The sequence below is a fragment of the Bufo bufo genome, chromosome 4 (genome assembly GCF_905171765.1).
Source record: "Bufo bufo chromosome 4, aBufBuf1.1, whole genome shotgun sequence".
NCBI classification, from domain to species: domain Eukaryota; kingdom Metazoa; phylum Chordata; class Amphibia; order Anura; family Bufonidae; genus Bufo; species Bufo bufo.
Genome location: NC_053392.1, coordinates 609,149,093 through 609,221,181, shown reverse-complemented (window position 1 = coordinate 609,221,181; position 72,089 = coordinate 609,149,093). Strand labels below are relative to the sequence as shown.

The 72,089-nt window shown below is 46.9% G+C and overlaps 2 protein-coding genes across 2 annotated transcripts; both read right to left on the bottom strand.

Moving 5' to 3' along the window:
- Nucleotides 1–30,883: 30,883 nt before the first annotated feature.
- Nucleotides 30,884–32,788, bottom strand: LOC120999640 (hemoglobin heart muscle subunit alpha-type-like). Its single transcript, XM_040430618.1, has 3 exons — nt 32,604–32,788; nt 31,277–31,481; nt 30,884–31,091 (listed from the first exon to the last, which is right to left on the bottom strand). The coding sequence occupies exons 1-3, from the start codon at nt 32,696–32,698 to the stop codon at nt 30,981–30,983; spliced, it is 411 nt and encodes a 136-aa protein (XP_040286552.1). The 5' UTR covers nt 32,699–32,788; the 3' UTR covers nt 30,884–30,980.
- Nucleotides 32,789–53,728: 20,940 nt separating this feature from the next.
- Nucleotides 53,729–55,155, bottom strand: LOC120999641 (hemoglobin heart muscle subunit alpha-type-like). The gene is made up of 3 exons (XM_040430619.1): nt 55,061–55,155; nt 54,233–54,437; nt 53,729–53,984 (listed from the first exon to the last, which is right to left on the bottom strand). Exons 1-3 carry the CDS (start codon nt 55,153–55,155, stop codon nt 53,874–53,876), a joined length of 411 nt encoding a protein of 136 aa, XP_040286553.1. The 3' UTR covers nt 53,729–53,873.
- Nucleotides 55,156–72,089: the final 16,934 nt, after the last annotated feature.

The following is a 72,089-nucleotide window of genomic DNA, read 5'->3' as shown; positions in this document are numbered from 1 at the left end:
GTGTACAGCACATGTGGTATCATACATGTGATCGCAGTGACATGGACCCCCAGCCAATCGTGCCACTCTTGTTATTAACCCTTTCATGATATGACATCACTACTGTCTCATTGGAGGTGTCAGCACACATACATGGTTGTCAGCTCGGCTGACAGGTATCTAGTATTTGGTGCTATTCACACAATGTGGTCAGATCGCAGTTTATTGAGATTCTCACCACGTTTTTGAAATACAAAGTGCCGTTTTGCAGAAATGTTGAAGTGATAAATGCGTTGTGTGAACTGACCCTTCTTGTTAGCCATGTGTTATAGGGTAATGTCCGCATGGGATGGATACTGCTGGTTAGAGATGAGCGAATTTCAGATTTTAGTTCACTTCGTTTGTTGGTTAAAGGTGAATTGCGTTATGGATTCAGTTACCGCGGACCATAACGCAATTCTATGACGGAATGCATAACGGAAAGCCTTTGGAGTCATTCCGCTATTCATTCCGTCATAATTGAAGTCTATGGGCTGCAAAACGGAACCATCCCGTTTCCGTTATGCAGTGGAGTCCGTCATAGAAATGCGTTATGGTCCGTGATAACGGAATCCATAACGCAATTCACCTTTAACCAACAAACGAAGTGTGAACGAAGTGTCATGAGGAAATGTTCTGATGGATCTGGAAGCCGACAGCAGGAAGTGAGAAATTTCGGAAGCATTTCCCTGCATTAGGCCGAATGCACACGACCGTGTTCCGCGGCCGTGAACGGTCCGTGATATGCCGGCCTGGATTCCTGCTGACAGCAGGAACGCACGGCGTCATTGGTTGCTATGACGCCGTGCGCTTCATGCCGCCGCTGCACTACAGTAATACACTCGTATAGATCATACCAGTGTATTACTGTAGTGCAGCGGCAACATGAAGCGCATGGCGTCATAGCAACCAATGGCGCCGTGCGCTCATGCTGTCAGCAGGAATCCAGGCTGGCACATCACGGACCGTTCACGGCCGCGGAACACTGCCGTGTGCATTCGGCCTTAATGTGATTGTGAGGTCAAAGGTCCCGGTAATATAGAGGGAGATATCTGTGATGGCCGCCTTCGGGCCTGTTCACACAGATGATATGCTGCAGACCTGCTCCAGGCTTAGCTCTATTGAAGGAGTGAAACCGCGAGCGATCTCCCTTCCTGGTGCAGTCGCGGCTTTAAGCCTCTCGTCTGCGAATTGCAGGACTGCCCATTGAAAACAGTGTAAGGCAAACACCATGCGCCAGCTTCCACTTCCAAAATTCCGCTTTGTGAACGGGCCCATAGGGTGGATTTATACGGGTCCTTTAAAAACACTGTCTACCAGTAAAACTCTCAATTCAACCAATCAGAGCTCAGCTTTCATTTATTAAAGCGGAAATCCAAGACCATGTAATACCCCAGACCTTGGGGTATCTGCAATTGCTGTGTTTTATATGTAATGTATTGTATTTTCATGTTTATACCATTTATTCCAGCAGGGGAGGTAATGGTTAGCAGGAACAGGGCTTAGCAAACCTGGTCCTCCCCTCTTGGTAGGAGTGTGCTGGTCCTACTTCCTGCCAGGAGGGGGAGTTCCTCCTGGCAGGAAGAAAGAGAGTGATGGAATGGGTTTTCCTGTTCTGATAGTTGGGGAGTGAGGAAGTACATGTCAGAGCTCCTAATCCCAGGAACCTGTCACGGAACCATGAACCAGACGTACAACAAGAGATAAGTGAAAATAAGAAGGCTTTATTGAAAATAAAGCTGTAAAGCAAAAGTCCAAACGGATGGTGAAACCGAGCAGAGTCTTTGCGAAGCCAGAGGTCAGGAACCAGAAGGGTAGTCAGACGAAGCCAGGATCAGGAACCAGCAGGGTAGTCAGACGAAGCCAGGATCAGGAACCAGCAGGGTAGTCAGACGAAGCCAGGATCAGGAACCAGAAGCAGCAGCAGCAGTCTTAGAAGCATGTGAACACAAGAGGACCAAGCAAGGAACTGAAGCCACAGACCTCCTATATATATGAGCTAGGCATCCAGCTCCTCCCAGTGGGAAGGAGGAGCCGCAGGGCGGAAGGCTACAAGAAACCCAGAATCCAAGATGGCCGCCAGCACATGTCAAACGAAGGAGAGCAGCAAGCAGGTAAGACCATGACAGTACCTCCCCCTCAAGGGCCCCTCCTCCGCGGAGCACAAAACGGTTTCTGAGGGAAGCGTGCGTGGAAGGCTCGGAGCAAGGCAGGAGCATGGACATCTGCGGAGGGAACCCAGGAACGCTCCTCTGGACCATAACCACGCCAATGGACCAAAAACTGCAACCGACCGCGGACCAGGCGTGAGTCCAGGATATTGCTCACCTCATATTCCTCACGATTGCCCACTTGGACCGGACGAGGCCGAGGAACCGAGGAAGTGAAACGATTACACACCAGTGGCTTCAACAGGGAGACATGAAACACGTTGGAGATCCGCATGCCAGGAGGAAGCGCAAGGGCATAGGCTACCGGGTTTACCCTGCGAAGCACTCGGAAGGGACCAACAAAGCGAGGCGCCAGCTTGGGAGTGGGCACTCGAAGGTTGAGGTTGCGGGTGGACAACCATACACGGTCTCCGACCTGGTAGGAAGGAGCAGGCGCTCGTCTGCGATCAGCCTGGAGTCTCTGGCGCTGCGCAGAGACCTCAAGGGACTTCTGGATCTGTACCCAAGAGGCACGTAGGACGGAAAGGTGATCCTCCACAGCCGGAATATCCTGGGGAGAGAATACCTCCGGTAACACGGCAGGTTGGAACCCATAATTGGCCATGAAGGGAGACGTCCCAGAGGAAGAGTTCACCGCCGTGTTCCTGGCAAACTCAGCCCAAGGCAGGAGGTCAACCCAATTGTCTTGGTGATCGGAGACATAGCAACGAAGGAATTGCTCCAAGGCCTGATTGGATCGTTCTGCGGCCCCATTGGACTGAGGGTGGTAGGCCGAGGAGAAGGAGAGATGAATCCCCAACTGGGAGCAAAAGGCGCGCCAGAACCTGGACACAAACTGACTCCCCCGATCCGACACAATCTCCTTGGGCAAACCGTGCAACCGGAAGACCTCCCTGGCAAAAATCGTGGCCAACTCTTGTGCAGAGGGTAACTTCTTGAGAGGAACACAGTGGCACATTTTGGAAAACCGATCCACAATCATGAGAATGACCGTATGGCCTCGGGATGCAGGGAGGTCCACAATGAAATCCATCCCCAGGTGTGACCATGGGCGCTCCCCGGTGGCTATGGGTTGCAGAAGGCCCAACGGAAGGTGCCGAGGGGACTTACTCTGGGCACAAACGGAGCATGCCGCTACATATGCGGCGATGTCGGAACGTAGGGAAGGCCACCAGAACAGACGTGAAACAGCCCAGGACAGCTGATTCTTTCCAGGATGCCCCGCGGTCTTGGAGTTATGGTAGGTTCGCAACAACCGAGTGCGCAACTCCTCAGGCACAAAACATCTGCCGTTGGGTCTCCCAGAGGGAGCACCAGATTGAGCCGCCAAAATCTGCTCACCCAGGGGAGAGGTCAGGCTGGTGCGAATGGCGGCCAGGATCTGATTCGGAGGTATGACCGAAGTCGGAATCGACTCCTCCCTGGACAGCTCGGAGTACTGCCGTGATAAGGCATCCGCCCTGATGTTCTTGGAACCGGGTAGGTAGGAGACCACGTAATTAAAACGTGACAAGAACAGAGCCCATCTGGCCTGACGTGGTGTCAATCTCTTGGCCTCAGAAAGGTAGGTCAGATTCTTGTGGTCCGTCAGGATGAGAACCGGAACCACCGAACCCTCGAGCAAGTGCCTCCATTCTTTAAGGGCCTGCACGATGGCCAATAACTCCCTGTCACCAATCTGATAGTTGCACTCCGCGGAAGACAGTTTCCGGGAGTAAAACCCACAAGGAAGCAGAGGACCCTCTGGTGTTCTACGCTGAGACAGAAGGGCGCCTACTCCCGTCTCAGACGCGTCCACCTCGAGGACAAAGGGCAACCCAGGGTTGGGATGCGACAGAATCGGAGCCGACACAAAGGCGGACTTTAGGGCCTCAAAAGCTCGGATGGCCTCGAGCGGCCAGGCCTGGGAATTACTGCCCTTCCTGGTCAGATCCGTGAGAGGCTTGGCCAGCATGGAAAAGTCCCTGATGAACTTCCGATAATAATTGGCGAAGCCCAAAAAGCGCTGCAGGGAACGAAGACCACTGGGCTGGGGCCACTGTAAGACAGCCGAAACCTTCTCAGGATCCATGGAGAACCCCTCAGCGGAAATGATGTAACCTAAGAAGGTTACCTGGGATCGGTGAAATTCGCATTTCTCAAGCTTACCGAACAGCTTGTTCTCTCGTAACCGTTGCAACACTCGTCTGACATCCAGAATGTGGGCCTCCATGGATTCAGAATATACCAAGATGTCATCCAAATAGACCACCACACACTGCTGCAACAGGTCACGGAAAACATCGTTGATGAATTCCTGAAAGACTGCGGGCGCATTGCACAACCCAAAGGGCATAACCAAGGATTCATAATGACCGGTCCTGGTGTTAAACGCGGTCTTCCACTCATCGCCCGCCTTGATCCTTACCAGGTTATATGCCGCCCTCAGGTCGAGTTTGGTAAAGACCGTGGCCCCTTTAAGGCGATCGAACAGCTCGGAAATCAAGGGTATCGGGTAAGCGTTCTTGATCGTGATGCGATTGAGACCCCTGTAATCGATGCAAGGCCTCAACTCACCGCCCTTCTTTTTCACAAAGAAAAATCCAGCCCCTGCCGGGGACGAAGATTTGCGAATGTGTCCGCGTGAAAGCGCCTCCCTCACGTACTCCTCCATGGCCTCATTCTCCGCTACCGACAGTGGATAGACTTTGCCACGAGGAGGAACGGCACCAGATTGTAACTCTATGGCACAATCGTATGGGCGGTGCGGAGGTAGGGCAACCGCGCGCACCTTATCGAATACATCCCGGTACTCCTCGTATTCAGGAGGCAACAGAGAGTCCGAGGAAGTACACAGCAACTTGACAGACCCATGGATGCAACTAGCCCCACACTGCGGTGACCACGAGAGGATCTCGACCGATCTCCAATCGAAAGTCGGATTATGCTTCTGGAGCCAGGGGTACCCCAAGACCACCGAGTAGTGTGGAGACGAAATAACCTGGAGGCAGACCGACTCTCTGTGAACGGCACCAATGGCTATCCCCACTGGAAGGGTCTCCTGAGTCACGTGTGGCGGCAGAAGGGGTCTGCCGTCTATCGCCTCAAGAGCCAGTGGGGAACCTCGAGCCTGCAGAGGAATGGAATTGGCGGCAGCGAACACACTATCAATAAACAAACCACCAGCACCAGAGTCCACCAACGCCTGGGTCGTCACTGAGCCCCCGACCCAGGAGAGGACAACAGTGATCAGTGGTTTGTCAACACGGGAAACCGGGGACGAGGAGACTCCACCCAAGATCTGCCCCCGACAGGATCTCAGGTATGAGCGTTTTCCCGGACGGTTCGGACATGCCAACCGAAAATGCCCACCGAGACCACAGTACATGCATCGACCCTCGCGTCTCCGGAGTGCCCTCTCCCCCTCGGACAGGCGAGCAAACCCCAGCTGCATGGGTTCACCCCCAGACAAGTCATCCCCAGGAGGCGTGGGAGGAGAGGGAGGCACGGGTGGGACAGCAAACGTAGGCACCAATCTGTTAGAAGACCTCCGCAGGTTCTCCTTAAAGGAAGGTCTCTCCCTGAGTCTGGTGTCAATCAAAATCAGGAAAGAAATAAGAGACTCGAGCTCAACTGGTAGGTCCTTAGCTGCAACCTCATCCTTCAAGGCATCCGAGAGACCATGAGAGAAAGCAGCGACCAGAGCCTCATTATTCCAGCCCACCTCTGCTGCCAGGGTACGAAACTCAATGGCGTATTCAGCTACGGATCGTGAACCCTGTCTGATGGACATAAGGAGCTTCGCAGCAGAGGCAGCACGAGCCGGCACATCGAATACCTTCCGAAGAGAAGCAACAAAACCGGAAAACTCGGCAACCACCGGATTGTTGTTCTCCCATAAAGGGCTGGCCCAGGACAAGGCCTTGTCCGAGAGCAGCGAGATCAAGAAGCCCACCTTTGATCTCTCAGTAGGAAAGGCATGTGGCAGCAACTCGAAATAAATGCCCACCTGGTTAAGGAAACCTCGGCACTGAGTTGGCTCTCCCCCAAAGCGCTGTGGAAGAGGGGCAGAACCGGTCATACCCCGAAACACCGCAGGCGCAACAACAGGTGTCGGGGTAGACTCTGGCGCAACAACCGGAGCGGCAATAGGAGCGAGCCCAGGAGCGACAACCGACCCATCGGCAACGGGAGCGAAATGAGCCGTGCGTTCAAGCAGGGTTTGCAACGCCACAGCGAACCGACCCAACAGGTGATCCTGCTGATCAAGTCTGGCAACCAGCGTGGGTAGCGAGGATGGCCCTGTACCGTCAGAATTCATGGCTTGGTCCTAATGTCACGGAACCATGAACCAGACGTACAACAAGAGATAAGTGAAAATAAGAAGGCTTTATTGAAAATAAAGCTGTAAAGCAAAAGTCCAAACGGATGGTGAAACCGAGCAGAGTCTTTGCGAAGCCAGAGGTCAGGAACCAGAAGGGTAGTCAGACGAAGCCAGGATCAGGAACCAGCAGGGTAGTCAGACGAAGCCAGGATCAGGAACCAGCAGGGTAGTCAGACGAAGCCAGGATCAGGAACCAGAAGCAGCAGCAGCAGTCTTAGAAGCATGTGAACACAAGAGGACCAAGCAAGGAACTGAAGCCACAGACCTCCTATATATATGAGCTAGGCATCCAGCTCCTCCCAGTGGGAAGGAGGAGCCGCAGGGCGGAAGGCTACAAGAAACCCAGAATCCAAGATGGCCGCCAGCACATGTCAAACGAAGGAGAGCAGCAAGCAGGTAAGACCATGACAGAACCGCATCCCAGGAACTGGTAGGCAGTGTTTCTAGCTTAGGTATTGTCATGTATGTTATGCACTTATGCTCGTAACCTGGTGTCTCCGTAGGAATGGGAGAAAGGGAGTCAGCATGATCTGTGTCTTTGGGCATCTGTCGCTGAACTACCAGGAGGAACCACCAGCACAGCCTGAGAATGGCCGGACTTTCATCAAGGGGGCGTCCAGTACCCCAGGCTAGTGGGGTACCACAGTGGTCAGTATTGGAGGGGTCACTATCACTATTGGGGTACCCCAGGGGTCAGTATTGAAGGAGGGTCACCGTTACTAGTGGGGTATCACAGGGTTCAGTATTGAAGGAGGGTCACCGTCACTAGTGGGGTACCACAGGGTTCAGTATTGAAGGAGAGTCACCGTCACTAGTGGGGTACCACAGGGTTCAGTATTGGAGGGATCACAGTCACTAGTGGGGTACTTTAGGGGTCAGTATTGGGCCCTATTCTCTTCAATATATTTATTAATGATCTTGTAGAAGGCTTGCACAGTAAAAAAAATCAATTTTTGCAGATGACACAAAACTGTGTAAAGTAATTAACACAGAAACGGACAGTATACTGTATATATATACTACAGAGTAGAGTATACATATACTACAGAGGGGAGTATACTATATATACTGTATATACTACAGAATACTGTATATAACTCACAAAAAGTTAGGGATATTTGGCTTTCGGGTGAAATTTATGGAAAACGTTAAAAGTTCTGCTCCAGCAGCAATAGTGATTTCCTCATCTCAAACAATTTATTGACACACAAGCCGACACCAGTGCTGGGTATACCGCCACAAAATGTCAGTGTCTCAGGAACTTGTCCTGTGGCCTTGAGCATCAATTACAGCTTGACAACGACGTCTCCTGCTGTTCACAAGTCGACTTATTGTCTGCTGAGGCATGGCATCCCACTCTTCTAGAGAGGCAGCCCTCAGGTCATTGACGTTCTGGGGTACAGAGTTACGAGCCTCTACACGGTGACTCAGCTGATCCCATAGGTTTTCAATGGGATTCAGGTCTGAAGAAAGTGCAGGCCACTCCATTTGAGGTCCCCGAGTCTCCAGCAGCCGTTCCCCAATGATGTGACCTCGATGAGCTGGCGCATTGTCCTCCATAAAGATGAAATTAGGCCTGTGTTGTTCATGCAGAGGCCCAATGACTGGATTAGGGTACTTTCACACTAGCGGAAAGGAACTCCGGCGGGTGAACAGCCTGTCGGATCCGTGCTGTCGCTAGTGCATGCGTGCCCCCGAACTACCCCTCCGGCCCCATTGACTATAATGGGGGCGGGCCGGAGTACCGGCGGCAGCACTGCAAACATACCGAGAGGCGGCCGGAATAAAACTACAACGGAGTTCCTTGCCGCTCGTGTAAAACTCTCCTTAATGATGTTCTTCAAGTAGTATGGGCTTGTCACTGGACCATTCACAGACTGTAGGGCAGTTCTGTATTGACTAGACCCACCTGCCCGCACTGTAACACCACCACCACCACCACCAAAGGGCATTTTACATTGATCTTGAAATTTCATCCACAAGCCAAATATCCCAAACTTTTTGTGAGTAGTATATATAGACAACAGAGGACAGTATACTGTATATGTACACACACTACAAAGGAAAGTATACTGTATATTTACACTACAGAGGACAGTATACTGTATATATATATACTACAGAGGACAGTATATTGTATATATACTACAGAGGACAGTATCTAATTATATAAAGCTGAGTGTATGTCTACTAAAGGAATCCGCACCGTCGCATTTACAATCACAAAATTTGGCCGACAGGTACATCAGGTGTCCGGGAAGGTTTTAGACCGGGTCTCAGCTCTCTAGCATGTACCATTCCTAAGATAATCCCAAAAAATGCATTAGCCCAGGGGTGGCCAACCTTACAGACACAAAGAGCCAGAAAAAAAAATCGTATGACTGCCAGGAGCCACAAGCTATCCGTTTACACAAATATGCGTGCACATGACAGTATTACTGCAATTGAGTTATCAAACATTTAAAAGTGCATTTAAACCACCTTTCCTACCTGTAGTGTAGACAGCTTTAGTGAGAATTCTGGCAATCTTTGTTTTTCACAATGTGTTTCAAGATTTCTCAGATGACCGCCCCATGCTCAGATGACACCCTTATGCTCAGATGACACCCTTATGCTCAGATGACCGCCCCATGCTCAGATGGCCGCCAATGCTCAGATGACTGCCCTATACTCAGATGACCGTCCATGCTCAGATGACCGCTCTATACTCAGATGACCACCCCATGCTCAGATGACCGCCCCATGCTCAGATGACACCCTTATGCTCAGATGACTGCCCTATACTCAGATGACCGTCCATGCTCAGATGACCGCTCTATGCTCAGATGACCACTCCATGCTCAGATGACTGCCTTATGCTCAGATGACCGCCTTATGCTCAGATGACTGCTCTATGCTCAGATGACCACCCCATGTTCAGATGACTGCCTTATGCTCAGATGACCGCCTTATGCTCAGATGACTGCTCTATGCTCAGATGACCACCCCATGTTCAGGTGACCGGTCTATGCTCAGATGACTGGTCTATGCTCAGATGACCGCCTTATGCTCAGATGACTGGTCTATACTCAGATGACTGCCCTATACTCAGATGACTGCCCTATACTCAGATGACTGCCCTATACTCAGATGACCGCTCTATGCTCAGATGACCGCCTTATGCTCCGATGATCGCCTTATGCTCAGATGACTGCCCTATACTCAGATGACTGCCTTATACTCAGATGACCGATCTATGCTCAGATGACCGCCTTATGCTCAGATGATTGCCTTATGCTCAGATGACCGCCTTATGCTCAGATGACCGCCTTATTCTCAGATGACCGCCTTATGCTCAGATGACCGCTCTATGCTCAGATGACCGCCTTATGCTCAGATGACCGCTCTATGCTCAGATGACTGCTCTATGCTCAGATGACCGCCCCATGTTTAGATGACCGCCTTATGCTCAAATGACCGCCTTATACTCAGATGACCGCTCTATGCTCAGATGACCGCCTTATGCTCAGATGACCGCCTTATGCTCAGATGACTGCCTTTTCCCCTATCGTCCTCCAGCAGCACATCATCATGGGTTAATAGTGTGACATCTTCTTTCTAGGACCGCCCACCTAGTAAACAAGTAATCAATTAATTAATTAAATTAATAGCCTCTTCTATAAGGGACACCTCCCAGAATGCCTCGGCGTGTTTTTTATTTGTCCTCTTCAGCATAGGATGTAGCCCACCTATAGAAGAATTTCTGTTGGCCGCATACCTTGACACGGTTAAGTCCTGGGGAGTGGGAATAGCCATGGTGTCCCCTGGCTCCACTCCCGACCGCTCTAGCGCCATCCCCGAAGCCCCTGGGTTCTTCGGCAGCGGGGCTTGGTTCTCCGGATTACAGCGCGATCTCTCTACCGGAGGTCAAGTGCCGAACTTCCGGTTTTTCGCGGTGGAACGCATCGTGACAAGCAGGCGCTTCCGGATGATGTCACAGGCGCGCCCGGCTCCGTTTGAGCGCCAAATTCAAATTCTATAAGGTATTTAGAGCGGATTTTAGCTGGAGCTCGGTGCCCTTGTTCCAGGCAGCAGAGATCCAGCATTTTAGAGGTATTGTTGGATCTCTTCACACTGTCAGGAGAATATCTATTTCTCTTTTTGCCTCCATGACTTATGTTACCTCCCTTGAATTTCAGATGTCCAGCCCATCAAGCAGGTGGGAAAAGAGATCCAGAAAGAGCAGACACAGGATGTGTCAAGCCTGTGAGCAACCGCTCCCTGATGATTTCCCGCAGGATCTATGTGTCAGGTGTCATTGTGATTCGCAAGATTCCTCTCCATCCAAAAAGTAACAGAAGTCTCAGTCATCCCTCTGTATTTTGTGTCTTCACCAGTTACCCGCGGATCATTCCTCCAATATTTGTGAGGATTGTACTCATCCAGATAATCCGTCAGATGCCGAAACAGCAAAAATTATGTCCCTGTTCAAAGCGTTCCTCAAACAATCTAAAAAGAAGGGATCAAAGAAGCCATGTTTATCCCCATCATTTTCTGAGGAGTCTCTTCGTTCGGAAGGCGAGATTTCTTCTGATTCAGATTCGCACTTCATAGAAGATAATTTTTTGTTTAATAAAAAAGATGCAAACCGTTTAATAAAAGAAGTTAAAAATATCATGGAAGCCAGTAAGGAGAAATCCGGTACTCGTGAGGAGGATGATCTCTTTTACTTCCCTAAAAAGAAGGCTCCTGTGTTTCCCAGCCACCAGGTCCTAGATGCAATAATGCATAAAGAATGGGAACAGCCGGTAGGAAGGATTAATCTAGGATCTAGATTCAAAAATATCTACAAGACTGATCCTGCAGAATCCACAAGTTGGGAGTCTCCCGCCAGAGTAGATTCAGCAGTAACCAGATTAACAAGAAAATCTTTCTTCCCTTCGGATGATTCAGCATTGTTAAAAGACCCTATTGAGAAAAAGGCGGATGCTCTGCTTAAGAGATTACATACGTATCTCGCTTCCATGAATAAAGCAGCTATGGCCACGGTACCTGTAGCCCGTGCTCTGAGGGTTTGGCTTAGCCAATTAGGCAGAGACATTCAAGATGGCGTATCCAGGGAAGATTTACTCCGGCAACTACCGTCTTTGAAGCTGGCGGCAGAATTTCTTTGTCACTTTCCAGTTGATTCCTTAACCGCCTCCGGACCGCCGAACGCAGGGAAGCGTCCTGGAGGCGGTTGATTCATTCCTCCTGGACGCATATACACGTCCTCTCGCGAGACGCGAGATTTCCTGTGAACGCGCGCACACAGGCGCGCGTGTTCACAGGATCGGAAGGTAGGCGAGTGGATCTCCAGCCTGCCAGCGGTGATCGTTCGCTGGCAGGCTGGAGATGCGATTTTTTTAACCCCTAACACGTATATTAGATGCTGTTTTGATAACAGCGTTTAATATACCTGCTACCTGGTCCTCTGGTGGTCCCCTTTGTTTGGATCGACCACCAGAGGACACAGGCAGCTCAATAATAAGTAGCACAAAACACCACTACACTACACCCCCCCTGTCACTTATTAACCCCTTATTAACCCCTGATCACCCCATATAGACTCCCTGATCACCCCCCTGTCATTGATCACCCCCCTGTCATTGATCACCCCCCTGTAAGGCTCCATTCAGACGTCCATATGATTTTTACGGATCCACGGATACATGGATCGGATCCGCAAAACACATACGGACATCTGAATGGAGCCTTACAGGTGGGTGATCAATGACAGGGGGGTGATCACCCCATATAGACTCCCTGATCACCCCCCTGTCATTGATCACCCCCCTGTAAGGCTCTATTCAGACGTCCGTATGTTTTTTACGGATCCACGGATACATGGATCGGATCCGCAAAACACATACGGACATCTGAATGGAGCCTTACAGGGGGGTGATCAATGACAGGGGGGTGATCACCCCATATAGACTCTCTGATCACCCCCCTGTCATTGATCACCCCCCTGTAAGGCTCCATTCAGACGTCCATATGATTTTTACAGATCCACGGATACATGGATCGGATCCACAAAACACATACGGACATCTGAATGGAGCCTTACAGTGGGGTGATCAATGACAGGGGGGTGATCACCCCATATAGACTCCCTGATCACCCTCCTGTCATTGATCACCCCCTTGTCATTGATCACCCCCCTGTTAGGCTCCATTCAGACATCAGTATGTTTTTTACGGATCCACGGATACATGGATCGGATCCGCAAAACACATACGGACATCTGAATGGAGCCTTACAGGAGGGTGATCAATGACAGGGGGTGATTACCCCATATAGACTCCCTGATCACCCCCCTGTCATTGATCACCCCCCTGTAAGGCTCCATTCAGACATTTTTTTGGCCCAAGTTAGCGGAATTTTTTTTATTTTTATTTTCTTACAAAGTCTCATATTCCACTAACTTGTGTCAAAAAATAAAATCTCACATGAACTCCCCATACCCCTCACGGAATCCAAATGCGTAAAAATTTTTAGACATTTATATTCCAGACTTCTTCTCACTCTTTAGGGCCCCTAAAATGCCAGGGCAGTATAAATACCCCACATGTGACCCCATTTCGGAAAGTAGACACCCCAAGGTATTCACTGAGGGGCATATTGAGTCCATGAAAGATTTCAATTTTTGTCCCAAGTTAGCGGAAATGGAGACTTTGTGAGAAAAAAAATAAATAAATCTATTTCAGCTAACTTGTGGCAAAAAAAAAAAATTTCTATGAACTCGCCATGCCCCTCATTGAATACCTTGGGGTGTCTTCTTTCCAAAATGGGGTCACATGTGGGGTATTTATACTGCCCTGGCATTTTAGGGGCCCTAAAGCGTGAGAAGAAGTCTGGGATCCAAATGTCTAAAAATGCCCTCCTAAAAGGAATGTGGGCCCCTTTGCGCATCTAGGCTGCAAAAAAGTGTCACACATGTGGTATCGCCATACTCAGGAGAAGTTGGGCAATGTGTTTTGGGGTGTCATTTTACATATACCAATGCTGGGTGAGAGAAATATCTCGGTCAAATGCCAACTTTGTATAAAAAAAATGGGAAAAGTTGTCTTTTGCCGAGATATTTATCTCACCCAGCATGGGTATATGTAAAATGACACCCCAAAACACATTGCCCAACTTCTCCTGAGTACGGCGATACCACATGTGTGACACTTTTTTGCAGCCTAGGTGGGCAAAGGGGCCCAAATTCCAAAGAGCACCTTTAGGATTTCACAGGTAATTTTTTACACATTTTGATTTCAAACTACTTACCACACATTAGGGGGGGCCCTAGAATGCCAGGGCAGTATAACTACCCCACAAATGACCCCATTTTGGAAAGAAGACACCCCAAGGTATTCCGTGAGGGGCATGGCGAGTTCCTAGAATTTTTTTTTTTTTGTCACAAGTTAGCGGAAAATGATGATTTTTATATATTTTTTTTTTCTTACAAAGTCTCATATTCCACTAACTTGTGACAAAAAATAAAAGATTCTAGGAACTCGCCATGCCCCTCACCGAATACCTTGGGGTGTCTTCTTTCCAAAATGGGGTCACTTGTGGGGTAGTTATACTGCCCTGGCATTTTAGGGGCCCAAATGCGTGCGAAGTAGTTTGAAATCAAAATCTGCAAAAAATGGCCGGTGAAATCCGAAAGGTTCTCTTTGGAATGTGGGCCCCTTTGCCCACCTAGGTTTCAAAAAAGTGTCACACATCTGGTATCGCCGTACTTGGGCAATGTGTTTTGGTGTGTCATTTTACATATACCCATGCTGGGTGAGAGAAATATCTTGGCAAAAGACAACTTTTCCCATTTTTTTATACAAAGTTGGCATTTGACCAAGATATTTATCTCAACCAGCATGGGTATATGTAAAATGACACCCCAAAACACATTGCCCAACTTCTCCTGAGTACGGAGATACCACATGTGTGACACTTTTTTGCAGCCTAGGTGGGCAAAAGGGCCCACATTCCAAAGAGCACCTTTCGAATTTCACCGGCCATTTTTTACAGATTTTGATTTCAAACTACTTACCACACATTAGGGCCCCTAGAATGCCAGGGCAGTATAACTACCCCACAAGTGACCCCATTTTGGAAAGAAGACACCCCAAGGTATTCCGTGAGGGGCATGGCGAGTTCCTAGAATATTTTGTTTTTTGTCACAAGTTAGCGGAAAATGATGATTTTTATTTTTTTCTTACAAAGTCTCATATTCCACTAACTTGTGACAAAAAATAAAAACTTCCATGAACTCACTATGCCCATCAGCGAATACCTTGGGGTGTCTTCTTTCCAAAATGGGGTCACTTGTGGGGTAGTTATACTGCCCTGGCATTCTAGGGGCCCTAATGTGTGGTAAGTAGTTTGAAATCAAAATCTGTAAAAAATGGCCGGCGAAATCCGAAAGGTGCTCTTTGGAATGTGAGCCCCTTTGCCCACCTAGGCTGCAAAAAAGTGTCACACATGTGGTATATCCGTACTCAGGAGAAGTTGGGCAATGTGTTTTGGGGTGTTATTTTACATATACCCATGCTGGGTGAGAGAAATATCTTGGCAAAAGACAACTTTTCCCATTTTTTTATACAAAGTTGGCATTTGACCAAGATATTTATCTCACCCAGCATGGGTATATGTAAAATGACACCCCAAAACACATTGCCCAACTTCTCCTGAGTACGGAGATACCACATGTGTGACACTTTTTTGCAGCCTAGGTGGGAAAAGGGGCCTACATTCCAAAGAATGGTGTCATTTGTGGGGTGTTTGTACTGTCTGGCCATTGTAGAACCTCAGGAAACATGACAGGTGCTCAGAAAGTCAGAGCTGCTTCAAAAAGCGGAAATTCACATTTTTGTACCATAGTTTGTAAACGCTATAACTTTTACCCAAACCATTTTTTTTTACCCAAACATTTTTTTTTTATCAAAGACATGTAGAACAATAAATTTTGAGAAAAATTAATATATGGATCTCGTTTTTTTTGCAAAATTTTACAACTGAAAGTGGAAAATGTCATTTTTTTGCAAAAGAAATCGTAAAATTTCGATTAATAACAAAAATTTTTAAAATGTCAGCAGCAATGAAATACCACCAAATGAAAGCTCTATTAGTGAGAAGAAAAGGAGGTAAAATTCATTTGGGTGGTAAGTTGCATGACCGAGCAATAAACGGTGAAAGTAGTGTAGGTCAGAAGTGTAAAAAGTGGCCTGGTCATTAAGGGTGTTTAAGGTAGGGGGGCTGAAGTGGTTAAGGCTTATTGCTAAGAACATGGCACTCACTAATTCCGTTAGAAGAGCCATATGGCTAAAACTCTGGTCTGGAGACCCCTCTTCAAAGAGTAACCTGTGTTCCCTTCCCTTCGAACCTGGCAAATTATTCGGCTCTCATCTCGATAAACTTCTTGAGGCCAATATAGAAGATAAAGCGTTAAGTTTTCCACAGCCTAAACGCAGAGATAAAAGATTTTTTCGTCCCTACAGGGGTCAAGATTCCAGGAGATCTACCTTTAGAGGCCGTTCCAGTCGTGGAAGATCTGACCGTAGAACCTGGGTTCCTACGGAGAAGTCTAGAAAGAAGACCGACGATAACAGATCTACCAAACCTGAATTCTGACGCCAGAGGTCAGAAAGTGGGAGGACGCCTGGCATTCTTCTACCCCAAATGGCAGCAGATTACTTCAGATTGTTGGGCACTGAATGTTGTTCACAATGGCTATGCTCTAGAGTTCAACCATCTACCAGGGGACAGGTTTCTTCTCAACGATGGAAGAGACCTAAAGATCATCCAGCTTTTAAAAGAATTCATGGAAAAAGGAGCCCTAGAACCAGTTCCAGTTCATCAAGAATATTCAGGCATCTACTCCAGAGTCTTTCGTGTTCCCAAACCCGACGAAAAAAGCCGCTTAATTATAGATCTCCGCTATGTAAACCGCTGCATGAAAAAGATCCATTTCAAAATGGAAACAATAAGGTCCATTACTGCGGTCCTCAGGAAGAATCAGTTTATGTCCTCCCTGGACTTAAAGGACGCATACCTCCACATTCCGATCCAGTTACAATCAAGAAAATACTTGAGAGTCGCCATCAGGATGGGGAAGAGAACAATGCATTTCCAATTCAAGGCCCTCCCGTTCGGCTTGTGTTCTGCCCCAAGGATCTTCACAAAGATTGCTGTCATTGTTGTTGTGGAGCTTCGTCTTCAGGGGATTCAGATCTTCCCCTATTTGGACGACTGGCTTCTCGTTGCAGAGTCAGAGAGTCTTCTGCAGCATCATCTAGAAGAGACCATAAAACTTCTCCAGTCTGTAGGTTTCCTGTTAAACTGGGGAAAGTCCGATCTGATTCCACTTCCAAGATTTTTCTCGGCTTCCTGATAGACACAGTCTCCATGAAGTTATACCTTCCTCTACCAAAGATGGAATTATTAAAAAAGGAAGTATAGACACTAATATCTCTGCCGTCACCGTCCGTCCACAGAGTTATGAAAACACTGGGACATCTGACAGCTGTTTCGGATGCAGTGCCTTGGGCGAATATCCACACCCGAGATCTTCAGCAGAATTTACTCCAGTCTTGGCGGCGCAGCCGTTACCAGTTAGGGGCGAAGGTGAAGTTATCTTCCTCCACAGTATAGAACCTCAAATGGTGGCTTCACTCAAGCAATCTGATCAAAGGGAAGAATTTCCAGTTTCTCTTCTCAGTAACCATCACGACGGATGCATCCGGCCAGGGCTGGGGAGCGCACCTCCAGAACAAGTGGGTGCAAGGCCGCTGGTCCCCCAGAGAAATGAGACAGTCTTCAAATTACAAAGAATTGAAAGCTGTACTGTTAGCACTTTACAAGTTCAAGACCGAGGTGTCAGGGAAGTCAGTGCTGATCCGTTCAGACAATCTTGTCACGGTATTGTATTTGAACAAGCAAGGGGGCACGAGGAGCAGGCCCCTGCTGCAATTATGCAAGAAGATTTTCGAATGGGCAGAATCACATCTTTCGGAGTTGAAAGCTCTGCATATCAGAGGCTCCTCGAATACTCAAGTGGATCTTCTGAGGAGGAAGATAGTCAACCAAGCGGAATGGGAACTAAATCCTATTGTCTTCCAAAGCATTGTAGCCAAATGGGGTTGTCCGTCCTGGGATCTGATGGGATCTGCAACGAACAAGAAGTTAAGCAGATTCTGTTCTCTGAAGATCTCCGACAATCCTGCAGTGGTAGATGCTTTCTCAATGAGTTGGAAGAACCTTTCCGCCTACGTTTTTCCCCCAGTTCCTCTCATTCCGAAGACATTACAGAAAATAGTAGAAGAGAAGCCTCTATTTATAATTGTGATAACTCCCTTTTGGCCAAGGAGGTCATGGTTCCCTCTCCTCCTTCATCTGTCCAGAGGAGAATTCTGATAGCTCCCTCCACGTCCGGATCTTCTTCTCCAGAACGGCCTATATCATCAGAGTCTAGACCGTCTACATCTTACCGCCTGGAAGTTGAAAGATCTAAATTAGAAGCAAAAGGTCTCTCACAGTCTGTCATTAATACTCTTCTTGCCTCTCGCAAAGACTCGACTAACAGGAAATATTCTAAAATATGGAGGAAATTTGTTTCCTGGAGTTCTGATTCTGGCCATAATGACCTTGATGTCTCTTCAGTACTGCAATTTCTTCAAGATGGGTTTCAGAAAGGTCTCAAACCCAATACCTTGAGAGCCCATATGACTGCCATTAACTCTATGACAGAAAATAGATTCCTTCATCACCCTCTAATCCTCAGATTTTTCAAGGCAGTTAGAAGACTACAACCAGTGCTTAGGGATCCTACACCTATTTGGGACATTTCCTTAGTCCTAAAGAGACTTACCTCAGCACCTTTTGAGCCTTTACAAGATGTGGACCTCAAATGGCTTTCTTATAAGGCTTTATTTCTCACGGCCATCACTTCCGCTAAGAGGCTGGGAGAACTACAAGCCTTGTCGTCCAGATTTCCATATGTACGCTTTTTACCAGATGGAGTCCTATTGCGTACAATTCCGACTTTCCTGCCGAAAGTGCCTTCTTCAGCTAACAAGAATAGGGAATCATTTCTCCCAGTATTTTTTCCTGATCCAGTTAACGAGCAACAGATACTTCTGAATACTCTAGATGTTAAAAGAACATTACAAATCTACCTCCAAAGAACTAAAGACTTCAGGAAAACCGAAAATCTTTTTGTTCTCTTCGCTGGTCCAAGAAAGGGACAACTGCCTTCTAAGGACTCTCTTGAGAGGTGGATAAAGTCCACAATTATGGAAGCCTATTCTCTTGAAGCCCTTCCTCCACCCTTCCCAATCAGAGCCCATTCCACCAGAGCTGCAGCAACCTCCTGGGCAGAAATGGCACAAGTTCCCATTGAAGATATTTGCAACGCCGCATCATGGTCCTCATCTCTGACGTTTGCTAAGCACTATCGTCTGGACATCAATGCTAGGAGCTCAGCCTTTGGTACTGGGTTTTTGTCAGCAGCCGTGGATGAAAGTCCCTCCCTATGAGATCTATAAAAATCCCATGATGTGCTGCCAGAGGACGATAGGGGAAAGGAAAAATTCGTACCTGGGATTTTACTTTCCTTGAGTCCGGAGGCAGCACAAGTTTACCCTCCCTAATAAATTGCTTTTCTGCATATGTTTGTCTGAGTCTATTTCTTTAACACGCCGAGGCATTCTGGGAGGTGTCCCTTAAAGGGGAGGCTATTAATTTAATTAATTAATTGATTACTTGTTTACTAGGTAGGCGGTCCTAGAAAGAAGATGTCACACTATTAACCCATGATGATGTGCTGCCTCCGGACTTAAGGAAAGTTAAATCCCAGGTACGAATTTTTCCTATACTCAGATGACCGCTCTATGCTCAGATGACCGCCTTATGCTCAGATGACCGCTCTATGCTCAGATGACCGCCTTATGCTCAGATGACCGCCCCATGCTCAGATGACCGCTCTATGCTCAGAGGACCGCCCCATGTTTAGATGACCGCCTTATGCTCAATTGACCGCCTTATGTTCAGATGACCGCCCATATGCTCAGCTGACCACCTGCAATGAGCCAGACGGTGGTACGGTTAATCGGACGCCAAATTATGCAGTGGGTCAGGATATGCTTATAATAGTCTATAGTTTTGTTTGTGACGCCAATTGCAGTGTGTGCATGGTACTAACACAGGGCCCTTTAAGGTGTTGTAACTCACCTACCAGGTTAGGAATTCCAGAGTGGTGTAATGTCTCTGTGTGATAATGGCAATAGTGTCAACGGTGTCTTCTACCTGGGTACGGCTGGACTCCTGGATCCTGGCTCACTTGCAATAAAATGAGTGTGTTGCTAGAAGAAGTAATTGAGGGATTTGCAGCAATAATTGAGATCCAAACTTGGAATAAAGTTCAAACTTGTCTTTACTAGATGCAGCTTTCATCCATGCGAGATACAGCATTAGTCTTGGGTCCCAGCAGGTATTGGCAATGTGTGGCAGGAATATATATCTTCTGCTCTATCATGTGCCTGGAGCTCTTTGCAGGATAAGTCGTCTGCTTGTGGCTCTGTAATGTGGCAGGAATTTATATCTTCTGCTCTTACTATCTTCTGCTGTATTGGGGACTGACTAGCTGAGGAGGAATTTGGCTTCTCCTGGTCTCTGGACGGTACTCACAGTTGTGCTCACAGGGTATGCTTCTTCCTGAAGTTCTGGAGGTGGCTGCTTGCTTCTACTAGCTGAGGCTGAAAGGCTCAGGCTGGGAATGATGATCAATTGTCTCAGCCGAGACAAGATCCTGGCTTTGGATCCCTAAATCTGGGAGCTCCTACACACACAGCCTTCCCCTAGCAGGGGTGGCTGGCACACTAACTCTAACTTCCTTCCCCACCCATGAGGCAGGATGTGGGAACATTCCACACCTCCTTACAGAGGGGGGAGCTAAACTGGAATGTACTATTCCAGTCTAGAAACACTAAACTGTCTAGGTCCCTGCTAACATTGCTGCCACCTGATGGTGAACATGAAAATTACAGCAATATATACTTTACAAGGCTTAGAATGCATAATTGTGAGAATATTAGATAAGGGGAGTGTGGGGCCGTGGGTGGGCACATCAGCGGCTGGTGGTGAGGTTAAGCACTGCAGCTTCGCCTTCTCTGCCGGAGGCGGAGCTGCAGTGAGTGACTGAATCACGTGCCCGCTCTCGGCGCTTTGAATCCTCCACTCTTCCGCCTCCTTCCAGCCTTTCACCGCTTCACTTACGCGCTACAGAGAGGAGAGTAATCGCTGGCCGCACCGCTCCCCTGCGAGCCGCAAATGAAGGCGCAAGGAGCCGCATGTGAACAAGGCAGACATAGCAGAGCTGGAGAGAGTACAGAGGAGGGCAGCTAAAGTAATAACTGGAAAAGATGACTGAGGGGAGATCTAATAACTATGTATAAATATATCAGTGGTCAGTACAGAGATCTCTCCCATCATCTATTTATCCCCAGGACTGTGACTGTGATGAGGGGACATCCTCTGCGTCTGGAGGAAAGAAGGTTTGTACACAAACATAGAAGAGGATTCTTTACGGTAAGAGCAGTGAGACTATGGAACTCTCTGCCTGAGGAGGTGGTGATGGTGAGTACAATAAAGGAATTCAAGAGGGGCCTGGATGTATTTCTGGAGTGTAATAATTAGGGATCGACCGGTTATCGGTTTTACCGATATTATCGGCCGATATTCAGGATTTTAACAGTTATCAGTATCGGCATCTATTTTGTCGATATTCCCATAACAGATGGGGAACACGGATCGCGCTGCTGTCAGCGCTCTCTGTGTTCCCTCAGCAGCACAGGGGAGAAGGAAGCAGTGTCTCCCTCCCCCTGTGATGCAGCTGCCGCTGCCGCCAATGAGAGGAGAGAAGACAAGTGGAGGGGAGGGGCTGTGGCCACTGCGCCACCAATGAAGTTGAATTACTCATTCATTCAAATTGAACAGGAGGCGGGAGCTGGCTGCAGAATCACATAGCCGGCTCCCGACCTCTATGAGCAGTAGCTACGATCTGCGGTTGTTAACCCCTTAGGTGCCGCGGATCGCAGCTACCGCTCATAGAGGTCGGGAGCCGGCTATGTGATTCTGCAGCCAGCTCCCGCCTCCTGTATATGAATAAATGAGAGATTTAGGTTCATTGGTGGCGCAGTGTGCCCCCCCAAGCCCCCCAGTATTAATCATTGGTGGCGCAGTGCGCCTCCCACCCCCGTATTAAAAACATTGGTGGCGCAGTGTGCCCCCCACCCAAGCCCCCCCGGTTTTAATCATTGGTGGCAGTGGCCACAGGGTCCCCTCTCCCCTCCTCCTCCGATCGGAGCCCCAGCAGTGTAAGCCTGGGGCTCCGATCAGTTACCATGGCAGCCAGGACGCTATTTAAGCCCTGGCTGCTATGGTAAGCTCCATGCTGCTGTGTGCACAGAGCTCAGAGCAGCAGGGACAGTGTGAGATCCTATTCACACTGATAGAGATCTATCAGGGTGAATAGGACAAGGGTTCTAGTCCGTAAGGGGGCTAAAAGTTAGTAAAAAATAAACACCAAAATATTAAGTATAAATAAAAAAGAAAGATTTACAAAAAAAAAACCTACACATTAACAATAAAAATATTCATTTTTAGCAGATGTGTGTAGGATTTTTTTTTTTTCAAAAATGAAATTTCACAGAATATCGGTATAAATTATCGGCTATCAGCTTAAAAGTTTACAAATTATCGAACCCTAGTAATAGTATTACAGGCTATAGCTGCTAGAGATGGGTCGTTGATCCAGGGAGTTATTCCGATGCCTGATTGGAGTCGGGAAGGAATTTTTTTCCCCCTAAGATGAGGAAAATTGGCTTTTACCTCATTGGGGTTTTTGGCCTTCCCCTGGATCAATTTGCAGGATAACAGGCCGAAATGGATGGACGGAAGGCTTCTTTTCAGCCATACAAACTATGTTACTGCCCCCACACAGCTGTGCTACCCCTTAGTGCCTACAACTGTGTTGCCCCCTTAGATTAGTGCTGCCCCTGTAGGTTTAATAAAAATAAAAAAAAGCCCCACTCCACAATGAACTGCTCACATCCTTCCTCTGCGGCTCAAGCTCTTCTACTGCAGCAGGTAAAGCACATCTTGTTCATTTCATTTCACATCCATTGTGGTGGTGTATAGAGCCAGCAATGTTAGAATTGTGTCCATGTCCCAATATTTATGGACCTGACTGTGTACATATACATGTAACATAGTAACATAGTACATAAGGCCGAAAAAAGACATTTGTCCATCCAGTTCGGCCTGTCATCCTACAAGTTGATCCAGAGGAAGGCAAAAAAACCCTGTGAGGTAGAAGCCAATTTTCCTCACTTTAGGGGAATAAAAAATTCCTTCCCGACTCCAATCAGGCAATCAGAATAACTCCCTGGATCAACGACCCCTCTCTAGTAGCTATAGCCTGTAATATTATTACGCTCCAGAAATACATCCAGGCCCCTCTTGAATTCCTTTATTGTACTCACCATCACCACCTCCTCAGGCAGAGAGCTCCATAGTCTCACTGCTCTTACCGTAAAGAATCCTCTTCTATGTTTGTGTACAAACCTTCTTTCCTCCAGCCGCAGAGGATGTCCCCTCGTCACAGTCACAGTCCTGGGGATAAATAGATGATGGGAGAGATCTCTGTACTGACCCCTGATATATTTATACATAGTAATTAGATCTCCCCTCAGTCGTCTTTTTTCTAACGTGAATAACCCTAATTTTGATAATCTTTCAGGGTACTGTAGTTGCCACATTCCAGTTATTACTTTAGTTGCCCTCCTCTGGACCCTCTCCAGCTCTGCTATGTCTGCCTTGTTCACAGGAGCCCAGAACTGTACACAGTACTCCATGTGTGGTCTGACTAGTGATGTGTAAAGTGGTAGGACTGTGTTCTCATCACGGCATCTATGCCCCTTTTGATGCAACCCATTATCTTATTGGCCTTGGCAGCAGCTGCCTGACACTGGTTTTTGCAGCTTAGTTTGCTGTTTATTAAAATTCCTAGATCCTTTTCCATGTCAGTGTTACTGAATGTTTTACCATTTAGTATGTACGGGTGACTTGCATTATTCCTTCCCATGTGCATAACTTTACATTTGTCAGTGTTAAACCTCATCTGCCACTTATCTGCCCAAGCCTCCAATCTATCCAGATCCCTCTGTAGTAGTATACTGTCCTCTGTAGTATATATATACAGTATACTGTCCTCTGTAGTATATATACAGTATACTGTCCTCTGTAGTATATATACAGTATACTGTCCTCTGTAGTATATATACAGTATACTGTCCTCTGTAGTATATATACAGTATAATGTCCTCTGTAGTATATATACAGTATGCCGTCCTCTGTAGTGTATATACAGTATACTGTCCTCTTCAGTGTTAATTACTTTACACAGTTTAGTGTCATCTATGAAAATTGATACTTTACTATGCAAGCCTTCTACAAGATCATTAATAAATATATTGAAGAGAATAGGGCCCAATACTGACCCCTAAAGGTACTCCACTAGTGACAGTGACCCAATCTGAGTGTGTACCGTTAATACCCACCCTCTGTTTTCTATCACTGAGCCAGTTACTTACCCACTTACAGACGTTTTCTCCGAGTCCGAGCATTCTCATTTTATATACTAACCTTTTATGTGGTACAGTGTCAAATGCTTTGGAGAAGTCCAGATACACGACATCCATTGATTCGCCGCTGTCAAGTCTAGAACTTACCTCCTCATAGAAACTGATTAAATTAGTTTGACATGACCGATCCCTCATGAAGCCATACTGATATGGCGTTATTTGCTTATTTTCATTGAGATCCTCCAAGATAGCATCTCTCAGAAAACCTTCAAACAGTTTACCCACAACAGATGTTAAACTTACCGGCCTATAGTTTCCAGGCTCTGTTTTTGGACCCTTTTTGAATATTGGCACCACATTTGCCATGCGCCAATCCTGTGGGACATTCCCTGTCAGTATAGAGTCCGCAAATATCAGAAATAAGGGTCTGGCTATGACATTACTTAATTCCCTTAGGATACGGGGGTGTATGCCATCCGGTCCTGGCGATTTGTCTATTTTAATCTTTTTAAGTCGCTGTTGTACTTCTTCCTGGGTCAGACAGGACACTTTTAATGGCGAATTTATTTCAACATTCAGCATTTCATCTGACAGTTTATTTTCCTCAGTGAATACATTGGAGAAAAAAATATTTAACAGCTTTGCTTTCTCCTCGTCGCTCTCTGCGACTCCCCCCTCATTACTCTTTAAAGGGCCGACACCTTCAGATTTATACTTTTTAACATTTATATAATTGAAGAACATTTTAGGGTTAGTTTTACTCTCTTTGGCAATTAAACTCTCGGTCTCTAGTTTGGCCACTTTTATTTGTTTTTTACATGTTCTGTTTTTTTCCTTATAGTTTTTCAGTGCTTCCGTGCAACCCTCCTGTTTTAGTGTTTTATATGCTTTCTTTTTGTCATTTATTGCTTTCTTTACAGTTCTGTTTATTCACATTGGTTTCTTTTTGTTCCTTAACCTTTTATTCCCATACAGTATGTACCTCTGACAATGAGATTTTAGGATGTTTTTAAAGATATCCCATTTTTTGGCTGTATTTTTATTTTTGAGGACTTTGTCCCAGTTAGTTTGGCCTATGGCCTCTCTTAGTTGGCTAAATTTAGCTTTTTTGAAGTTTGGTATTTTTGTTCGTCCCTGTAGAAACGCTCTTTTGAATGATAATTGGAAGGTTATTACTTTATGGTCACTATTTCCCAGGTGTCCCCCAACCTGCACGTCTGTTGTTCTGTCAGATCTATTGGTTAATACCAAGTCCAGTATGGCCGTCCCTCTAGTCGGGTCCTGAACCAGTTGGGAAAGGTAATTGTCTTTGGTTATTGCCAAGAACCTGTTTCCTTTATGAGATATACAAGTTTCAGTTTCCCAGTCTATATCTGGGTAGTTGAAGTCCCCCATAATAACCACCTCATTATGATTTGCCATCTCGTCTATCTCATTTAGTAGTAGATTTTCTGTGGACTCTGGTATATTAGGTGGTTTATAGTAGACTCCTATTAGTAATTTATTGTTGTTTTTAGCTCCATGTATCTCTACCCATAGTGACTCCACATGTTCATGTCCCTCACTTATATCTTCACGGAGTGTGGGCTTTAGACAGGACTTTACATAAAGGCAGACCCCTCCCCCTCTCCGGTTTTGACGATCCTTTCTAAACAGACTGTAACCTTGTACATTAACTGCCCAGTCATAGCTATCATCCAGCCATGTCTCAGTTATTCCCACTATGTCATAGTCCTCCTCACACATCACTAATTCCAGTTCCCCAGTTTTATTAGTCAGGCTTCTGGCATTAGTATACATACATTTGAGAGGTTTATGTATATTTTTTACCCTACACCTTTCCTTCTGAACTGTTCTAGTCCCTCCTTCCATTCCTCCCCCATTCTTATTACCTTGCCCCCGGTCTCTATCTGCACTATCTTCCCCTTCTATAGTGTAATTACCCTCCCCCCCAGTCCCTAGTTTAAACACTCCTCCAACCTTCTAGCCATCTTCTTCCCCAACACAGCTGCCCCTTCCCCATTGAGGTGCAGCCCGTCCCTACGATAGAGCCTGTAGCCGACAGAGAAGTCGGCCCAGTTCTCCAGGAACCCAAACCCCTCCTTCCTACACCAGTTCTTGAGCCACTTGTTAATTTCCCTAATCTACCGCTGCCTTTCTTGTGTGGCCCGTGGTACAGGCAGTATTTCGGAAAATACTACCTTTGAGGTCCTTGCCCTAAGCTTTTGACCTAAATCCCTGAAATCATTTTTAAGGACTCTCCACCTACCCCTAACTTTGTCATTGTTCCGATATGGACCATGACCGCTGGATCTTCTCCAGCCCCTCCCAGTAATCTGTCAACCCGATCCGCGATATGTCGAACTCTAGCGCCAGGAAGACAGCACACTGTTCGGCGATCACGGTCTTTGTGACAGATTTCCCTATCTGTTCCCCTAATAATGGAGTCTCCCACTACCAGCACCTGTCTGGCCTGCCCTGCTCTCCTGGTCCCCTGCTTACCGGAGCTGACATTCCCCTGACTGGCAGAGGAAGTGTCTGGCTGCGGCAGTGCCGTCCCTGGACTGATATCCCCCTCATCTGCCAAACGTGAAAACTTGTTGGGGTGTGTCAGATCAGGGCTAGCCTCCCTGGCACTCTTCCCTCTACCCGCTTTCTAACTGTTACCCAGCTAGCTACCTCACTTTCCTCAGCCTCCTCTCTGTCACCCTCCACCTCATCTACCCCATAGAGTGCTTGCTCGGTGAGAAGCAAACTTTTTTGCAAATTGTCAATGCCTCTCAGTGTTGCAACTTGCCCGTTTAGAGACTCGATCTGCGATTCCAAACGGGTAATTTGCTCACATCTTGAACAAAGATATACACCCTCGAACGGCTGTTCCAGGACTGCATACATCATGCACGATGTGCACTGGACTGCGTTGTCAATTGTGCAACACATACTAAATGGGGATTACACCACAAAAGCAAAAAATACAATACAATGTAGTAATAAGATACAGGCTAATTGCAGTCCCCCACTAAAGACCCTGAATCTAAAGTCACTTAATCTTAAGTCACACACTTACACAACCAGTGGCGTACCTCCAATAGAGGCAGACCACGCAGCTGCTATGGGGCCCCTGGGGGAAGGGGGCCCGCAGTGGAGGATAGGTCCCGCCCACTAATTACACTTGTATGGCTACCTGAGAAAGTAAGAGGTGGCGAAGGACCTTTGGTGATGTCATCAACCATGTGACCAGTGCAGGAAGCCAATGAATAGCAGAGCAGCAGAAGTCTAAAGGACCTTTGGTGATGTCATCATCATGTGACCAGTGCAGAGGACTGGTCAAAGACCTGTGGCATATCGCTGTGAGGGGGCGGAGCTTCTGTGTGGCGCCTGAAGGAGAGGTTAGTGGTGTTCTGGGATAACATAACATCCTAGAAAAGCTGGGAGTTGTAGTTTTGTCGTATTATATGTTTCTCAATGTAATTTAAACGTATGCCCTAGTACAGGCTGGTAATGCTGGGAGTTGTAGTTCTCTCCTCTTATACCCCCTCTTTGGAATGTATACTGATGACCCATAATAAGTCTGGCCATACTGGGGGTTATAGTTATTTCTTTTTAAAGCTCTTACCTGGTACAACTAGATGATGTCCTATAATCTGGACATGCTGAGAGTTGTAGTTCTCTTTTCTTAGGCTGGATTCTCATCACAGTTTAGTTTTCCGTTTTGCATGCAGGACTTTTTTCTGTCTAAAATAACGGATCTCCGACAGAAATGGCATAAACGGATGCGGAATGTGCTGAACTGATGCTTGAAATACAGGATCATATTTTTTTCTTTATTTTTCTGTTTATCTGACGGATCAGAAGAACTGAAAACTAAACGGTGATATGAACCCGGCCTTATACTCTGTGTAATATCTACTTGTATCTGATCATAACAGCCTGGACATGCTGGGAGTTGTAGTTCTCTCCACTTTCACCTCTCCCTGTGTTGCCCCCTAATTTCCAATAATAATCTGGTGATGATGAGACTTGTAGTTCCCTTGTCACTATTATAATGTTCTGCAGCAGCTGAGGTGTGTATTACTTGTTCACTTCTGTGCTGGTGACGGTCGCTGTTCTGCCGTCATAGGAGCACAACAACGAAAATCACTGCAGTTCCGGATCTGGCACTTCATGGACGACAACACCTGACGGATCCCGCTGACTATGATGAGATCTGTCAGGTTTCCATCTTCCAGGCTATAAAATTGTGTCCAGCATTTATGACCTGATCCACGAATGAGGCCCCAACACAGATGTGAACGAAGCTTTATATGTTCTGCAGCAGCTGAGGTATGCATTAGGAGGTTCTGACAGTTCATAAGGCAAGGGGGGCTATGGTGGCACTGGTATACTATTATGCCAGCACCACCATAGCACCCCCTGTGTGCTGCTTATAGTGGACAGTGCCCTCAGACAATGAATGGGGACAATCAAAAGGTTTTTTTTTCCCGGTATTGAGACCCTATGACGGATCTCAATACCGGAAAATAGAAACGCAAGTGTGAAAGTAGCTCCTAATGTCTACACGGCTGCAACTGCTGGGGGTATGGCAGGGGAGAAGCCAGGGCAGGTGGTGGGATGGGCCAGTGGACCGAGTTAGTGGGGCCCCATTAAGATTCTTGCTATGGGGCCCAAGGATTTCTATGTACGCCCCTGTACACAACCACACTTAATCAACCACACGTCGCGGTCAAACTCGCGTTATATATCTGCTTATATTAATATAAATGCAGCTCACTGCACCAGCCTGGTTTGCTTCCCCTCTTTATTATTAATATTTATTTTCTGCCTTCATTTTATTATATACATCCATACATGCGTTTCAAATTTTAACACCTCCCAACCACATATTTATTGACTTATGTGTATATTTATTTATATATTTAAGTGTATATGTATAACTTATTTTTGCACAAAAAAAAAAACAACTTAATTTTGTGATGTTTTAGACTTGAAAAAGGAGTATATTGACTCCGAAACGCGTTGTCACTCACAGAATGGGGCTTCACACTCAGTCACGCAGCGGATTAGCCGCACAGAAAGAGCCCTTAGTAAGAAAATCTGCCGGTTCTTTATATAAAATGTTTGCACTGTGGCCCATAACACTATAGTTACACCGTGGATAGGGGAGGTCGTGGCGGGGGGGGGGGGGGGCTTGGAGGCAGGTTGGGGGGGGGGGCCCCCATAGATCCGTTTCGCACCTGTATAGTGCATTTGCGGATGCGCGTACGCGGAAATTATATTGCCAATATTTCGCATTGAAAAAAAATTTATGAATGGCAATCGCAAATTCGAATAATCCATCTGGTATGTCACTGTCCATGTTGTGGGACTATTTGTGCACTTCTAGTAATTATTTCTTGGCTGCAAATATCAGCTGAAGGTTTTTCATGTTCGCCTGCCATTAAAATGAATGGGACCCGCCGCGAACTTGCGGTTCGCGAACATTTGATCGCATTCACGAACCGTCCTGGCAGATGTTCGTCCATCACTATTCACCATCGTATTCATCTGCATACAGTAGGTCTCTGGCGTGTAATTACACATGTGGATCTATCCTTAGGCCCATTTAACTTGGTTTGCTACCAAAATATTGCATTTTTTCTTACAGTTCCATCGCATATATATATATTTTTTTTCTCGTCGGACATTATATCTTTGCCCCATAGAGAAAGGGATAGAAGAGCGCCCAAGGAAAACCGACACCAGAGCTTCAGCGTGCTGTGCTAGAAAGGAACAATTACATCTCCTGCATTTCCCAATTCCCCATAGACTTTCACCATCTAGACCTGCTATATTTCTGCAATTTATTTTTTAAATATTGGCAAAAAAATACCACAGAAAACACCACGTCCATCCACTCTGGGGGTCAGCACCATCACATCAGACTCCAACTAAACCCAGGATACAACCAAGCACACGACAGAACGGTCATTGACCAAACATTGTAGCAAGTCCGGAGCATCTTCTCATTCCTCTGTAGTTCTTCCTGGAAATGAAGAAATTGATACGTTTGCATTTCCTCACCCCTTGTCAACCTGACACTATGATCGGAGGATATTAGACTAGGAACGGGCCACACAAAGAAGTTGTAACAGTCAGTTCTAAATTGGGCTATATGGTTATTAGGGGAGAGTACAAAAAAAAAAAAAAAAGGATTTCCAGAAAAAGATGCTCCAGTCCTGTTACTTTATGGGAGGACATATATTTACATCAGATACAGGAGATGGAGTCTCACTAAAAAGACTGCTAGAAAACTCATGAAAATTAATTGATCAGCTGCAATCAGTGATGGAACCTGACAGTACACATTTCCCTACAGCACCACCACTGGAGAAGTGAAGTATTGCACCATGTGAGCAAAATCAATAGGCTGTACATGTAACACAGGCGCCAGGTCCTCCAGTGCAAGACTGGTAAATTAAGGTGATGAATAAGAAATTCCCTATAGTAGAAAATTAGACTAGACAACCCCATTTATATCTTCCATGCCTTACACCCTGTGACATCACTCCTTCCTCCCCGGCTCCATAGTCTACTGGACTGAGGTAGACGCCATGATTAACAAAGTTTCCCTTTACAGAAGATCAGACTAAGAATACCAGGAGACGGGATGTACAAGAATATAATATTTATTACAGATCAGGAGAAGAGATCCCGGGTCATGGAGCCGTCATCAGTATCATGGAGGACAGACGCTTGTTACAGGAGACACATGGACATAGATCTGAGGAAGAATCCTTCCGGTCAGCTGGAGATCAGGGCAACGGCAACCTCATTGAGGAACTTGTCACAGGCCGACTTGTCCACATCCGGGAAATGCTTGGCGATGACCTCCAGGAGACAACCACACAGCAGCTGGGGATGGATGATTATAGCTGCTTCCCCACCCAGAAGGGGCTCCACTGTTGTCCTTTGGTTCTGCAGCTCAGCACCATTGACAGTAATCAATAAGGAACTGCAATACCAGATATAACCATAGATAAGAGTGGCGCCATTTTCAGCAGACTTTCTGCTCCCCACTGGACAGATCTGCTCCTCACCTTGATGGTGTCCACACTGAGCTTCAGCTTGTTGGTGTGCATCTCCCGCAGTGTGGCCAAGTTCTCCTGCAGATTTCCATAGTGGTTGAGGGCATCATTAATGGCGTGGATGATCTTCCCTCCATGTGTCTTCAGATCCTGACTGCCGGGGGTCACGTCCATGTGAGTGAAGTGGGACTTGGTGTCTGGATGGTGCTGGAAGAGACTGAGGAAGTGAAGATCCAGTGTTACATGGGGTAAAGACACTGTTGTCCTATATACCATGGAAATCGGAGGTCAGGACAGTAGAGGGGGCTACAAACAAAACAGGAGCAACTTTAAGGATGGCTGAGTATTAGGTAAAGATGGCTACCTTCATTCAGAAGCAGCACCACACCTGTCTGTAATTATAGTTCAGATCCATTGAAGTGAACAGGACTGAACTGCAGTATCACACACGGCCTGTAGACAGGGGTGGCACTGTAACAGAAACAGCCATGTTTTACTAATCCTGTGCAACCCTTTTTCTTCCTCCTTGGTTCTATTCCCATGGTATAACACTAAAGGGGTTTTGCAGGATTAGCATTGACAGCACCACTCTCACCCCCAGGATGCGTCTGGTACTGCAGCTCAGCCCCAATAACTTGAATGAAAACAATGCAATAAGAGAACTTATGGACAAACTGCTCTTAAAAAAAAATAAAAAATCACATGATTCATCTCACCCAAATCCTGAGGTCTCAGAACACGCAGGGCCAGATTTATCATTAGCGCAAGTCAGAATAATGGAGTGAAAAAGTCGCAAAAAAAATGCGCAAACGCTAAAACTGCGCACAAATTTGCAACTTTTTTCTGCTCTGCACTATGCTCGCCAGTTTTCTGAAAGTGGGCGTGTTTTCTTATGTAAATGAATCTCTAGACAGATTTACTATTGGGACTATTTAAAAAGTCACAAAAAAAATTTGCAATTTCACTCCAGTGAGGACCATGCTTATCTTATGAGACTTTTTAATAGAACACGAGACTTTTTCGTAAGGACGTGCGACTTTTGTAAAGCTGCTTACTGACAGATAAACTGCTACCGTCAAACCACATTTATTACAGTCTAAAAGGGCCAATCATAAAACTGACTTTAGCCATATGTGAAAGTGGAGTGAGCGGTCAGAGGAATGATAAATCTGGACACGCAGTGTTTCTGGATTACAGTTTTTCATGTTTAAAGGAAGATTCCAAACAAATCTGACACATTGTTGCATGTAGTGCAGGGGGCGGAGCACCAGGTGTAACAATGTATCAGCTCCTCCTTCCCAGCCCCTTGTAGCAGTGACTATCTGGCTCTGCCGCTCACCTCTCCATGGCTTCACCTCCAATCTTCTCAGCGTCAGCGTCAATCTTCACAAACAAGGGCTCCAAAGCCGCCTTCTCAGCATCTGATAGCGCCATCCTGGGATGTGAAGCTCCAGCACAAGGGCCAATCTGCACTGAGGGGCCCCAGACTCCATCATCACCTTTATATAGGGAGGAATGGCTGCTGATCCAGCACACCTGGGGTCCTACAGGAGAGCCTGACAACCTGGCCTGGCTGACAACTCCTGGACTGGAGTGCAGACACAATCAGCTGGCGGCTCTTGTAGACTCCTTTCATCTGAGAAGACGCTCGTGTGTATTAGCTCAGGTCTCCATGCTGATCAAATGTGCGCAATGATTACACGTGACCGGAAAACGCACAATGATGTCACCTGTAAAGTATTCGTATGTGATCACATGACGCTGTGCGCACACGTGTGATGTAACATGTGTCTGATATCCAATGCAATTGGTAATTTCTCTATTAATATGACATGTGATGTACGTCTATGGGACACATATAATTACACGTGTACAGCACATGTGGTATCATACATGTGATCGCAGTGACATGGACCCCCAGCCAATCGTGCCACTCTTGTTATTAACCCTTTCATGATATGACATCACTACTGTCTCATTGGAGGTGTCAGCACACATACATGGTTGTCAGCTCGGCTGACAGGTATCTAGTATTTGGTGCTATTCACACAATGTGGTCAGATCGCAGTTTATTGAGATTCTCACCACGTTTTTGAAATACAAAGTGCCATTTTGCAGAAATGTTGAAGTGATAAATGCGTTGTGTGAACTGACCCTTCTTGCCAGCCATGTGTTATAGGGTAATGTCCGCATGGGATGGATACTGCTGGTTAGAGATGAGCGAATTTCATATTTTAGTTCACTTCGTTTGTTGGTTAAAGGTGAATTGCGTTATGGAGTCAGTTACCGCGGACCATAACGCAATTCTATGACGGAATGCATAACGGAAAGCCTTTAGAGTCATTCCGCTATTCATTCCGTCATAATTGAAGTCTATGGGCTGCAAAACGTATTCATCCCGTTTCCGTTATGCAGTGGAGTCCGTCATAGAATTGCGTTATGGTCCGTGATAACGGAATCCATAACGCAATTCACCTTTAACCAACAAACGAAGTGTGAACGAAGTGTCATGAGGAAATGTTCTGATGGATCTGGAAGCCGACAGCAGGAAGTGAGAAATTTCGGAAGCATTTCCCTGCATTAATGTGATTGTGAGGTCAAAGGTCCCGGTAATATAGAGGGAGATATCTGTGATGGCCGCCTTCGGGCCTGTTCACACAGATGATATGCTGCAGACCTGCTCCAGGCTTCGCTCTATTGAAGGAGTGAAACGGCGAGCGATCTCCCTTCCTGGTGCAGTCGCGGCTTTAAACCTCTCACCTGCGAACTGCAGGACTGCCCATTGAAAACAGTGTAAGGCCTCCTGCACATGGCCGTTTTTTTTCCCGTTTACTGGCCGTTTTTTACGTTCTGTATAAGGTCCGTATACGGAACCATTCATTTCAATGGTTCCGCAAAAAAAACGGAATGTACTCCGTATGCATTCCGTTTCCGTATTTCCGTTTTTCCGTTCCGTTTTAACATAGAACATGTCCTATTATTGCCCGCAAATCAAAACGGAAACGGAACACATACGGAAATGCATTCGTGTGACTTCCGTTTCCGTTCTGTTTTTTCCTGAACCATCTATTGAAAATGTTATGCCCAGCCCAATTTTATCTATGTAATTACTGTATACTGTATATGCCATAGGCCATACGGAAAAACGGAACAGTAACGGAAACACAACGGAAACAAAAAACCGATCAACGGATCCGTGAAAAACGGACCGCAAAACACTTAAAAAAAGCCATACGGTCGTGTGCAATAGGCCTAAGGCAAACACCATGCGCCAGCTTCCACTTCCAAAATTCCGCTTTGTGAACGGGCCCATAGGGTGGATTTATACGGGTCCTTTAAAAACACTGTCTACCAGTAAAACTCTCAATTCAACCAATCAGAGCTCAGCTTTCATTTCTTAAAGTGGGAATCCAAGACCATGTAATACCCCAGACCTGGGGGTATCTGCAATTGCTGTGTTTTATATGTAATGTATTGTATTTTCATGTTTATACCATTTATTCCAGCAGGGGAGGTAATGGTTAGCAGGAACAGGGCTTACCAACCTGGTCCTCCCCTCTTGGTAGGAGTGTGCTGGTCCTACTTCCTGCCAGCAGGGGGAGTTCCTCATGTATGTTATGCACTTATGCTCGTAACCTGGTGTCTCTGTAGCAATGGGAGAAAGGGAGTCAGCATGATCTGTGTCTTTGGGCATCTGTCGCTGAACTACCAGGAGGAACCACCAGCACAGCCTGAGAATGGCCTGACGTTCATCAAGGGGGCGTGCAGTACCCCAGGCCTGGGGATATCTGCAATTACTATGTTTTATATGTAATATACAGTATTTTCATGTTTATACTATTTATTCCTGCAGATGATTTAATGGTTAGTAGGAAAAGGGCTAACTACCCTGTTCCTCCCCTCTTGGTAGGAGTGGGCTGGTCCTGTTTCCTGCCAGGAGGGGGAGTTCCTAACTAGAGAAGAAGAGTGTCCTGTTCGGATAGTGGGGAGTGAGGAAGCAGACGTCAGAGCTCATACTCCCAGAAACCATAGCTTATTCCCCTGTGAGGGAATCTCAGGGACCAGATATTCTTCTCCTGTGAGAACACCTTAATCCTGTCTTAAGAAAATGCTTGAGAGACAAGACAGCAGAGTGATCAGCGAAATACAGCTTTACAGACACTCAGGGGCGTAACTAGAAGTGACTGGGCCCCACAGCAAATATTTGTAAGGGCCCCCCCAGCGTGCTTCGCACCTCCCTCCTCCTGTGTAAACCCCACTCCTTTGGCACAGTGTAGCGGTATACTGTATATTGTGGGGCACAGTGTAGAGGTATACTGTATATTGTGTGGCACAGTGTAGTGGTATACTGTATATTGTGGGGCACAGTGTAGAGGTATACTGTATATTGTGTGGCACAGTGTAGAGGTATACTGTATATTGTGTGGCACAGTGTAGAGGTATACTGTATATTGTGTGGCACAGTGTAGAGGTATACTGTATATTGTGGGGCACAGTGTAGAGGTATACTGTATATTGTGTGGCACAGTGTAGCGGTATACTGTATATTGTGTGGCACAGTGTAGAGGTATACTGTATATTGTGGGGCACAGTGTAGCGGTATACTGTATATTGTGTGGCACAGTGTAGCGGTATACTGTATATTGTGTGGCACAGTGTAGCGGTATACTGTATATTGTGTGGCACAGTGTAGCGGTATACTGTATATTGTGTGGCACAGTGTAGAGGTATACTGTATATTGTGTGGCACAGTGTAGAGGTATACTGTATATTGTGTGGCACAGTGTAGAGGTGTACTGTATATTGTGTGTCACAGTGTAGCGGTATACTGTATATTGTGTGGCACAGTGTAGAGGTATACTGTATATTGTGGGGCACAGTGTAGCGGTATACTGTATATTGTGTGGCACAGTGTAGAGGTATACTGTATATTGTGTGGCACAGTGTAGAGGTATACTGTATATTGTGTGGCACAGTGTAGAGGTATACTGTATATTGTGTGGCACAGTGTAGTGGTATACTGTATATTGTGTGGCACAGTGTAGGCTATATGTGTATAACATAAACATATTTCACATGAAAACTTACAGTTACTTGGCCCTTGGGGATCTCGGACACCACTTCAACACTTTGGCCGGGGGCTCGGCGGAGCTGATGTTGTGTTTTATCCTAATGAGAAAGATTTCATAATAACGATTTGGAGAAGGGGCAGAGGGATAGCAGAGCAGGGAGAGGCTGGTGCTGCTACTAGGGGGTCATACCATGGGGAGTAATAAAGCCCACCATAATGCCCCCCCCCCCCCCAGTAGTAATAATTCTCCTTATAATGTGACAGTGCAAAAATACCCCCTTGTAATGCCCCCAGTTGAGCTAATGTCCCCATAGTGCCCCCATAATGTCCCAGTATAAAATACCCCTATATAGTGCCCCCAGTAAATGCCTCCATAGTGCTCCTCTCCCCCCTTCCTGCTAGTGCCCCCCATAATGTACCAGTATAAAATGCCCCATATATAGTGCCCCAGTAGATGCCCCTCAGTGTCCGGCCTCTGATAGGCTGCCGGCCTAGTGTCCCCCATAATGCCCCCCCATCATGTGCCAGTATCAAGTGCCTCTCTCCTCCTCCCCCCACATGTCCCAGTATCATAGTGCCATCTCCCCCCCCCCACAAAAAAAGTGCCAGTATCAAGTGCCTCTCCCCCCCCCCCTCATGTGCCAGTATAAGGTGCCAACCCCCCCTCCCCCCCAGGTGCCAGTATCAGGTGCCAACCCCTCTCCCCCCCCATGTGCCAGTATCAGGTGCCTCTCTCCCCCCCATGTGCCAGTATCAGGTGCCAACCCCCCCTCCCCCCAGGTGCCAGTATCAGGTGCCTCCCCCCATGTGCCAGTATCAGGTGCCAACCCCCCCTCCCCCCCCAGGTGCCAGTATCAGGTGCCAACCCCTCTCCCCCCCAGGTGCCAGTATCAGGTGCTTCTCTCCCCCCCCCCCCCAGTGCCAGTATCAGGTGCCTCCCCCATGTGCCAGTATCAGGTGACTCTCCCCCCCCCTCATGTGCCAATATCAGGTGCCAACCCCCCCTCCCCCCAGGTGCCAGTATCAGGTGCCAACCCCTCTCCCCCCCATGTGCCAGTATCAGGTGCCTCTCTCCCCCCCATGTGCCAGTATCAGGTGCCAACCCCCCCTCCCCCCCAGGTGCCAGTATCAGGTGCTTCCCCCCATGTGCCAGTATCAGGTGCCAACCCCCCCTCCCCCCAGGTGCCAGTATCAGGTGCCAACCCCTCTCCCCCCCCCCATGTGCCAGTATCAGGTGCCTCTCCCCCCCCAGGTGCCAGTATCAGGTGCCTCCCCCCATGTGCCAGTATCAGGTGCCTCTCCCCCCCCCATGTGCCAGTATCAGGTGCCAACCCCCCCTCCCCCCCCCAGGTGCCAGTATCAGGTGCCAACCCCTCTCCCCCCCCCATGTGCCAGTATCAGGTGCCTCTCCCCCCCCCAGGTGCCAGTATCAGGTGCCTCCCCCATGTGCCAGTATCAGGTGCCTCTCCCCCCACCCTCATGTGCCAGTATCAGGTGCCTCCCCCCCCCCCCATATGCCAGTATCAGGTGCCAACCCCCCCCTTCCCCCCCCAGGTGCCAGTATCAGGTGCCAACCCCTCTCCCCCCCATGTGCCAGTATCAGGTGCCTCTCCCCCCCCCCCAGGTGCCAGTATCAGGTGCCTCCCCATGTGCCAGTATCAGGTGCCTCTCCCCCCCCATGTGCCAGTATCAGGTGCCAACCCCCCCCTCCCCCCCCAGGTGCCAGTATCAGGTGCCAACCCCTCTCCCCCCTCCCCCCAGGTGCCAGTATCAGGTGCCAACCCCGCTCCCCCCCCCATGTGCCAGTATCAGGTGCCTCTCCCCCCCCACCCCCATGTGCCAGTATCAAGTGCCCCCGCTCCCCCCATGGCAATAACAGTCGGGTATTAAAAAAAAATAAATAAACACTTCTACTTACCTCCATGTCAGCGATGCGATGCGATGCGATGCAGCCTCTTCCTGTGTCCCGCCCTGTATGTCCATATATGGAGTCAGTGCTTGTATTTCAGAAAAGATTTCTGCTGGGATTCGAACCCACGACCTTCTGTATCAGAGGCAAAGCACCTAACCACAAGACCATAAGAGATGCCTTGCTACTGATTGAAAAAAAAATGAGACTTCAACTGTTATAGCTGGCTAAGTGTACATCTATACACATGACAGCTGCTCATTTATAGAGATATAGCAGAGCTGAGTGTGCTGGGACAGCTGTCATATAGAGATATAGCAGTGCTGGGTGTGTTGGGGCAGCTGTCATGTGTATAGATGTACACTTAGCCAGCTATAACAGTAGAAGTCTTATTTTTTTTCAATCAGTTGTAATGCAGCCTTTATGGTTGTGAGGGTAAATGCTTTACCTCTGATACAGTCAGACTTTTGGAGGTTGTGGGTTCGAATCCCAGACACATCAGAAGACTTTAGGAGACAGTAAGATTAGATCACATTAGCGAGGGGCCTGGTCAGCTGCTGTGAAGGGGCCCTGAACAGTAAGACATCGATATTTATCTAACTTGAAAATAAACTGTCACACACGCTGCCGGGACACCGGGCCCCGAAGCAGCTGCTTCCCCTGCTTCCCCGGTAGTTACGCCCACTGCAGACACTGCTGAAAGGTGAAGGACAACAGCTCAGACACCACCACCTACCTAAACCACTGCTAGGCCTGGTAGTGCCAACCTATTGCCATCCAACCAGCAGCCATACTTCCTTAACTGGTGCCAGAAACTGCCGTTTGTAATTATTGCTGCTGGATGTGCCACAAGACATATTTTGCAGTACAAAGAGACTGTTATGCGTTCACCTTTGGCCTGAGTCTTCAATCTACACTTTCACTGCACCAAACCCCAGGGAATGACAGCCCAAATGATAGTATTGTGACACAGCACCTTATCAGGGCCACTACCACTCCCATCCTCTGCACCAGCTCCTCAGGGGCTCGCCGCATTCATGTTCAATAGGGCCAGAATGTGCTGTCCGCATCCACATTTGCGGATCCGCATTTCCGCTTCTGTTTCCGCAACAAAAATAGAACATGTCCTATTCTTGTCCGCAATTGCAGACAAGATTAGGCATTTTCTAATATAGTGCCGGCGATGTGCGGTCCACAAATTGCGGAATGCACATTGCCGGTGTCCGTGTTTTGCGGATCCGCAAAACACTTACGGACGTGTGAATGGACCCTCATAGTAACATTATTAAAGGTTACGTTTTATCTTTATGTATATTCTAATGGATTGCCTTCCGTGTACAATGTTATAATATACTTTCTATGTTAGACAGTATATTATAGTGCATTTGTATTGTGCGGCAGTTGTGTGCGGTTCTGCTGCGATACTGCAGGTATATAGAGGGACAAGCGTTATTGGAACAAATCATTTCTACTGGTGTGATATACCAGTTGCCCACCCAAAAAAACTGATTGAAGCGGGGTGTTATATACAGTGGCGTACATACAGGGGTCGCAGGAGTCGCAGTTGCGACTGGGCCCGGCACTCCAGGGGGCCCGGCCGCCTGTGGACCCCCCCCCCCAGGCGGCCGCTGGCAGGGGCCCCGCTGTACTCACATGTAATGGAGCGCTCTGATGGGGCCTGGCATGAAGTACAGTGGCAATTTCGGGCCCCATCAGAGCGCTCCATGCTTCCATTACATGTATAATATGGGGGTGGGGGCCGGAGGGTCAAGGAAGAGGGGGGGGGGGCGGGGGGGCGCGCACTCACTCACACCCGGCCAGGCAGTTCTGTTTCCATAGTGAAGCAGGGAAACCTCTCTACTCCCTGCTTCACTGATCTTCAGAGCTCAGGAGCTCCCCCTGCTGGCCCCAGATCGCACTGCTGGCTGTGGGAGGAGAGCTGAAAGCCCGGCAATCTGCCTCCTGTCATCAGGGAAGAAGGTAAGTATGTGTTATGTTTTGTTTTGTTTCTATAGCTGCAGACTGGGGGCAGGGGGGGTGTTTGATGGGCACAACTAGAGTGAGGGGGCACAAAAGTTGGCATCTCTACTGAGGGGCACCTAATCTGCCATAACTGATTTGAGGGGGCACCTAATCTGGCATAACTACTGTGAGGGTGGCACATATGAAGGCATAACTATGAGGGGGCACATATGAAGGCATAACTACTGTGACGGGGCACGTAATCTGGCATAACCATTGTGAGGGGCACATATGTGGGCATATCTAATGTGAGGGGCACATAATCTGGCATATCTAATGTGAGGGGGAACATATCTGGGCATATTTACTTTGAGGGGGCACATAACCGGGCATAAATACTGTGAAGGGGCACATAATCTGGCATTACTACTGTGAGGGGCACATATGTGGGCATATCTAATGTGAGGGGACACTTAATCTGGCATAACCACTCTGAGGGGGAACATATCTGGGCATATTTACTTTGAGGGGGCACATAACTGGGCATAAATACTGTGAAGGGGCACATAATCTGGCATTACTACTGTGAGGGGACACATAATCTGGCATTACTACTGTGAGGGGACACATAATCTGGCATAACCACTCTGAGGGGGCACATATCTGGGCATAACTACTGTAAGGGGACACATGTTTGGCATAACTACTATGAGGGGGCACATATCTGGGCATAACTACTGTGACAGGAACAAAGGTGGGCATAACTACTGTGAGGGGCCACAAGGTGGGCATTAGTACTGTGTGGTTGCACTTAGGGCAAATGCCCTAGATTACCCTGCTATACATTGGCATGGCTGAGTCTTACAGGCCAGCACAGCGCCCCCTGCTGGTGATTTGACAGGGGCAGTCACCATCCCTTCCTTATGTGATTATTCTTTTTTGGACCTTGTTCTGGATCCAGCGGACATCACGCCGATGCCAGTGACTCCCTGGATGAGGTAGGACCAGATTTTATTAGGACTGGGCGAGTGTAGCCATGCATTGGGCTTAGGGCTCTTTAACACGAGCGGATCCTGTGCGGGTAATCCGCTGCGTGAAAGAGTGCCAAGCCCCGTTCCAGACAGCAGAGACACGGAGCAGTAACATGATTGATGATGCTCCGTGCCTCTCTGTGATCTTTTTACTGCAAAATCACGGAGAGATAAAGTTGCCACCCTGATTTTGTAGTATAAAGATCACAATCAATCATGTTACTGCTCCGTGTCTCTGCTGTCCAGAATGGGGCTTCAGCAATTATGGCGAAAAAAGATAGGAAGGCGATCATAAGGTAGTACGTTCGATAAGAAGTGTGTAAAAGTTAGACATCAATGGTTGTGCTCACCTTATGGTGTTATGCATACGTAGGCACAACACTCGTGAGGACAGGGGGTCGGTGCAGCCGGTATCTCGCAGTCCTCGTAGGTGGAGTGGCCAATTCTCCAGAGGAATGATATGGAACACAATGGGGAGAGTTTTGTGTACTATAACAGTACACCAGAAAAGGGGAAACGACCCCAGGGGTGCCGAAAAGGAGGGGTGCACCCCCAATGTACCCACAATGACACCCCTGAGAGATAACTCGGCACAAGCTCCCGAGTACAATATCAGAACGGCAAAGAAAATGGAGCTTAAAGTGCCAGATAATAAATGTTATAAATATTTTATTGTAGCATAGCAAAACATAAAAAATACATACAAGAGATGCAGGAGGACAGGGAACAAAGGGGCAGGGAAAGGGAAGAACGGCGCCACCCTGGGAGGGACACTCCGGTCATGGATACTAGAATATATAGAATCAGCGGGACATATATAGAGAAATGATAAATAACCTGCCCGCAGACCAACTATGTATACATGGTAAAGGCGAGTCACAAAGTAACTGCAAAAACCAAACACGGACATGAACATAGACACCCGGCCATACAAAAGGTGAGCCTAACAAGTGAGTAGACATCCAGATGGAGAGAAAACAGGGGATGGAATTGCAGATGGGACTTACCAAGGACAGACCAGGAGTGGAACAACCAGGATGGCGCTACCCCAACGCGCGTTTCGGCGTGCCTTCGCCAGGGGGTAACGCCATCACTGTGGATAGAATGTTTTAAAATCTCTATAAACCAATCAAAAACCAGCACTTACTAGTCCCCAGGTGCGTATGCCTATCGGCGCACAATCATTCCGGCGCAAACACATCCGGGCACCCCGCGGCCGGCGTCCCGTCAAAACCCCGCCCACCCACGTGACAAAGCACATGATCGGGCGGAGATGACGTATGGACGCACAGGCACGGGGCGCCGGATGACGCGCGCACGCATCACAACGCAGGAGGCGCAGGAACTGGAGGAGGTTGAGGCCACCAAACCCATTGCTAGACACTTTAAGGCATTTCATTCATGCAATCCGAGGCTTCTTAAAGTGAGGGGAATTGACTGTGTCCGAGTGGATTTGCGTGCTGGTAATACATCCAAGAGACTTGCCCAACGGGAGAGCCACTGGATCTGGACCCTGGGGACGTTACGTCCCAGGGGTCTGAATGAAAATTTGTGTTTCTCCGCTTTTTTGTAGTCGCTGGGTCCACAACTGTGGATTCCATTATTTCCTTTAACAGCTTGTATGTATTCATTACTAATTTTTATTGATTCTTCTCTCTTTTATTTATCTTTCTCTCCAGCACTTCATCAGTTTTTTACAGGACGCCGCATCCACCGATTCCTTATTTGATCCACTACTTGATCTCCTTAATCTGGTCCCTTCCAATTGTTTCGGAATGTCTGCAACACATCTGGATTTATATATTGTATACTTGCATTTATGTTGATGTACTTCCATGCTGCTTTGGGTACATCCATGTTGGTTCTTTCTTTCCTTCCCCCCTCTTTTCCCCTCCCCCCCTCTTCCCCCCTTTCTTCCTCCCCTTCTCCTTTTCTTTTTATTCCCCCTCCCCTCCTCCCCCTCTCCTTTTTCCTCCTTTCCATTCTGTTCCGTTTTTCCTTTTTCCTTTTATTTTTCTCACCTTGAGCATCATTTCCCCTCCCTTTAATATTATTTGTTCTAGGAGGGTGTCAACATTATACATTTTCCGGTGGTTATTTTCACCGGTATTCATTCACTCATCACGCCCTTTGGCCTAGCACTTTGCACTTTATTCACATGCAGGATTTCTTACAATCACTGTATTTGAACCCCTAGTGGGTCCTCATTTTCATAATTTTGTGTATTTTTTTCTCACATTTTCAATTGTTTATGGTATCTTAGGTTTTTGTACACTTTATTGTACACATGGGTACATATATACTGTTTATGTCTATTATCTCTTTTTCTCCTCTTCATATATATTCTTTTGTCTTCATTGTATGTATTTAACCAATCATGTATTCATCGATTAATACGATTATTATGCATATAGGATCTAGCAATCATGTTTAAATTTCGGTGTACATATGTATGCATTTGTGTATTTAAGGTTAATTATGTATTTTTGTACAGTTGTACATGTGTGCATATTATTGGATATATTGATACTGATGTGTTTATTATATTATATTTATTATATTTATTATATGGTATTCTGTATACTTTTCATTGTCTGTTTTTTCCTTCCCCCTCCCCTCTTCCCCTTCCCGTCTATACACAGCAGACGATGCATGTGGTTTTCCATTTGGGCATATATAGACATATGTGGCTGCATCTACGGGGAGTGCAGAATTATTAGGCAAGTTGTATTTTTGAGGATTAATTTTATTATTGAACAACAACCATGTTCTCAATGAACCCAAAAAACTCATTAATATAAAAGCTGAATATTTTTGGAAGTAGTTTTTAGTTTGTTTTTAGTTTTAGCTATTTTAGGGGGATATCTGTGTGTGCAGGTGACTATTACTGTGCATAATTATTAGGCAACTTAACAAAAAACAAATATATACCCATTTCAATTATTTATTTTTACCAGTGAAACCAATATAACATCTCAACATTCACAAATATACATTTCTGACATTCAAAAACAAAACAAAAACAAATCAGTGACCAATATAGCCACCTTTCTTTGCAAGGACACTCAAAAGCCTGCCATCCATGGATTCTGTCAGTGTTTTGATCTGTTCACCATCAACATTGCGTGCAGCAGCAACCACAGCCTCCCAGACACTGTTCAGAGAGGTGTACTGTTTTCCCTCCTTGTAAATCTCACATTTGATGATGGACCACAGGTTCTCAATGGGGTTCAGATCAGGTGAACAAGGAGGCCATGTCATTAGATTTTCTTCTTTTATACCCTTTCTTGCCAGCCACGCTGTGGAGTACTTGGACGCGTGTGATGGAGCATTGTCCTGCATGAAAAGACCGTAATTAGACTTACCGGTAATTCTGTTTCCTTGAGTCCACCATGACGGCTCTACTATGAGATTGACCCTTGACCTCTGTAGGGGCAGGAACACACAGAGTTTAAAAGGCCACCACCCACACTCACCCTCAGTGCTTTCCAAGTTACCAAGTGGGTGTAGCCTTAACCTAGGCAAGTATATGAATATATACATTTTTTTTTTTTTTTTTGAGTATTAATTCATACTCAACCCCTCCTTAAATCTCAGGGGGGGAAATCTGGGCCGTCATGGTGGACTCAAGGAAACAGAATTGCCGGTAAGTCTAATTACGGTTTTCCATTTCGTCCACCATGACGGCTCTACTATGAGAACTACCAGATTATTAAACAGGGTGGGTAACTGCTTGTAGAACCTTCTGACCGAAGGTTAAATCCACAGAAGCTGACACATTAATCCGGTAATGTTTGATAAAAGTACTTATATTCGACCAGGTGGCTGCTTTACAAATCCTGTCAAGGGAGACACCTCCTCTTTCTGCCCATGAAGACGCCATAGCTCTTGTAGAGTGAGCTTTTATATTCGTGGGGCTATCTAGACCCGACTTCTGGTAGCAGCAAATAATAGTAGATCTGATCCATCTTCCGATCGTGGCTTTGGATGCCTTTTTCCCCCTGTTTGGACCCCCATACTGAACGAAAAGGTTATCATCTTTCCTAAATTCTTTTGTTAAGTCCAGGTATTGTATGATGGTATCCCGGACGTCCAGGAGCTGGAACTGATCCTGTGATGGGTCGTCCTTGGGAAAAGATGGAAGGATGATCTCTTGGTCTCTGTGAAAGTCCGACACCACTTTTGGGAGAAAACCTGGATCTAAACGTAAAACTATTCTGTCCGGGAAGATCGTGAGGTATGGTTCCCTGCAGGACAGCGCTTGGATTTCACCCAGACGTCTGGCTGAAGTGATTGCCACTAGGAAGGCTGCTTTTAAAGATAGGTGTTTGAGAGATATATCCTGCGTAGGAGAAAAAGGCGAATTTGTAAGGTTTTTTAGGACCAAGTTTAGATCCCATTGAGGCGTCCTAGGGGTTAGGGAAGGTCTCAATCTTGAGGCAGCTTTTATGAACCTCCTTATCCACCTGTGACTGGCCAGGTCCGTATCATAACAAGCCCCCAAAGCAGAGATCTGTACTTTGAGAGTACTTGGTCTAAGGCCCAGATCTAACCCTCGTTGGAGGAAGTCTAGCACTTTTTTAATATTGGGAGAAGAGTTTACGGGAGGAGTCTGGCCAAGCCAACTACAATATTTTTTCCATATCTTAAGATATATTGCAGAAGTAACTTCTTTCCTGCTGGACTTAAGGGTGTTTATGACTTTCTCTGATATCCCTCTGCTTTTTAGGATTTCGCGTTCAGGATCCAGACCGATAGTCTGAAAAGACCTGGATTCTGGTGAAGAATTGGACCCTGAGAGATAATGTCCTCCCGTGGGGGGATTATCCAGGGTTCTTCCAGAGCTAGTTCTTTTAACACTGGGAACCAATTCCTTTTTGTCCAGTACGGGACAACCAGTATTACTGTTACTGGGTCCGATCTTATTTTCTGCAGCACCCTGGGTATTAATGGCCAAGGGGGGAAGGCATAGGCTAGATCTCAAGACCACCTGACTAAAAATGCGTCTGTCGCCCAAGGGTTGTCTCTTGGGTTTAGGGAACAAAAGGGATGGACCTTTGCGTTCTTTTTTTAAGCAAACAGGTCTATCTTGGGGGTCCCCCACCTCCTGGTAATCTGCTCGAATACGATTGAGTTTAGGGCCCATTCCCCCGGATCTATGGTTACTCTGCTGAGAAAATCCGCCTGTATGTTTTCTGTACCCTTTAGATGGATAGCAGTGATGGATAGAACGTTCTTTTCCGCCCAGGAGAATATTTTTTCTGCCAATTCCTTTAAGCCTGATGATCGTGTGCCCCCCTGATGTTTCAGGTATGCTACGGCTGTTACGTTGTCCGAGAGGATTTTTAGGTGTTTTCCGGAGACCCTGTCCTGTGACACCTTCAGCACCTCCCAGATTGCCCTCAATTCTCTGTGATTTGAGGAACATTTTCTCATGGCGTCCGACCAAGTGCCCTGGTAATTTATCGAGCCTATTTTTGCTCCCCATCCTGTACCACTTGCATCCGTGTTTATTTGAATCTCCGGATCTTTTACCCAGGGTACACCCTTTTGCAGGTTTTCCTCTTTCATCCACCATTTTAAATCTGATTTTACCTGACTCGGGATGGGGATTTTTTTCTCTAGAGAGCACTGTCACTTGTCCCAAATTCTCAGGATCCAAGATTGGAGAATCCTGGTGTGGGCCTGAGACCAAGACACCGCTGTTATGCAGGAGGTCATTGTGCCTAGGAGGCTCATGGCATTGCGAATGGAGCACTGGGATTGACTTCGGAATTTTTGTGTTTTTTCTATAAACGACGTAACTTTTTCCCGAGGGAGGGATGTCACCTGGGAGACCAAGTCCAGTATTACCCCCAGAAATTTCATTTTGGTTGAGGGGATTAAACTTGATTTTTTCAGGTTTATTACCCACCCCAGGTCTGAAAACCTGTGCATCAGGTCTCTGGTAATGCTGGTTGTCTCCTGCTCCGAGGGTCCCAGGACCAGAAAGTCGTCCAAGTATGGGAAAATTTTTATCCCTTCTGCTCTCAGAGGGGATATCATTTCTACTACTAGTTTTGTGAATACCCTTGGAGCAGATGAGATTCCAAAGGGTAACACAATGAACTGGAAGTGTCTTACAACTCCTGAGCTGTCCACTAGGGCAAACCTGAGGAATTTTTGCGATGATCTGTTCATGGGGACGTGATAGTACGCGTCTTTTAAATCTATGGATGTCATGAAGTCTCCTGTTCTGATCAGGGGAATGATGGATGTTACAGATTCCATCCTGAATTTCCTGTATGCGACCACTTTGTTTAATCCTTTTAGATTTATAATAGTGCGGAAGGTACCATCTGGTTTTTGTACCAGAAATAGACTGGAATAATAACCCCTTCCTCTTTCTGAACTTGGGACTTCTGTCACAACGCCTGAGTCTATAAGTTGCAGGATACCCTGCCAGATTTTTTCTATTATTTTTGCGCTGTGAGAGGTTATTTTGAACCTCTTTGGAGGGACTGAGGAAAATTCTATCCGGTAGCCATCCCGAATTATATTTAGGGCCCATGGATTTTTTGTAATGGACTCCCACTGGGACAGAAAATTCTGCAGTCTTCCCCCTACTCTAGCGTCATTGTTTATCTTTATTTTGGGGGTTAAGAAGGAAACCTCTGCCTTTTCCCCCCTTCTGGTAACTCCACCTACCCCCCTTTCCTTTGCCCCTATAGGGTCTAGTTTGGGAGTTGGAGGAACGAAAGGGCTTCTTTTTGGTCTCTTCCGGGAACCCCTTTTTTTTGTCTGCAGCCTTTTCCAGGATAGAGTCTAATACGGGTCCAAAAACGTATTCCCCAGAAAACGCTATGGAGCATAGTTTTGCTTTTGATGCTCTATCCCCTCCCCAGGCTTTCATCCACAAAGCTCTCCTTGCGGAATTGGTGAGGGCCACATCCTTAGCGGCGAACCTCACCGATTCCGCCGAGGCATCCGCCAAGAAGGCCGTGGCAGATTTGAGGAGTGGGATAGAGCTCAATATTTCCTCCCTAGAAGTCTTGTTTTTGATATGTTCTTCTAGTTCGTTAAGCCAAAAACACATAGATCTTGCGACCGATGTTGCGGCTATGTTGGTTTTGACCCCAAACATAGCTGTCTCCCAGGATTTCTTTAGGAGAGAGTCGGCTTTCCTTTCCATTGGGTCCTGTAGTTGTGAAGAGTCCTCAAATGGGAGGGAAGTCTTCTTAACTACTTTCGCCACTTGGATGTCAATTTTGGGGGTCTCGTTAAATAATTTGACGTCCGCTGGATCAAACAACAACCGGTTTCTGAATTCCCGAGATACCCCTAGTCTCCTCTCGGGGTCAGTCCACTCGTCTAAGATCATGTCCTTTAAATTTTCATTCATTGGGAAAACTTTTAACTTTTTTGCTCTGAGTCCCCCGAACATCTCATCTAAGACGGACCTTGGTTTTTTCACCTCCTCAATCCCCATGGTTGCTCTGACAGCTCCCAATAGCTCCTCCATATCCTCGGAAGAAAAGAAATATTTTTTATTATCTTCCATTATCTCCCCCTCTGATAGAACGTCAAAGTCCACATTCTGTCCAGAGGTGGAGGCCCCCTCGTCCATAATCTCCGAAACAGAGGAGGATGGGGCGGATAATCTAGGTTTTTTTGCAGCAGGAGGTGTAGACGGGGCTGATCTGAGGGAGGCCAAAGAGGACTTAATTTCGTTCTGAATAAGCGTTTTGACCTCGGACAAAATTGACGGCTGCTCCTCTTTTATAAGGTCTTTTATGCAGCTCTGGCAGAGCTTCTTTTTATAATTCTCGGGAAGCTTCTTATTACAAGTTGCACATCTTTGAACTGTAGACCTTGTTCTGGGCTCTTTAACTCCCTATGAAAGAGAGGAGCAGCCAGGTATCAATAGACAAAACAGCAAGTAAGTCAAAAAAAGATACATCATTTTGTCTTTCCCCACAGGGGAACTCACTGTTGGAGTAGCCGAGGGAGTTTCATTGTCCATCTGGGCTGTAGAGGAGTCCGGGGCTTCAGGAGCAGACATTAGTGCTGTATGCGCCAGGAGGAAGATCGGTGCCACTGCCTGTTTGAATCTGCCGCCACGAGTAGTCAGTCCGGCGTCTGACGTCACCGCCGTGCGGCCGATCTAAGCTCCGCCCCTTCCGGCCTAAGCTCCGCCCCTTTCGCCTCCAGCCGCCGGGAGCAGAGAGTAATGCTGAGGCTTCCTGTCGGCGTTCAGCATGCTGCTTCCCTGCGGTCAGCTTCCTCAACATAGGGAAGGGGGACCGCACTGTGGGGAGGGATACAGGCTCCTGGTACAGAAGCGAGATCGGCTCCATATGAATCCCCTGCCCAGCTTTGGACCAGACCGTAGGAGGGCAGGGGACGAGGACGGAATCCTCAGGTATTTTATAAAATAATAAACTTTTTCTTCACCTCCACCAGGAGGGCTCTCTGTGTGGTTGACCCCGTAGGGACAGGAAACACTGAGGGTGAGTGTGGGTGGTGGCCTTTTAAACTCTGTGTGTTCCTGCCCCTACAGAGGTCAAGGGTCAATCTCATAGTAGAGCCGTCATGGTGGACGAAATGGAAATCATGTTTTTCTTGAAGGATGCAGACTTCTTCCTGTACCACTGCTTGAAGAAGGTGTCTTCCAGAAACTGGCAGTAGGACTGGGAGTTGAGCTTGACTCCATCCTCAACCCGAAAAGGCCCCACAAGCTCATCTTTGATGATACCAGCCCAAACCAGTACTCCACCTCCACCTTGCTGGTGTCTGAGTCGGACTGGAGCTCTCTGCCCTTTACCAATCCAGCCACGGGCCCATCCATCTGGCCCATCAAGACTCACTCTCATTTTATCAGTCCATAAAACCTTAGAAAAATCAGTCTTGAGATATTTCTTGGCCCAGTCTTGACGTTTCAGCTTGTGTGTCTTGTTCAGTGGTGGTCGTCTTTCAGCCTTTCTTACCTTGGCCATGTCTCTGAGTATTGCACACCTTGTGCTTTTGGGCACTCCAGTGATGTTGCAGCTCTGAAATATGGCCAAACTGGTGGCAAGTGGCATCTTGGCAGCTGCACGCTTGACTTTTCTCAGTTCATGGGCAGTTATTTTGCGCCTTGGTTTTTCCACACGCTTCTTGCGACCCTGTTGACTATTTTGAATGAAACGCTTGATTGTTCGATGATCACGCTTCAGAAGCTTTGCAATTTTAAGAGTGCTGCATCCCTCTGCAAGATATCTCACTATTTTTGACTTTTCTGAGCCTGTCAAGTCCTTCTTTTGACCCATTTTGCCAAAGGAAAGGAAGTTGCCTAATAATTATGCACACCTAATATAGGGTGTTGATGTCATTAGATCACACCCCTTCTCATTACAGAGATGCACATCACCTAATATGCTTAATTGGTAGTAGGCTTTCGAGCCTATACAGCTTGGAGTAAGACAACATGCATAAAGAGGATGATGTGGTCAAAATACTCATTTGCCTAATAATTCTGCACACGGTGTATATTCCACTTGTATGTTCATCTTTCTCCCCATTTTCCCTTTTTCTTCTGATGAGTGACAACGCGTTTCGGAGTCAATATACTCATTTTTCAAGTCTAAAACATCACAAAATTAAAAGTTTTTTTTTTGTGCAAGAATAAGTTATATATATACACATAAATTTATAAATAAATATACACACAAAAGTCAATAAATACGTGGTTGGGAGGGGTTAAAATTGTACACGTATGGATGTATATAATAAAATGAAGGCAGAAAATAAATATTAAAAATAATAAAGAGTGAATGTATATATATATATATATATATATATATATATATATATATATATATATATATATATATATACACATACACACATACACATGACCCTGCATCTACAGTCGTGGCCAAAAGTTTTGAGAACTACATAAATATTGGAAAAGTTGCTGCTTAAGTTTTTATAATAGCAATTTGCATATACTCCAGAATGTTATGAAGAGTGATCAGATGAATTGCATAGTCCTTCTTTGCCATGAAAATGAACTTAATCCCAAAAAATCCCCGGCTCCAGTGGCGGATTACAATAGGGACGTTCGGGTCGGCAGCCCCCGGCCCAGCGCCGACCTGAACGCCCACATACTGCGGCGGGGAACAGGAGCGCATAGCTCCCTGTCCCGTCGCCTATCACCGCCGTAGGCCTGAGGCCTATGCGGTAGTGAAATCCCGGCGCAGGCGTGCGTGATGACGTCATCACGCGCCTGTGCCGGGACATAGCACATTGACGTGTGCACGCCTGCCTCATCCCGCCTTCGTCTGCGATCAAGTGCCTGGCCCTGGACGGTGAGTATTTAGCTTTTCATTTTTTTTCCCCATTTTTTATTTTTTTATTTCATGTGCCTACTTATGGGGACATGTGGGGGACGACACACAGAGGAGGACATATTAGGGAAGAGACCTCAAGTACATGGGAGGGGGAATGTGGGGCTAAATTATTATGGGAGCCGGACTACTATGTGGGGGCAAATTACTATATGGGGCAGTGTGTGGGCAAATTATTATGTGGGAGCAGTGTGGGGGAAATTGCTATGTGGGGGCAGTGTGGGGTAATTGCTATGTGGGGGCAGTGTGGGGTAATTGCTATGTGAGGACAGTTTGGGGGCAAATTACTATGTGGGGGCAGTGTGGGGGAAACTATTGTGTGGGAGCAGTGTGGGGGAAATTGCTATGTGGGGACAGTGTGGGGGAAATTACTATATGGGGCAGTGTGGGGGAAATTACTATGTGGGGGCAGTGTGGGGGAAATTACTATATGGGCGCAGTGTGGGGGAAATTACTATATGGGGCAGTGTGGGGGAAATTACTATGTGGGGACAGTGTGGGGGAAATTAATATATGGGGCAGTGTGGGGGAAATTACTATATGGGGCAGTGTGGGGGAAATTACTATGTGGGGACAGTGTGGGGGAAATTACTATATGGGGCAGTGTGGGGGAAATTACTATATGGGGCAGTGTGGGGGAAATTACTATATGGGGGCAGTGTGGGGGAAATTACTATATGGGGGCAGTGTGGGGGAAATTACTATATGGGGGCAGTGTGGGGGAAATTACTATATGGGGGCAGTGTGGGGGAAATTACTATATGGGGTGTTGCTATTAAGGAGGCACTGTAGGGGAAATTCTATTATTTTTGGGGACACTATACAGGGATTATTGCCTGGAGCACAATATAGGGTGTTATTATTACTGGGGGTCTCTAGGGGACATTATAATTGCTGTGGACACTATAGGGACATTTGGGGTAATTTATCAAACTGGTGTAAAGTAGAACTGGCTTAGTTGCCCATAGCAGCCAATCAGGTTCCACCTTTCATATTTGACAGCTCTTTTGGAAATCCAGTTCTACTTTACACCAGTTTGATAAATGACTCCAATTATGTCTATTAGGGTCACTATTTTTTAAAGGGCTTCTGTCACCCCACTAAACCATTTTTTTTTTTGCTTACTTATAATCCCCACACTGCGATTTTTGCATACATAATCAAATTAATAATTTTGGTCCTGTAGATTTTGTTTAAAACATGCTTTTAAAATATGCAAATTACCTTGCTACCAGCAAGTAGGGCGGCTACTTGCTGGTAGCAGCCGCATCCTCCGATCCTAATGACACCCCCTCCGCATTGTGATTGACAGGGCCAGGGAACGGAATCGTTCTCTGCTGGCCCTGCCTGTTAGCATTCAAAATCGCTCCATCCTCAATGCGCCTGTGCCGGGTGTAGATGTGACGTCATCGGCGCAGGCGCATTGAGGATGGAGACAGGTACGGCCGCGGCGCAGGCGCCAGATTTTGAATGCTAACCGGCAGTAAGCAAAAAAAAAAAAAAAAAGGTTTAGTGGGGTGACAGAAGCCCTTTAAGCAGTATAGTACCTTGGACATTGGGGAGCAAAACGGGCACAGTATTGGGGGTGGCAGGATGACACTGTGGGGACACCAGGATGAGGAGGTTGATGGAAAAAAATTTAGAAATCTAACGTGTCTGTTACAAACTGTACAGACGAGATGCGGCTGAAAGAATTTGCCATGGTGGTCTGGGTCAAATGGAGAAGAGGGAAGAGAAGGTCTACATGACAGGAGATGTCACTGGATGTAAGAGGTATGTGGTGCTGTATTCTCCGCCATGTCTTTTTTATTATAATTATATATATTTTAAATTTGGCAACCAAATTTTTCAGTTTAGGACCCAATTTGGGGTATTTTTTTTTTGTCTGAAGAGGTCATATGGCCTAAGAAGAGACTGTGGCGCTCATGACGCACCGCAGCCTCTTCATACGAAAATAAACAAAACTAAAATGGAGGGGGGGGGGGGGCCCCCCCCAAGTTGGTTAGACAGCCCCGGGCCTATCATGCACTTAATCCGCCCCTGCCCGGCTCCATAGTCTACTGGACTGAGGTAGACGCCATTATTAACCAAGTTTCCCTTTACAGAAGATCAGACTAAGAATACCAGGAGACGGGATGTACAAGAATATAATATTTATTACAGATCAGGAGAAGAGATCCCGGGTCATGGAGCCGTCATCAGTATCATGGAGGACAGACGCTGGTTACTGGAGACACATGGACATAGGTCTGAGGAAGACTCCTCCTGGTCAGCTGGAGATCAGGGCAACGGCAACCTCATTGAGGAACTTGTCACAGGCCGACTTGTCCACATCTGGGAAATGTTTGACGATGACCTCCAGGAGACAACCACACAGCAGCTGGGGATGGATGATGGGAGTCAGTGCACGCTCAACACTACAACAATTCTTATAAGGTAGGGGGGGGGGGGGTTAATTATAGCTGCTTCACCCACCCAGAAGGGGCTCCACTGTTGTCCTTTGGTTCTGCAGTTCAGCACCATTGACAGTAATCAAGAAGGAACTGCAATACCAGATATAACCATGGACAAGAGTGGCGCCATTTTCAGCAGAGTTTCTGATCCCCACTGGACAGATCATCTCCTCACCTTGATGGTGTCCACACTGAGCTTCAGCTTGTTGGTGTGCATCTCCCGCAGTGTGGCCAAGTTCTCCTGCAGATTCCCATAGTGGCTGAGGGCATCATTAATGGCGTGGATGATCTTCCCTCCATGTGTCTTCAGATCCTGACTGCCGGGGGTCACGTCCATATGAGTGAAGTGGGACTTGGTGTCTGGATGCTGCTGGAAGAGACTGAGGAAGTGAAGATCCAGTGTTACATGGGGTAAAGACACTGTTGTCCTATATACCATGGAAATTAGAGGTCAGGACAGTAGAGGGGGCTACAAACAAAACAGGAGCAACTTTAAGGATGGCTGAGTATTAGGTAAAGATGGCTACCTTCATTCAGAAGCAGCACCACACCTGTCTGTAATTATAGTTTAGATCCATTGAAGTGAACAGGACTGAACTGCAGTATCACACACGGCCTGTAGACAGGGGTGGCACTGTTTAACAGAAACAGCCATGTTTTACTAATCCTGTGCAACCCTTTTTCTTCCTCCTTGGTTCTATTCCCATGGTATAACACTAAAGGGGTTTTGCAGGATTAGCATTGACAGCACCACTCTCACCCACAGGATGCGTCTGGTACTGCAGCTCAGCCACAATAACAATGCAATAAGAGAACTTATGGACAAACTGCTCTCTGGACACGCAGTGTTACTAGATTACAGTTTCTCATGTCACAGGAAGATTCCAAACAAATCTGACACATTGTTGCATGTAGTGCAGGGGGCGGAGCACCAGGTGTAACAATGTATCAGCTCCTCCTTCCCAGCCCCTTGTAGCAGTGACTATCTGGCTCTGCCGCTCACCTCTCCATGGCTTCACATCCAATCTTCTCAGCGTCAGCGTCAATCTTCACAAACAAGGGCTCCAAAGCCGCCTTCTCAGCATCTGATAGCGCCATCCTGGGATGTGACGCTCCAGCACAAGGGCCAATCTGCACTGAGGGGCCCCAGACTCCATCATCACCTTTATATAGGGAGGAATGGCTGCTGATCCAGAACACCTGGGGCCCTACAGGAGAGCCTGACAACCTGGCCTGGCTGACAACTCCTGGACTGGAGTGCAGACACAATCAGCCGGCGGCTCTTGTAGACTTCCTTTCATCTGAGAAGACGCTCGTGTGTATTAGCTCAGGTCTCCGTGCTGATCAAATGTGCGCAATGATTACACGTGACCGGAAAACGCACAATGATGTCACCTGTAAAGTATTCGTATGTGATCACATGACGCTGTGCGCACACGTGTGATGTAACATGTCTCTGATATCCAATGCAATTGGTAATTTCTCTATTAATATGACATGTGATGTACGTCTATGGGACACATATCATTACACGTGTACAGTACATGTGGTATCATACATGTGATCGCAGTGACATGGACCCCCAGCCAATCGTGCCACTCTTGTTATTAACCCTTTCATGATATGACATCACTACTGTCTCATTGGAGGTGTCAGAACACATTCATGGTTGTCAGCTCGGCTGACAGGTATCTAGTATTTGGTGCTATTCACACAATGTGGTCAGATCGCAGTTTATTGAGATTCTCACCACGTTTTTTGCATAAAAAGTGCCATTTTGCAGAAATGTTGAAGTAATAAATGCGTTGTGTGAACTGACCCTTCTTGCCAGCCATGTGTTATAGGGTAATGTCCGCATGGGATGGATACTGCTGGTTAGAGATGAGCGAATTTCATATTTTAGTTCACTCCGTTTGTTGGTTAAAGGTGAATTGCGTTATGGAGTCAGTTACCGCGGACCATAACGCAATTCTATGACGGAATGCATGTAAGGCCTGTATGGTCCCATCAGAATTGGAGCAACGGAGCGAGGCGCAGACATTAGCGAAGTGCATCCTGACTTGGGGAAGGGGGGGAGTACGAAGGCAGGAAGGGGTTAATTTTATGGGAGACTCGGTTCTGGAGTCTGATTGGTGGGAAGGGGGGGTGCGGTATTAGCTTTTTTTTTGCGGGCTGTATATAAATTGTTACAGGGGTGGGACGTGCAGTAGTGTTCGGGGAGACCTGCGAGTTGCTAGATACGCGTGAGTAGTGACAGGTAGTGTAGTTGCAATAATGTCTTCCTTAGAGGAGTTGCTGGCGGCGGTTAGGGCAGCTGCAGAACAGCATGGTTCTGCATGGCTGGAGAGGAATTTTCAGGCGTTTTGGAGGCGCAGGCTGTGCCGACAGTGAGGAGCAGGACCCGGAGATCTGTGCCACTGGACAGACTGAGCCCTGAGGCGACAGAGCTGGGGACATGGGCTGCTAGATGGCCGCTAGCACATCTGCAGTACCCAGGTCCCATAGCTCTCCGCGCTTTTATTGTGTTAAAAAACCGTTTTGAGTGATATGCAAATTACCTGATATGAGTCCTGTAGCCGGAGATGAGTCAAGCGTCAAGGAGCCCAGCACCGCCCCGCGTCCTCCGAATCTCCTCCTTGCCGGCTGACGTCACAGAGCTGGAGCGCCGAAATCTCGCGATGCGCGAGCTAGCGCATGCGCAGTGTCGGCATCATGTTCATTCCCTGTGCTGGCATCAGCCTCAGGGAACAAACTGCGCATGCGCTAGCTCGTGCATCGCGAGATTTCGGCGCTCCAGCTCTGTGACGTCAGCCGGCAAGGAGGAGATTCGGAGGACGCGGGGCGGTGCTGGGCTCCTTTCCGCTTGACTCATCTCCGGCTACAGGACTCATATCAGGTAATTTGCATATCACTCAAAACGGTTTTTTAACACAATAAAAGCGCGGAGAGCTGTGGGACCTGGGTACTGCAGATGTGCTAGTGGCCATCTAGCAGCCCATGTCCCCAGCTCTATGCACAAAATCATGGTGACAGGTTCGCTTTAAGGAGCCCCATCAGGGACTCTCCGCTGTAGTCGGTCGGCGCTGAAAAGGTTACGGCCGGCCATCGCAGCGGGAGGAATCCTGCACAGCGTCGAGCACCTGCAGGGGAGGGACGGGCTAGCCCCCGTATCCTGTCTTCTTCACGGCGGGCGGGGGTCGTGGAGCGGCGATACCATCGCAGAATGTCCCATTGGAGGAGCGGGCGCATCGGGCCTTACCTGTAGCGGCGAGCGGGAGCCCGGCCGGGAGGTTGGCGGCGGTTGCGGCCTCACTGACCAGTGGTGAGGGCCTGCCAGCGAGGATGGTGACCGGGTCGGAGCGGGTGGCGCCGCGGCCTGTATCTGCGGGCCGGCGGCGGTCTTCTCCCTGCCATGGAGTGAGCAGGACGAACGCAACAGCGACACCAGCGGTGAGGCCTGGTACTGCAGGCAGGAGGACAAGGGGAGGAGCGCTGGCTGTGGGAGCCGGTTTAGCTCTGCCCACAGTGCAGCAGGTAGAGCCAGCAGCATCTGGAAGACACAGGTCGGCTCTTGGCTGTCAGGCCAGGGAGTCTGTTTCCCGGGATTTCGAGGAGGAGGCCAGGGATGTTCGGGGACGGCGGCCACATGACGGTGGGCTTTAGGACAGCGAACCAGCGGAGCCGCGACCTCGTCTTTCGGACGTCGACGGGGGTATTCTGCTTGAACAGTCGCTGGAAGAAGGGGAAATTATTCAGGAAGAGTGGGAAGCGGACGATCGAGTGGTGGACAGAAAAGACACCTGTCCGACGACGTCTTCATCACCGGTCGGAGCTACGCCGAGTGGAGTGTCAGCGCGGTCTGTGGCTGCTGGGTGGATGCCCCAGGGTCAGCCAGGTGAGAGGACGACGAGTCAGGATCATGTGTTGGGTGGGGTCACATCTGTTCAGCTGTGCAGGACTGGGTCGAAGGGTTTAGCGCAGGAATTGTTGTCGGGCATGTTGTCATTATTGTCGCGTTTGGGGTCAGGGGCAGTCACATCTCCAGCAGCAGTATGGGCTTCTGCGCCGGCGGTGGGGGCTGGGGAGTGAGCTAGTATGGCTTCATTGCTTCCATTAGAAAAGTTTGATTTGGATAGGGTGAAGCCGGAGGAGAGCAAAAGAGAGGAGGAGGAGAAGCGGCGGTATAGACTTATACCGCACACTTTTTCTAATTGGCTGCAGGCTTTCGCTATTTTAGCAAGTGCAGTTGGCGAAAAGACGCCCGAACACTGTTCGGCGCTTTTTTCGCTATATGGATGCTGTGGGGGAGGCGTACCGGACGTACGGGGGGGGGGTGGCTTGGCTCCGGTATGATGAGCAGTTCCGCCAGAGGAAGGCGGTCCGGCCCGGCATTCGGTGGGACCACAAAGACATTAGCCTTTGGATGCGGCTGATGGCGGCTCCAAAAGGGAGTAATCAGCCCTTTCGGGGTGCGGCCAGGGGTTCCTTGGCGGCAGATTCCAATAGTGGGGGAAAAAGGGGATGCTGTTGGCAATTCAATGAAGGGTATTGTAGGTATTTGGCTGATTGCCGGTTCAAGCATGAATGCTCAGGTTGCGGAGGTGCCCACAGCTTGTCGCGGTGTTTAAGGCGCGGGAAAGGCAAGGGATACGAGGCTGGGCAGAAGTGTGGGGGGGGGGGTGACTCCGGTGAGGGTGGACGAGATGGAGCCGTTTCTAAGGATCTATCCAAATATGGAGGCGGCAGAGTTTTTGTTATCTGGTTTTAGGGATGGTTTTAAGATCCCGTGTGTTTCAGAGGGTATAGGTGTTTCGGCTCGCAACTTGTCTTCCGCGTTGCAACGTCCGGAGGTGGTTGAGGACAAGATTGCGAAAGAAGTGGCTGCTGGGAGGATTGCTGGTCCGTTTGCGGAGTGTCCGTTGCAGGGTTTGTGGGTTTCACCGTTGGGGTTGGTCCCAAAGAAGGAGCCAAACAAATATCGGCTTATTCATATTCTGTCATTTCCTGTGGGGGGTTCAGTAAACAATGGTATTGACGACGAGTTGTGTTCTGTGTCGTACACGTCGTTTGATGAGGCGGTGCGGTGGGTGCGCCGTTTCGGGCAGGGGACTCTGTCGGCGAATACGGATATTGAGGCAGCGTTTCGTTTACTGCCCATTCATCCGGATAGTTTTAATTTGTTGGGTTTTAAATGGGTTGGGCAATTTTATGTGGACTGTTGTTTGCCGATGGGCTGTGCTATTTCGTGTTCTTTGTTCGAAAAGTTTACTTTTTTGGAATGGGTGGTGAAGCGAGAAGCGGGTTGGAATTCAGTGTTGCACTATCTTGATGATTTTTTGTTTTTGGGGCCAGCAGGGTCGAGGGTCTGTTCGGTGTTACTGCACACTATGGAGTGGGTGACGGCCAGGTTTGGGGTGCCGTTAGCGCCGGGAAAAAACGGAGGGGCCGGCTACCTCTGGCGAGGTAGCATTCTTGAGTAAAGCAAAGAAGGTGCAGTTACGTAGTGTGCAGTCGGTTTTGGGTAAACTGAATTTTGCTTGCAGGATTTTGCCTATGGGCCGGGTGTTTTGTAGGCGCTTGGCCATGGCTACAGCGGGTGTGAAGGTGCCTTTTCATTTTGTACGACTGTCTGCTGAGGTGCGGGCGGATTTAGTAGTTTGGGACCGTTTTTTGTGCGAATTTAACGGTCGTTCAGTGTGGATGGAGGAACCGATTTTCAATGTAGACCTAGAGCTGTTTACGGACGCGTCGGGTTCTTGTGGTTATGGTGCATTTTGTCAAGGGCAATAGAGTGCAGGTCCGTGGCCAGAGGAATGGGCAGTGGCCGGTTTTCTGGGTAATTTAGTGTTGTTAGAATTATCCCGATTGTGTTGGCAACTGAGTTGTGGGGCGATTTGTTAAGGAATAAACGGGTGCGTTTTTGTTGTGATAATTTGGGAGTGGTGCAAGCAGTTAACAGTCAGTCGGCCAATTCGCCCCCGGTGTTGCGCTTGCTTAGGCATTTGGTTCTTAAAGGTTTAAGATTAAATGCGTGCTTTGTAGCGGTGCATGTTCCTGGCGTTAATAATTCAATTGCGGATTCACTTTCTCGTTTTCAGTAGGATCGTTTTCGCAGATTGGCGCCGAGCGTGGACGCGACGGGTCTGCCTTGTCCTCAGTGGCTCTGGAGAGTGGCCTTGGGGTGTCATCAGATCTGATCAGGCGGTCCGTGAGTAGGAGTACGTGGTCAGCTTATTCGTCTGTGTGGTCTCAATGGGAACAGTTAGGCCTCTTTCACACGGGCGTTGCGGGAAAATGTGCGGGTGCGTTACGGGAACACCCGCGATTTTTCCGCGCGAGTGCGAAACATTGTAATGCGTTTTGCACTCGCGTGAGAAAAATCGTGCGTGTTTGGTACCCAAACCCGAACTTCTTCACAGAAGTTCGGGCTTGGGATCGGTGTTCTGTAGATTGTATTATTTTCCCTTATAACATGGTTATATGGGAAAATAATAGCATTCTGAATACAGAATGCATAGTAAACTAGCGCTGGAGGGGTAAAAAAAAATAAAAAATAAATGTAACTCACCTTAGTCCACTTGATCGCGTAGCCCGGCATCTCCTTCTGTCTTCATCTGATCTGTGTGCAGCAATAGGACCTGTGGTGACGTCACTACGGTCATCACATGATCTTTTACCATGGTGATGGATCATGTGATGACCAGAATGACGTCACCACAGGTCCTATTGCTGCACAGAGATCAGATGAAGACAGAAGGAGATGCCGGGCTACGCGATCAAGTGGACTAAGGTGAGTTCAATTATTTTTTATTTTTTTTAACCCCTCCAGCGATGTTTTACTATGCATTCTGTATTCAGAATGCTATTATTTTCCCTTATAACCATGTTATAAGGGAAAATAATAATGATCGGGTCTCCATCCCGATCGTCTCCTAGCAACCGTTCGTGAAAATCGCACCGCATCCGCACTTGCTTGCGGATGCTTGCGATTTTCACGCAACCCCATTCATTTCTATGGGGCCTGCGTTACGTGAAAAACGCACAAAGAGGAGCATGCTGCGATTTTCACGCAACGCACAAGTGATGCGTGAAAATCACTGCTCATGTGAACAGCCCCATAGAAATGAATGGGTCGGTATTCAGTGCGGGTGCAATGCGTTCACCTCCCGCATCGCATCCGCATGGAATACTCACCCGTGTGAAAGGGGCCTTAGTGGATCGGGGTGGCGTGGTAGTGGAGGACTTGCATTTGTTACTGGTTTATTTTGTGGGAATGTCTTATAGTTCGGGTGTTTCTTTCTCTGTTGCTGCTAAAAGGGTTGCGGCGGTGGCGTTCTGGTTGTGTATGTGCGGTTTGGCTGATGTGTCCAGAAGTTTTTTGGTTCGCGAGGCGTTGAAGGGTTATAGACGCAGTGTAGTGAGGACAAACACTCGTCGTTCAGTTTCTTTTTCGGTGTTGCAGGTCTTGTGGGAGGAGGTTGGTGTGGTGTGTAAGTCTGGGTATGAGGTTTGTTTGATTCGAGCCGCGTTTTCTTTGGCCTTTTTTAGTGCTTTTAGGGTCTCCGAGTTGGTAGCAAGCAGTCGTGCGCGAGGTAGGGGTTTGTTGCATGAGGACATACGTTTTAGTGATGAAGGTGTTCGATGTGTGTTGCGTAGGTCAAAAACTGACCAGGAAGGTAGAGGAGTGGCCATTTTGTTGCACCCTTTGTGTGGGTCAGTGCTTTGCCCGGTACGTTGTGTGGAAGAGTTTTGTCTATGCGGCCGAACGTTGGGGGGTCTTTGGTAATGCACCAGGATGGAACGGCCTTGTCTCGTTTCCAGTTTGTTGCGGTGTTTAGGAAGTGTTTAGCTGCGGCCGGTTATCCGGCCAGGGAGTTTGCGTCTCATTCCTTTCGGATAGGCGCGGCGACTGAGGCGGCCAGGTGGGGTTTAGGGGATGAGGCTATTAAGCGGATTGGCCGTTGGGAATCGGCGTGTTTTTCGGAAGTATGTTCGTCCTCACATGTTATAAGGATTGTTTTTTTTTACTGTACTGTGTTTAAGTCATGATGTCATTTGTATTAGTTGCATGTTAAGGCATAGTTTTAATTTATTTATTTACAGGGTCCTCATCGTGCTTGGCGTGGATTCTGGGACATTTCTATGTTCACTGGGGTGCGTTGCGAGCCGACGTGCGGAGAAATGGAAGGCAATTGGGGTTCCAGCCTGAGAAGTTGCAAGTACGGTGGATAGGTTTGCGCGGTCTCTTGTGGGGTGTTACCTGAGTTCCATGCCTCTGCGTTGTTGGATAGGCCTCCCGACATTTTGGTCGGGGGTAACGATTTAGGTGTTCGGCGGTCTAGAGATGTGATTTGGGATATCAAGCTGGACCTGTTGCGGTTGTTATGCGATTTTCCGGATCTGTTGGTAGTCTGGTCTGACGTGGTGGCTCGGAGGTCATGGCGATTTGCGAGGTCGGTGGATCGTATTAACAGGGCGCGGGCGAAGCTGAACAAGGAAGTCGGGCGTTTTGTTCGTCGTCAGGGTGGCTTTGCGGTGCGGCATAGGGAATTGGAGGCTGCCTCGCCTCAATTCTTGAGGGCCGATGGTGTGCATTTGAATGACGTGGGTACGGATATGTGGGCCTTAGGGATCCAAGAGGGCTTGGAAACAGCCCTGAGGGTGTGGCAGGACGTCCATAGGTGAGGTGTCACCTACAGGGAGTGCAGAATTATTAGGCAAGTTGTATTTTTGAGGATTAATTTTATTATTGAACAACAACCATGTTCTCAATGAACCCAAAAAACTCATTAATATCAAAGCTGAATATTTTTGGAAGTAGTTTTTAGTTTGTTTTTAGTTTTAGCTATTTTAGGGGGATATCTGTGTGTGCAGGTGACTATTACTGTGCATAATTATTAGGCAACTTAACAAAAAACAAATATATACCCATTTCAATTATTTATTTTTACCAGTGAAACCAATATAACATCTCAACATTCACAAATATACATTTCTGACATTCAAAAACAAAACAAAAACAAATCAGTGACCAATATAGCCACCTTTCTTTGCAAGGACACTCAAAAGCCTGCCATCCATGGATTCTGTCAGTGTTTTGATCTGTTCACCATCAACATTGCGTGCAGCAGCAACCACAGCCTCCCAGACACTGTTCAGAGAGGTGTACTGTTTTCCCTCCTTGTAAATCTCACATTTGATGATGGGCCACAGGTTCTCAATGGGGTTCAGATCAGGTGAACAAGGAGGCCATGTCATTAGATTTTCTTCTTTTATACCCTTTCTTGCCAGCCACGCTGTGGAGTACTTGGACGCGTGTGATGGAGCATTGTCCTGCATGAAAATCATGTTTTTCTTGAAGGATGCAGACTTCTTCCTGTACCACTGCTTGAAGAAGGTGTCTTCCAGAAACTGGCAGTAGGACTGGGAGTTGAGCTTGACTCCATCCTCAACCCGAAAAGGCCCCACAAGCTCATCTTTGATGATACCAGCCCAAACCAGTACTCCACCTCCACCTCCAGTCGGACTGGAGCTCTCTGCCCTTTACCAATCCAGCCACGGGCCCATCCATCTGGCCCATCAAGACTCACTCTCATTTCATCAGTCCATAAAACCTTAGAAAAATCAGTCTTGAGATATTTCTTGGCCCAGTCTTGACGTTTCAGCTTGTGTGTCTTGTTCAGTGGTGGTCGTCTTTCAGCCTTTCTTACCTTGGCCATGTCTCTGAGTATTGCACACCTTGTGCTTTTGGGCACTCCAGTGATGTTGCAGCTCTGAAATATGGCCAAACTGGTGGCAAGTGGCATCTTGGCAGCTGCACGCTTGACTTTTCTCAGTTCATGGGCAGTTATTTTGCGCCTTGGTTTTTCCACACGCTTCTTGCGACCCTGTTGACTATTTTGAATGAAACGCTTGATTGTTCGATGATCACGCTTCAGAAGCTTTGCAATTTTAAGAGTGCTGCATCCCTCTGCAAGATATCTCACTATTTTTGACTTTTCTGAGCCTGTCAAGTCCTTCTTTTGACCCATTTTGCCAAAGGAAAGGAAGTTGCCTAATAATTATGCACACCTGATATAGGGTGTTGATGTCATTAGACCACACCCCTTCTCATTACAGAGATGCACATCACCTAATATGCTTAATTGGTAGTAGGCTTTCGAGCCTATACAGCTTGGAGTAAGACAACATGCATAAAGAGGATGATGTGGTCAAAATACTCATTTGCCTAATAATTCTGCACGCAGTGTATGTTCGTTTGTGGCAGGTTGATAGAGTGAAGCCGGTTTCAGAGTGTTAATTCTGGGGGGGGGGGGAGGGTATTTGTGGGGTAGGTAGGGCAGCTGGCTGAAGTAATCTTACATCCCAATAAGTCATTGACTTATGATTTGGTAGCCGAAAGCAGGAGTGGATACAAAACACAGAAGACATGCAAATATTCCATTCACATGTCATCTTTGTTTTGGATCCACTCCTGTTTTATTGGCTTTACTAATACTGATGGATTACTGACCAAATGCTGACCGAGTGAAGGCGGATGTTCCACAGACAGGATCCGTTTTTTGGGGGTTATTGTTCTGACGGATCAGAGGAAGGACAAAATAATCAGTGACGTCAACACAAACTTACTGCTGACACCCTCTCCACTCTGTCGAGGGCTCTACTTGTATAAGCGTTTAATAGAACAGGTTCTGTAGACATCTATGTGGAATCAGCTGCTGACGGTGTAAAAGGAGTGCGCTTCTTCTTGGCGCTAACATCGACCTGTAAGGCTGAGTTCAAACTTGAGTTATTTGGTCAGTTTTGGCCCCGTAACTGCCCAAATAAGTGAAGTGTGCAGTGATTCTAAGGCCCCTTTCACACAAGCGAGAATTCGGCGCGGGTGCAATGTGTGATGCGAACGCATTGCGCCCACACGGAATTCGGACCCATTCATTTATATGGGTCTGTGTACATGAGCGGTGGTTTTCACACATCACTTTTGCGTTGCGTGAAAATCACAGCATGTTCTATATTCTGCGATTTTCAAGCAACGCTGGCCCCATAGAAGTGAATGGGGCTGCGCGAAAATCGCATCCACAAGCAAGTGCGGAGGCGATGCGATTTTCTCGGATGGTTGCTAAGAGATGTTGTTTGTGAACATTCCGTTTTTTATCACGCGCGTGCAAAAGCAGTAAATCGCATTGCACCCACGCGATAAAAACTGAACGCGATTGCAACGCATCTGGATATAATCCGGACACGCTCACCTGCAAGGGGCCTAAGAGCGACACCTGTCATCTGCATGTCATACTGACTCACAGTATTACACCCTGTTCCAAATTATTATGCAAATTATTATGCAAATGTCACAAAGATAAAATATTTCGTTTTTCAGTTTAACTCATGGATGGCATTGTGTCTCAGGGCTCTTTTGATCACGGAAAACAATCTCGGACACCTGTGATAATTAGATTGGCAGGTGAGCCCAATTTAAGGAAAAACTACTAAACGAGTGTGTTCCACATTATTAAGGGCTCTTTCACACTTGCGTTGTCCGGATCCGGCGTGCACTCCACTTGCCGGAATTACACATCGGATCCGGAAAAACGCAAGTGAACTGAAAGCATTTGAAGACGCATCCGTCTTCAAAATGCGTTCAGTGTTACTATGGCACCCAGGACGCTATTAAAGTCCTGGTTGCCATAGTAGTAGTGGGGAGCGGGGGAGCGGGGGAGCGGTATACTTACAGTCCGTGCGGCTCCCGGGGAGCTCCAGAATGACGTCAGAGCGCCCCATGCACATGGATGACGTGTCCATGTGATCACGTCATCCATGCGCCTGGGGTGCCCTGACGTCACTCTGAAGCGCCCTGGGAGCCGCACGGACGGTAAGTATACTGCTCCCCCGCTCCCCACTACACTTTACCATGGCAACCAGGACTTTAGCGTCCCGGCAGCCATGGTAACCATTCAGAAAAAGCTAAACGTCGGATCCGGCAATGCGCTGAAACGACGTTTAGCTTAAGGCCGGATCCGGATCAATGCCTTTCAATGGGCATTAATTCCGGATCCGGCCTTGCGGCAAGTGTTCCGGATTTTTGGCTGGAGCAAAAAGCGCAGCATGCTGCGGTATTTTCTCCGGCCAACAAACGTTCCGTTCCGGAACTGAAGACATCCTGATGCATCCTGAACGGATTTCTCTCCATTCAGAATGCATTAGGACAAAACTGATCAGGATTCTTCCGGCATAGAGCCCCGACGACGGAACTCTATGCCGGAACACAACAACGCAAGTGTGAAAGAGTCCTAAGCAGAGCACCATTTTCAAGCAATATGGGAAGAAAAAGGATCTCTGCTGCCGAAAAGAGTGAAATAGTTCGATGCCTTGGTCAAGGTATGAAAATATTAGATATTTCACGAAAAACTTAAGTGAGATCATCGCTAGTGATGAGCGGCAGGGGTCATATTCGAATTTGCGATATTTCGCTAATATTTTGTCGAATATTCGGTGAATATTCGCGAATTCAAATATTGGTTATATGCTACTATTTTTTTACTCGAAAAATGGACATGGTAATGATCGCGTAATATGCAAATTTTCCTAATGCGACTTTTTATCGCAAATTTTTCAATTGCCGAGCAAAAACATGATTCCTCCCTGCTTCTTGCTTGTGGGCCAATGAGTCCTAGCACTATATTGAATATATAAATTTTTTCAAATATTCCTAATATTCTAAAACAAGAATATATAGCAATATAGCGAATATTCGGGGAAAAAAAACGAATGTAGAGCAATTTTGCTAATAATCTTTTTTTTTTAATAGTTGTAATTGTTTTCCAATCTGAACTTCTGAACTATTAGACAAAGAAGATTATAGCACTATATTAGCTATATTGCTCTATATTCGTTTTTTTTTAAATATTCGCTATATTGCTATATATTCTTGTTTTAGAATATTACGAATATTCGAAAAAAATATATATTTGATATAGTGCCATATATTCGTTTTTTAGAATATTCCTCATTTTTCCCATTTAAAGTCATGATTCCTCCCTGCTTCTTGCTTGTGGGCCAATGAGTCATTGGCCCACAAGTAAGAAGCAGGGAGGAATCATGTTTTTACTCGGCAATTGAAAAATTTGCTGTAAAAATTTGCAATAAAAAAAATCTCGAATATTCGAAATTACGAATATATATCACTATATTCTAAATATTTTCAAAGTACCTATATTCGCGCTAAAAATTTGCAATTCGAATATTCGTGATCAACACTAATCATCGCGCTATTATGAGATTTGTGGCTTATTCAGAGCACAGACAGGTTCGTGCAGATAGAGGCACATCGAGGAAGGTTTCTGCCAGATCCATGCATCGGATCAAGAGATCAGCTGCTAAAATACCATTACATCGCAGCAAACAGATATTTGAAGCTGCTGGTGCCTCTGGAGTCCCACGGACATCAAGGTGTAGAGTCCTCCAGAGTCTTGCAACTGTGCATAAACCTTCTATTTGGCCACCACTAACCAATGCTCACAAGCAGAAACTGCTCCACTGGGCAGAAAAATACATGAAGACTAATTTTCAATCAGTCCTGTTCCCTGATGAGTGCCGTGCAACCCTGGATGGTCCAGATGGATGGAGTAGTGGATGGTTGGTGAGGGGCCACCCTGTTCCAAAAAGGCTGCGACGTCAGCAAGGCGGTGGTGGAGTCATGTTTTGGGCCGGACCCATGGGAAGAGAGCTGGTCGGCCCCTTTAGGGTCCCCCGAAGGTGTAAAGATGACCTCTGCAAAGTATGTGGCGTTTCTGACTGACCGCTTTCTTCCCTGGTACAGAAGGAAGAACTATGCTTTCCGTAATAAGATCATCTTCATGAATGACAATGCTGCAAAGAATAACTCTGCATCAATGGCTGCTATGGGGATAAAAGGAGAGAAGGTCATGGTGTGGCCTCCATCCTCCCCTGACCTCAATCCTATTGAGAACCTTTGGAGCATCCTCAAGCAGAAACTGTCCAAAAACTCACAAGTTTAATGCATGCAAGACTTGTGAAGCTGCTATCAAATAAGGGGTCCTATGTTAAAATGTAACGTGACCTGTTAAAATGTTTAAAAAGTTAAAATGTTGTTAAAAGTTTGATTGAAATAGCTTATGATTTCAGTAAATATGCTGCAAACACAACAAATGACCATTTTCAGTTCTTTACAACCTATAAAGTGTTTTCAAACTTACTGTGCGTAATAATTTGGAACAGTTCATTGTAAGTTTTTTAATGTAAAAAAATAAATAATGTTATCATTAAAAGGTTTGTTCAATAAATTTGAATTGTACTCTTAACCCCTTAGGGACACAGCCTTATTTCACCTTAAGGACCAGGCCATTTTTTGCTAATCTGACCAGTGTCACTTTAAGTGGTGATAACTTTAAAACACTTTGACTTATCCAGGCCATTCTGAGATAGTTTTTTCGTCACATATTGTACTTCATGACACTGGTAAAATAAAGTAAAAAAATATATATTTTTATTTATAAAAAAAAATACCAAATTTACCAAAAATTTGTAAAAAATTGCAAATTTCCAAGTTTTAATTTCTCTACTTCTATAATACATAGTAATACCTACAAAAATAGTTGTTACTTTGCATTCCCCATATGTCTACTTCATGTTTGGATCATTTTGAAGTTTAGAAGCAAATCTTGAAATTTTTCTGAAATTTTCAAAAACCCACTTTTTAGTGACCAGTTCAGGTCTGAAGTCACTTTGTGAGGCTCACATAATAGAAACCACCCAAAATTCTAGAAACTACACCCCCTCAAGGTATTCAAAACTGATTTTACAAACGTTGTTAACCCTTTAGGTGTTCCACAAGAGTTAATGGCAAATGGTGATAAAATTTCAGAATATAGATTTTTTGGCAAATTTTCCATTTTAATCCATTTTGTCTAGTAACAAAGCAAGGGTTAACAGCCAAACAAAATGCTATATTTATTGCCCCGATTCTGTAGTTTTCAGAAACACCCCATATGTGGCCGTAAACTACTGTACGGGCACACAGTAGGGCGTAGAGGGAAAGGTGCGCAGTATGGTTTTTGGAAGCCAGATTTTGCTGGACTGGTTTTTTGACACCATGTCCCATTTGAAGCCCCCCCTAATGCACCCCTAGAGTAGAAACTCCAAAAAAGTGACCCCATTTTATAAACTACGGGATAGGGTGGCAGTATTGTTGGTACTAGTTTAGGGTACATATGATTTTTGGTTGCTCTATATTACACTTTTTGTGCGGCAAGGTAACAAGAAATAGCTTTTTTGGCACCGTTTTTTTTTTTTGTTATTTACAACATTCATCTGACAGGTTAGATCATGTGGTAATTTTATAGAGCAGGTTGTCACAGACGCGTCAATACCTAATATGTATACAATTTTTTATTTATGTAAGTTTTACACAATGATTTTATTTTTGAAACAAAAAAAATGTTTTAGTGTCTCCATAGTCTAAGAGCCATAGTTTGTTCAGTTTTTGGGTGATTATCTTAAGTAGGGTCTAATTTTTTGTGGGATGAGATGACGGTTTGATTGGCACTATTTTGGGGTGCATATGCTATTACACTTTTTGTGACGTAAGATGACAAAAAATGGCTTTTTTTTACACCATTTTTATTTTTATTTTTTTACGGTGGTCACCTGAGGGGTTAGATCATGTGATATTTTTATAGAGCCGGTCGATATGGACTCGGCGATACCTAATATGTATACTTTTTATTTATGTAATTTTTACACAATGATTTCATTTTTGAAACAAAAAATTATTTTTTTGTGTTTCCATAGTCTAAGAGCCATATTTTTTTCAGTTTTTGGGCGATTATCTTGGGTAGGGTATGATTTTTGCGGGATGAGATGACGGTTTGATTGGTACTATTTTGGCATACATGCAACTTTTTTGATCACTTTTATTACCTTTTTGGGGAAGTAAGGTGGGCAAAATTTCAATTTTCTCATAGTTTTTATTTTTTTATTTTTATGGCGTTCACCGTGCGGGGAAAGTAACATGATCGTTTTATAGATCAGGTCGTTACGGACGCGGCGATACCTAATATGTGTAGTGTATTTTATTTTTTTAATTTTTATTCAGTGATAAATGTGTTTTTTTTTTTAACTTTACTTTTTCACTTTTTTTTTACTTTTTTTTGACCCAGACCCACTTGGTTCTTGAAGATCCAGTGGGTCTGATGTCTGTATAATAGAGTACAGTACAATATATAGTGTATTGTACTGTATTTCTTACACTTTGTCTGAACAGATCTATGCCTTTAGCACAGATCTGTTCAGCACCATGGACAGCAGGATGCCTGAGAAGGCGTCCTGTTGCCATGGGAACCTTCCTTGTCTGCTCAGTTGTGGCCACAACTGCACAGACGAGGAAGGTTAAGGAGGGGGGCTCCCTCCCTCTGTGACCCCATCCTGTCTGGGGGCTGCAAAGGCACAGCAGCCTCCCAATGGGAGAGGGAGGGAGCTCCCGACTGTTAACCTCTGCTCTTCCATACCGTGGTCCGTACGGACCGCAGTATGGAAGGGGTTAAACGGCTGACATCACAGCACAGATGTCAGCCGTTTATACCAGAGTATCAGCAATGTGCTGACACTCTGGTATAACCACTGGACGCCAATGAATATTCAAGAGGCGGCGGGGGATCGCGATTACGCCTGCCGCACCGCCCGCAACCCCCCCTCCTGCACCACCCGCCGCCATAAAATCACCCAGGGGTGCAGGGGGGGGGGGGGAAAATCTATATTTTGGGCATGTTAAAGTTTCTGATCCCCGCAGTCAGGGACCACGGGGATCAGAAACTGCAGAAAGCGCAGCAAACCGCAGTTCTGAATTGACTAGCTAATTTCTAGTAATAATATTACAGGCTATAGCTACTATAGATGGGTCGTTGATCCAGGGAGTTAGGGTCCACAAAACACCAATACCGGTCATGTGCGTTCCACATTTTGCAGACTGCACATGGCCGGCACTAGAATAGAAATGCCTTTTCTTGTCCGTGGCTGCAGACAAGAATAGGACATGTTCTATTTTTTGCGGGGCTGCGGAACGGAAGTGAGGATGCGGACAGCACACTGTGTGCTGTCCGCATCTTTTCCGGCCCCATTGAAAATGAATGGGTCTGCACCCATCCCGCAAAATTGCAGAACAGATGCGGACCCGTTTTGCGGATGTGTGTTGAATGGACCCTTAGGGCTCGTTCACACGAACGTGTGAAGCCAGAGCCCATGCTGTGGACTGCAGATTGCGGTCCGCAATGCACGAGCACCTTCCGTGGGGCAGGCGCATGGGGATCGCAGATCCATTCACTTGAATGGGTCCGCGATCCCTCCGTTCCGCAAGAAGATAGAGCATAAATGGGTCCGCAATACGGGAATGGGACAAACAGTCGTGTGAACGAGCCCTTATTCTGATGCCTGATTGGAGTCAGGAATGAATTTTTTCCCGTAAAGTAAGGAAAATTGGCTTCTATCTCACAGGTTTTTTTTTTTGCCTTCCTCTGGATCAACTTGCAGGATAATAGGCTGAACTGGATGGACGGAGGGCTTATTTCAGCCTTTGGCCTCTTGCCCACAAACGTAAGGGGCCCGTGCTGCCAACTGAAAGTTGCGGTCCGCAATGCACAGGCACCAACTGTGGGCCAGCCGCATGCGGATCGCAGACCCATTCACTTGAATGGGGTCTCCGCGATCCTTCCGTTCTTCAAAAAGTTCTTTTTGTGGAACGGAAGCACGGAACGGACCACCACAGGAGCACTCCGTAGTACTTCCATGGGGTTCTGTCCCGCATCTCTGGATTTGTGGACTCATTCAAGTGAATGGGTCCGCATCCGTGATGCGGAATGCACATGGCTGGTGACCTGTGTATTGCGGAACAGCCATATGCGGCCCCCAGCACGGGCCCCTTACGTTCGTGTGAAAGGGGCCTTATAAACTGTTACTGCCACCACACAGCTGTGCTACCCCTTAGTGCCCTGCCTGCAACTGTGTTGCCCCCCTTAGATTAG

What these genes read in the sequence shown, in the direction of transcription:
- LOC120999640 (XM_040430618.1), bottom strand. Translation starts at nt 32,698, where the DNA reads ATGGCGCTATCAGATGCTGAGAAGGCGGCTTTGGAGCCCTTGTTTGTG. An exon ending in GGAGGTGAAGCCATGGAGAG is followed by an intron (nt 31,482 to 32,603) that starts GTGAGCGGCAGA and finishes TCACTTCCTCAG; the next exon opens with TCTCTTCCAGCACCATCCAG. An exon ending in TCAGTGTGGACACCATCAAG is followed by an intron (nt 31,092 to 31,276) that starts GTGAGGAGCAGA and finishes ATCCATCCCCAG; the next exon opens with CTGCTGTGTGGTTGTCTCCT.
- LOC120999641 (XM_040430619.1), bottom strand. Translation starts at nt 55,155, where the DNA reads ATGGCGCTATCAGATGCTGAGAAGGCGGCTTTGGAGCCCTTGTTTGTG. An exon ending in GGATGTGAAGCCATGGAGAG is followed by an intron (nt 54,438 to 55,060) that starts GTGAGCGGCAGA and finishes TCACTTCCTCAG; the next exon opens with TCTCTTCCAGCAGCATCCAG. An exon ending in TCAGTGTGGACACCATCAAG is followed by an intron (nt 53,985 to 54,232) that starts GTGAGGAGATGA and finishes ATCCATCCCCAG; the next exon opens with CTGCTGTGTGGTTGTCTCCT.